At 34.5% G+C, this 72089-nt stretch overlaps 1 protein-coding gene and 1 pseudogene across 5 annotated transcripts; both read right to left on the bottom strand.

Annotated features, from left to right (window-relative positions):
- Positions 1-9966: 9966 nt before the first annotated feature.
- Positions 9967-38966, bottom strand: HPT1 (homogentisate phytyltransferase 1). 5 transcript variants are annotated; one of them, XR_005482217.2, is made up of 13 exons: positions 38548-38869; positions 38193-38249; positions 29462-29736; positions 29183-29266; positions 29030-29104; positions 28535-28618; positions 18576-18665; positions 16302-16403; positions 12845-12940; positions 12447-12518; positions 12253-12370; positions 11578-11682; positions 9967-10198 (listed from the first exon to the last, which is right to left on the bottom strand). XR_005482217.2 is itself a non-coding variant. In XM_039033507.2 (13 exons), exons 1-13 carry the CDS (start codon positions 38597-38599, stop codon positions 10157-10159), a joined length of 1230 nt encoding a protein of 409 aa, XP_038889435.1. In that variant the 5' UTR covers positions 38600-38966; the 3' UTR covers positions 9967-10156. The 5 variants fall into 5 exon arrangements, 3 of the variants coding, with proteins under 3 accessions (XP_038889435.1, XP_038889438.1, XP_038889437.1); XR_016530151.1 differs by having other exon boundaries at positions 38193-38246; positions 38548-38862; XM_039033507.2 differs by having other exon boundaries at positions 12253-12348; positions 38548-38966.
- A 1818-nt stretch (positions 38967-40784) lies between these two features.
- LOC150035639 (uncharacterized) lies at positions 40785-44981 on the bottom strand (annotated as a pseudogene).
- Positions 44982-72089: the final 27108 nt, after the last annotated feature.

The raw sequence follows: 72089 nt of genomic DNA on the forward strand, positions 1-72089 counted from the left end.
ATTTATCCCATATCTCTTTAGCGGTTTTGCAAATAGACACTCTATTATACTCAACTTCATTCAAAGCACAAAATAAGCAATTAATAGCTTTGGCATTTAAAGAGCATGATTTCTTTTCATTTACTGACTATTCTTCCTTAGGTTTTATAGTGCTAACACCATCAACATCTTTTGTTGAAATTTTAAAACCTTCCTCAACAATATCCCATAAATCATAATCAATAGAAAGCAAGAAAAATCTCATTCTATTTTTCCAATAACTATAATTAATACCATTAAAGAAAGGAGGTTTTGTAATAGATTGACTATCCGTAAAAGGGATAAAACATAAAGTTGTCATAGCTCAAAAACAATTAAGTTTATTAAGAAATAAATATTTCAAAAAGAGCAACCCATGCGGATACCAATTGTTGTATCGATATGGCAACCCTAAAGGGGGTGAATGGGGTTTAATTAAACTTTTTTTTTTCTAAATTAACCCAATTAAACTAATTAATACACTTTTTATAAATAATAAGAAAAATTCAAATTATGCAACAAATAAGATGACAAAAAATGTGATAATTTAATTCTATCAAATTTTAGCAAATAAATAAGAACAAACTAAAACATACAATAAATTGCTTAAATTAATTGCAAAAATAAAAAGGAAAGAGTTAGAGAAGAAGACACCATAATTTTTATAGTGGTTCGGTCAAAGTCGACCTACTCAACTCCCCAAACGCCTCTTGGGAATTTCAATAAAATCTTTCCAACTTTTTCCACGGATTAGAGCCCAACCATTACACCAGCGCTCCTTTTACGGATTTAAGAGCAAACCCAATCCTTTCCACCATTTAGGATCAAACCGTTACAAATATTGGAATTTTTGAAGAACACAATACGACTCTCACTAGAGTGGATTTACAAGTTTAAGCACTCAACAAGTTTATCCTCACAATACAATAACACTTTCTCAAGAATAAGATGAAAAGAAAAAAAAAATTGAACTTAGAGCAACAATGGAACTTTTGAGTTTTGGAGGATTATGAAATGTAAAATTTGTTTGTTTAAAATTTGGAGAGAAAGATGGTTTATATAGAGATGGAAAGATTTTTAGAAACCACAATTAATTTGGACCATTGGATTTTGGAAAAGAAAAATCAATGGTGGAGATTTTAAACTAAACTAGTCATTAGATACAAACAAAATATAATATTAAATTCCGTTTCTTTTGAAATTCATTTTCTTTTTTAAAATTAATCCAAAAAATAAAAAAGCATACCATATGTCAAAAACTAGCCGTTAGACACAAACATAAAATAATATTAAATTCATTTTCTTTTTAATTCATTTTCTTTTTAAATTCATTCTTTTTAAAGTCAATCCAAAAATAAAAAATACTATGTGTAAAAAACTAGCCGTTAGACACAAACATAAAATAATATTAAAATTATTTTTCTTTTAAATTTCTTTTTAATTTCAATTTTTTTATTTTAAATCAATCCAAAAATCAAAAGTTCATCATATGTTAATCTCTTAATGATCCACCATTCAACCAATATGATGTCACATGTCTACATGCATATGGTCTGGTCATACCACGTCATCCACCACGATACTTTCTCTATAGATTTATTTCGGTCATATCGTCTTCGTTTTAGCTCCGATTTGAGTGATTCAAGAGGTGTTGGAATCGTTGTTCCGAGCTCTATGCTATGGACATATTAAAACACTAAGATTTTCAGTAATTAAAAATTGAGTTTGTTATCATCAAAACATTGATTAATTAATTAATTAAAATTAATTAATTTGAGATTAAGAGCCAAAAAGCCAACAAGTTTTGGAAGAGAGGGGAAGGGAGGCCTGTGGGTTCTCCTTGGTCTTTCAGGAAAAAAAAATTCAATAGAGCGACCTCCATAAAAAAACAATAAGAGAGAGAAAAAAAAATTCTACACTTTCCCACATACACATGAATAAAGAGAAAAAGGGGGACTCCCTTCCAAAAACATTTTCACAAATAAATTAAATAATTTATTTTAATAAACCATTTAATATATATTTATATGATAACCACCTTATCATATAATATATATTAAACTATATGTTATATCAAAATAACATATAACCCGTAGTTTAATATTGTATTAAATATAATATAATCTATAGTTTTCATTCTCTCATTAATGCATGGTATTTAATATAAATCTCATTTATGTTAAAAATTAATTATATGAATCCAATTCATATAATTAATATTTGAATCACATTCAAATATTTATTTTCTCTTAAATAAACTTTATATTATGATGTATCAAATATATTATATTAATTATATCATATATAATTAAGTTAAATTAATTATATCACATATAATTAATTCCCTCAATTAATTTGAACAATTCAAATTAATCCAGAATTGATTCTTATTAAATCCCTATTGAGTTATAGATGAGACCTCATGGACCTATAGATTGAAGCTTCAATGGTACTTGAATAATGAATTAAACTTCTTTAATTAAATTGTTCAACATCCATTAACTGTTAAACACTCCACTAAAGACCGACATCTACACTCTCCGTATTATAGATATATTTGTGTGTCCATTGGATATAACCAGTCAACATTGCGATGACCCTTTACAAATTGCTCGTAAGTACAATTCGGTCAAAATTACCATTTTGCCCCTATAGTTACATCTAACTCCTTAAGTACCATCGATCCCTCTAATGAACAATAAGTCACAGTCCAACTATGACCAAACCCCTATCTGGCCAAGAGAGGGTTTGACGCCACATTGTTCAAGCCCAAAATTAGCCCTTGAGGGAGCAATTTAACTTACCCAGGCATTGGAGGAGTGAATTCCGTCTTGTGTAGCTGTGTTTCCAGTTCTCCAATCAGACGAATCTCCAAAATGATAGGCTTATTGAATCAGCGCTTTGGCCACTCTCGTCCATATAAATCAAAGGACCGCCTTCATAGGCAGGAGTTCACAACTCACTCATGATTCAGGTCATGTAACCTATGGTCATCCTGGTGAAATAAGTATATTATGAACGACATTACATAAAAAGACTAGTCATTTCGTGGTCCAATATTATACAAACTCTTTTGTATAGTATACCCTCGCTCACATGTCTCTACATGAATGATCGAGATCAGATCATTTGTAGTACTTTACAACAATTGTAACATTTACAAAGCGGACCATATTCGTAGTGTCACTAGGATAAGCTACTTAGCCTTATCCATCTACTATAGACCATTTGGGTTATCACTTAAACATGATCCACCTTTATGTCTCTACATATATGTTTAGGCTACAAATGATAATCTCGGATGTTAGTTTATTGGTTTGTGAGTTTAATACTACTAAATATCAAATAAAACATCTCATATTTTATTAAATAAATAAATTATTTGTACATTACAATTACAAACTACAGAACCCTACGAGATTTAGGATATCGACCCCAACAAACTATCCTCCTGAATGAGTTATAGACGTTTCAATCCCTTATGAAAAGTAAGAGACCAGTAGAAGGAGTGGCAAATGTTGCCAATTCCAAAAACTTTCACGAGGAGTGGCAATTGTATCAATTGTAGCGAAAGCACACGGATCATCTAAGTATTCAAATCACTAACTTTGGCATAATGTAAAGCACGATTCTGCAGAAAAATGGGTTTCAAGACATACCTCTTGTAGAACTTCTTCAAAGCTTCTTCTCCAACTGCAATCTTTTCCATATCTTGTTGTAGACCACCTCAAGATCTTCCCCACTATTCTCTTGATGCTCTAGATTGAGTTGTGGGACTCAAAACAAGCTTGAATCAAGGGATGAAGAAGAAAAGCTCACTGCAGCAACCATTGTTGAAGAACTATTCTTCAAACCGAATTTTCTCTCAAAATTCTGTAGATTGCATGCCCGATTTTCACTCCAATCTTCTCATTATATTGTAGATCAACATGCAAAGAGAAGAGTTGCATGAGTTGCAGCTCATGTTTGGAGAAGACAAGGCAAATATATTGCTTCATGAGTGAGCTAGTTCAAAGATGGATAATGGGAAAAAACCATTTTTCCATTAAAGTGTTTTAGTTTTCCAATTTTCCTTTTTCAATTTTATCTAAAAATCAAATTTTGATTTAAAAAATCTATTTGATTTTAAAAATGAAAAAAATAATTAATTTCATAAATTAATTATTAAATAAAACTTAATTAATTTAATATCAAATATTAAATTAATTTTAACACATATCCATCTTTATATCTTTAAATCATATTTAAATATATACAAATTCTCCTATTTCGTTTAATTATAAAACTAATCATAATTATATCTCATATAATTACAAATTCCCTTAATTCTAATTTGAACATTTCAAATTAACTTATCACGCTATTCTAGAGCTGGTCCGTTACGAGCTAGTAGGGGGACCTCGCGGACCTACAGATCATGGGCTCCAACGATCTGAGATTAATTGACTAAACTCATTAGACTGGATTAATCTCCATTCGTTAACTAATGGGTCGTTCCACTAAAGCCCATAGTTGCACTCCCCTCATTGTAGATATATTATGTCCATATGATTTATCCATAATCAACAAGTCGACCCTTCACAGGTTGTTCATAATAACGGCTGAGTCAAATATCTGTTTTACCCCTAAGATTACGTCTTATTCCTCAAGTCTCTACTGATCCTCTAATGAACAACTAGTTTATGAACCAATCACCAAACCAAACTCTCTCAACCCAGTAAGAGGGTGGGGCCCCTTATTCAAGACCTAGATTCAGTACTTGAGAGAACAACCTTTCTCCTATCCCTAAATCGGGTAAGTGTGAACTCCGTCTTGCACCCTATATCCCCAGCTATCTATCCGGTCTTACCCCTGAAATGGGAGTCTTATTGAGCCAGCGCTGTTGAGCCAACCCTCAGCTATGCAAATCTAAGGGCAATCCCGAATAAACAGGAGTTCATAGTTAGCTCAGGATAAAGATCGAGTTACCTAGGTCATTTAGGTGAAATAGTCAGTCTTAAACAGTAAACAACGTTATAAAGTAAGAGTGACTTATTTCTTGGTCCGGATCTTATGCAAAATCATTGCATAGGACTCCCCCACTTCTCATGTCATAATATGTACGAATTAGGATCACATCGTATGTAGCACTTTACAACTCTTTGTAACATCTACAGAATAGGCCATATCCAATGGTGTTACCAGAATAAGGTACCCAACCTCATTCTGTACCATAGATCATTTTGACTATTTACTCGAATTCGATCCACTCTTATGTCTCCACATAAAGTTCAAGTACTCATACAATAGTCATGGGTCTTAGTTTATTAGATTTAGACTTTCATACAATTTATAAGATCAATAACAAGTATATTGATAATAGAAAATGTTTATCATTTTACAAACTGCGAGTTTTTAGAACATAAAACCCAACAGGTTCATCCTCGGGAACTAAGTCTACTCACTCATCTTCTAGTTCTAAGAAGATCCAAAAAAAAAAAAAGAAAAGAGAGAAGGGGAAGGCTCCTGTTGCTGGGAAAGGCAAGACCAAGGCCAAGGTGACCGACAAGGACAAGTGCTTCCACTATAACGTGGATGATCACTGGAACTGTAATTGCCCTAAGTAACTCATCGAGAAGAAGAAAGAGAAGTAAGGTAAATATGATTTACTAGTTTTGGAAACCTATTTAGTGAAAATTGACCATAATGCCTGGATACTTGAATTGGAAGCCACTAATCATGTTTGTTTTTCTTTACAGGAAATTAGTTCCTTCCAACGTCTCGATGAGGGTGAAATGACGCTCAAGGTTGGAATAGGAAATGTCATTTCAGCTCGTGCAATGGGAGATGCTAAGTTATTTTTTGGGAATAGATTATTGTTTTTAGAAAGCTTATACATTATTCCTAAAATGAGAAGGAACCTTGTTTCTATTTACTATTTAATTGAACAATCGTACTCTATTTCTTTTTCATCTAATGAAGAGTTCATTATGAAAAATGGTGTGACTATCTGTTCAGCTAAACTAGAAGACAACTTATATGTATTAAGGCCAATTGAATAAAAAACACTTTTTAACATAAATCATGAGATGTTTAAAACTACGAATATTCAAACAAAAAGGCGAAGAATTTCTCCAAGTAACAATGATACGTATCCTTGGCATTTGAGATTAAGTCGCATAAATCTCGATAGGATCAGGAGATTGGTAACAAATGAAGTTCTAAGCAAGTTAGAAGATGATTCATTACCTCTATGTGAATCCTATCTTGACCTTTTAGTGGAAAAGGTTATAGAGCCAAAGAGCCCTTAGAGTTCATATATTCGGATCTTTGTGGTCCAATAAATGTAAATGCTAGAGAAGGGTATGAATACTTCATTTCTTTCATAGATGATTATTCGAGGTATTGTTACTTATAGTAAATGGAACATAAGTCTGAAGTCTTTCAAAGAGTATAAGGTTAAAGCCTTTGAAACTTTTGTTTTATGCTAATAAGGTGTTTGATGATTTGACTCCAAAGCTAGAGGCTAATTCATCTTGACAAGGAATCTTGTACTGTGATATGACCCCGTAGCCCAAATATATTTGGACAATATTTGGCTTAGAGCAGTTCTTTCTTAAACCACATACCTTCATTATAGAAAACTATTGAGATTATAAAGAAGAAATTTAACAAATTAAAACTAGCAGTGGCTATTGAAGTGGTCCACAAATGGTAATCTTGGGAGTCCTATTGATATTGGTCCCTTTGATCTTATTATTTGGTGAGATGATGTATATGAAAAATCCACTTACTTTTGTTAGTATTCTCAGTTAAAACAATTAATGCAGATTTTAGGGTAGATTTAGGTAAAAGGTTAGAAATTAGAACATATTCTCGTTCTTTGTTTATGATGAATTAAATATTTATTTAGTTCACTGGCTGATTTATTATTAAAGTTAAATTAAGACGATTTATAAAAGATATTGTGTTTTTATTTTTTCATTAGGAGATTGAAATGATGAGATGCAATGGAGCTGCATATTTATCTATAATTTACCTATAATTTAGCTAGTTTTCTTAGATTTTGCTATTGTATTTGAATTTTCAAAATGTGTCCCCTTCTCAAAAATTTGTAAACATAACTAATTAGGTATGAATGGAAATGTAGGTGTACAAGGATTCCAGCGTAATATGATAATTCTAATATAGTTTGAGGGTATTTCGTCTCCAAAGTAGAATCTCAAATTAAAGTCGTAATCTAGTAGCTGACAAACCAAAATTGGAATTGACTAAATATGTCAAGTGGGGATAAAAAGTGACTTAACTTTTTACATTTTATACTCATGCTACTCTACTTAGTAAATTTTGTATATTGTATTTTATATTTTAACCCACTTTTATTGAATATTATTTGTTGATTTCTTTTATTGTTGTATATTTATTATTTCTTTTAGTTGTAAACAAACGGGAAGTAGTAAGTATGCTTGAAATTAAATAGTTTTATATGATATTTTGGAGAATGCAAATGATATTATTTGTGACACTAAAGTTATAAAAATTTATGATTCTAACTATTATTAATAATAAATAACAATATGGAATTGTTATAAAAACCTACAATAGCATTTAAAAGGCTATAGTAACATATACAAAACAAGCATTGTAACAAGTTTACCGTTATGAAAAATGCTATTAAATAACAATAATAACATTAAATTTATGCAATAGAAAGTCTTGTATAATATTTTTTAAAAAATTCTATAGAATATCAAGGACTTTCAAAACTATGATAGTATCTTTAAGGCACTATGAAAATTCTTTTATAGTTTTTTTACAATGCTATTAAAAATACTATAGAAAGTTTTTTATAGTATTTTTGTGCAGCTATAAAAAAACGCTATAAAAGACTTTCTACAGCGTTCTGTTTCACGCTATGAAAAGTTTTCATAACATTAATTGCGCTATCGAAAATAGATTTTCTATAGCATCTTTTTATGGCAGTGAGAAAATGCTACAGAAAGTTAAAGATTTTCAATACATGGGCTATGACCGCGTTTTGAAAACCCTATGTAAAATCCACGATAACATTTTTTTAATGCTATCGTAAATGATATTTTTTGTAGTGCAGACAAGTTTGGGCTTTGAGTTCAATGCCTCTCTTTTCCTTCCTCTCTCTGTCCATTGGTCCGTTTCTTAAATCTCTCATGTCTTCTTGAACTCAAGATTTTTTTGTCCGAAAATGATCCATAACATATATAATTCTTAATTTAACGTATCTAAAATTTAGAGTATAAATTGATATTTATAAAAATGAAGAAGTAGATTAGTGACATTGCTCAATATAATTTGATCAAATACACGACTACCCACCTCTAAAATCAGCTCTACCCACTTTGTATATCATGTGTCTTACCGCAACTCTCAAAATAATTTAGGAAAAAAGGGCTATATGGGAATGTAAAAAGAAGATGCGTAATAATCCGAAGGGTAAAATCATATGGTCATATTTGCATTACTTTTAACTCTTGATTTTGCCATATAATACAATTCCCCTATTGTTATTTTTAAATATTCTTTTTTTAGAGTTACTTGAGTTTGTTAAAATGACCAATTTATTGTTTTTTGAGTTTTTTTTTATACATCACAATCGTACTAAATAGCTTTACTCCACAATTTCAATAGTGTTTTACTTTTCAAGTTGATTAACTTCATCTTCCTTTTTTTTCTCTCAATCTACGATTTTATATTCAAATTATTATAATTAAAAAATTAGTCAAATTTAAAACAAAAGATAAATTAGATCAATTTGAATTAATTTAGGTTCAAATGAAATCTAGTTGAATTTGGGCATAATCAAATTTTTATCCCAAATCAAATTCTACCAAGTCTATTCCAAAATTTAGATATGAAAATAGGTTATTCTAATATATAACAACTTAAGTCATACACAATAGGGTAACAATAGGAATGACATGGTAAGCTCATAAACAAGACAACAAAATAAAGACACAAAAATTGATAACTTAGTCTGGTGCAATATCACCTACGTTTTATGGTATTGTGTCTAATTGAAAGAAACTTCACTAATAAAATTGACAATTATATATATAATGAAGTACTCATATGTTAAAAATCTTCAATATTTTTTTTTCTTTTTTTCTTTTCTTTTTCTTTTTCTTTTCGTTTTTTTTTTTTATAAGAAATGATTTTATTGATTGAATGAAATATCCAAAGATTGAAGGTACAAAAATGCAGTAAATCAAAGGGCATACAAAAAATGTTTCCAATGAGTAGTGAGAGGAAAAATTAAGACTGTATAACCGGTAAATCAATAAATAAAGGGGAAAAAAATGCAGAATATATACAATTGTCGAAAATGTTCTTTATTGTTCTATAATTTTCTAGGAAGATTCTTGAGTTCTTTTCGTCCCAAATCTTCCACAAAATAGTACCGATAATACTTAACCATAAACGTCCCTTAGAGACTTTGAAAGGGTGGCGACAAAACAACAATTGCATCCAACCCTGTGTAGTTTGAGGGAGAACGACGGACCAACTAAGAGCCTCCAAAATCTCAAACCAAATCTCTTCAATAGTCACTCCCATATAGACTACTTGTAGTCAATAACTCACCTTTTCCCTAAGCTTCACACTTATCTCTTGTTTCTCTAACACTCTATCCCTCAAAAGTTAAAATTTGATTAACTTGTGGATTTTATTTTTCTTAGATTCATCCCTACCAATGTCTAGTAGTAGAGATTCAAACATCTCACGTTTTTCCTAAATTATCAAAAAATATGCTCAAGCATCATGTTTCTATTCATCTATTTTATTTTTTGGCATGTCTTATTCTCAGTGTGTGAAACTACATTTTTTTTTCACTACAACAATTGTCGAGAAACGACATCAACCATGATGGTGAGGGAAATAATAAAATTTGGATTTCAAATGATTCTGATTGTTTTGTTATCATTATTGTAACCTAGATATGTAATTTGTGTACCTGCATTAATGATTGTATGGTCTATATAGTACAAAAGGAATGGAGTTTCAAAAGGCTACAATTTCAAAAATAAAGGAATTTGAAAGAAACATATTTCTCCATCAAACTAACACAATAATTCTATCTAGGAGTTTGTACAATACACACTGCCTAATTACATTCTTGCTCAGCCCCTCACCTAACAAAGGGTATCAGCAAATACTCAGCATAAAAGAGCTGCACACCACAACATTAATATAGAGCAGTTAGATAGAGGGGGAGTTTTTTTTAAAAAAATAATAATAATAATAACTTTCCAAGAGCAAATGAGTTGCACAAAAAACTAGTTCACATCAAAAGGATCCAAAACTATTAACAAAAGCCAAACAAAACTAAAAAAATGAGCTCCAATTATCTGAAAAAACAAATTCAAAATTCCATAGACGCGGATACTAGAAGAGGAGTCCATCTACGACCTTGAGTGGACTATGGCTATATCAAATTTTCCAAGTGTAGATCAAAATCAAATAGGTGTTAATATCTTTTCGGAAAAAAAAAAAAAAAAAAAAATCAAATAGATGTTAATTGTCAAAAAAGCATCAAGCAATTAACATATATACGTACCCAAAGGATCAATATGAGCAAAACTCAACTAGTTTAAACAAATATTTGCGATCAAGAAGGTAGAAGTTTGAATTTCCCATTTCAAATGGTACTTAACAAGACATGTGAGAAATATATAAAAGACAACTACTAAAATATTGTTGCCTGCCTTTGATATTTAATGTTCACATAAGGAATGGTCAACCTATAACTGATTTGATGTAATACGTTGATAATTAGTAAATGATAAACTATGCCATATGCTCTATAATTTCTGCAAGCACATTTTAGTAGTTTGCTTTGAAGAATTGTAAATTAGATTATATTTGATTGAAGTCACGTTGTGTATAATCGACACATTATCAAATGATTAGATTCTATTTGATATCTATTCTATTTCCAAACAATGTATGCAACCAATATCTCCAATCATAAAGATGAACGTTGATCAATTCAGGGAACTTTTGGGTATAAAAATAAAGAAGAAAATGGCAGGGCTCAAACAGAATAAGAGATGATGACTTGAGATAAAAAGTTTTGGGTTACGCAGTTTTTTGTAAGGAGTCTAAACGAATCTCACAGAACAAAAGCCTCACCATTTTATTGACATAGGAACATGCTTGACAAGATAATGACGACAGTAACCAAAAATTTGTGTAACTAGATTAAGATATCACCAAAAGCATTTCAAAGAATACAACTACATTAGTATCTGAGAACTCAATTTTTCAAACGATGAAGCATTCTTTGGTGTCACAAGTCAATTTATAGGTATTAAAAAATTGAATCAATCTATAATCCAACAGCATGAACATGAGTGATTGATTATTTAACATGTTTTTTAGGAGACCTTAAATTTATAATAAACATTTATTTTATCTTAAATTTACAGTTACTAGACTACATGTTAGACCACCACATAAAGCAGCTTAGGATCATGCGATTAGCAGCAATTTAAGTTTAACTATCAACTGTTTCTTGTTTAGTCAGAAACATAAGCTCCTACAGCATACCTTCCATATAAACATGTAGAAGGATGTTATGGCAGCTTTGCTCTTCAGATCAACTGATTTGGCACGAATCCAAAGAATTGATGCCAAAGTGACGTGTCCCAAAACCTAAAGAGTGTACAAAGATATTAAGTTAATTAGAAAGTAAAGAAATAATAAAGGCATATTAGAAGTGATTTTGAAAGGGTTAAAATCACTTTTGTAATCGCTCTCAAACAAACATGTAGGCCCGTTTGGTAACAATTTGGCTTTTTGTTTTTGGTTTTGAAAATTAAACCTATTTCATCCACATTTCTTACAATAATTTGTATCCTTCTTAAGTACAATCGTTGAATTCTTGACCAAATTCCAACAAAAACAATTTTTTGAAAGCCACTTTTTCTAGTTCTCAAAATTTGGCCTTGTTTTTTTAAACCATTAGTAAAAAATAGATAACAAAGGAAGAATTTTGGAGGTGGAAGTGGTGTCTATAGGCTTAATTTTTAAAAAAAAAAAGAACAAAAAACAAAATGGTTACCAAACAGGGCCTTAATTATTCAAAATCCATCTTATCTTGGAGACTAGGTCTAGGAACTTTTTTTCCCCTTAATATTTAAACTCCGTTTTTCTTTTAACAGAACTATAACTAAAAAGAAAATATGATGTCAACATATCCATTTCAAGGAACCAGAGATTTACCGTTAGCCATTTACTCCACGGGGAGGAAGATGCAACTCCCACTAAAACAGCAGCACTATATGCTACTTCAAGTAAGGAAATACAACTCCAAAACACCTGCAGAAGTGAAATCCTCACTCTAGGATATATTATTATACATGTTTGTGCCAACATGGAAGATACTTTGCATAAAAATTGAATTACTCAATACCAACCCGCTTTTGCCCTAGACGCACGGAAAAGGAACGAATGCCGAATATCTTATCTCCATCAATATCTGGTATATCCTAGAAACTCAAGTAGAATAACACGTTACAGGAATAATCAAGCAAGAGTTAAGTAAATGTTACCATCATTGTACTAAATATGAACCACCAGGGTTGGCCCCGTGGTTAATAAGGTTCATGTAAATAACAAAAGACTTAGAGAGAATGAGTTCACGCTGTGGTAGCCTTCTATCTAGAATTTAATATCTTACAAGTCATCTTGACAACCAAATATAGTAGGATCATGCGGTTGGCCTTATGGATATTAAAAATATATTATTATACTAAATATGAAAAGATAACAAATGAACTATTAAAATTCACTTGCCATTTAAATCAATGTTTACCTTAAATAATGCTATAACGACCGAGAAGAAACTCATAAATGCAGTTGCAAAGATCAGAGAACGTGAAAAAACCGGAGGTCTCTGGAACACGTGAGTCTGTAAACTTTGACCATATTAGTCATTCCCAAACATATAAGTGCACAAAACAAAGAAGATACGAAACAACTTTTAACATAAATGCTAATGTGTAAAACTTAAATATTAATATTTTTAACACATACATCTCCATTCTCATTTCCCATTTTACAATGATTATTACCCTACGTCAAAATATCACTCAACAACTATTTGGCTTTGCAAGAGAATAGAAGGCTCTAGGGAAATAAGTCGTGCTTGGCAATTTGAGATGGATCAGTAACACTTTTGATAAGGTTCAAAGAAGCTATGCCTATGCAAAAGGAGTGAACACATTGCTTTCCACCTCCTTCTCCATAACAGTTTTAGCAATAGAGTGTGGGATTATTTTGGCAACCTGTTCAGTTTGAATTGGTGTAGCCCTATGTCTATAGATATTTGGATGGTGGAATCCATGAATGATTAGGGTTTAAAAGACAAAGCAAGGGTGCTACTCCTATGGATCAATGCTTTGAAGGCTATTTTGTGATCAGTATGGAAGGAAATAAATACTAGTGTCTTCTAAAATAAGTTCAATCCGTTTGCTTATTTTGGTGACCTTGTACCACATTCACGACCTCTACTTGGAGTAGCCAACACAAGTTCTTTTGTAATTGCTCCATCTTCTTCATTACTTAGATTGGTCGGACCAGATGTTGGGAAGGGGACACCTTATCCCATTGCCCACTAGGTTGTAATTGTGGTTTGCTAGTTTTGAATGAATTGGTTATTATCTTTTTTGTTGTTTTTTTTCTAGAAAAAAAGGTCGTAAACCTAATATAGATCTAGATTCTATATTTCAAAATCCTATCAATTTCTTTCCCAAGAATATGCACATAACCTCTACAAATGATAGCCGAATCAATCAGTATTCGTCTGACTCCTCAGGTGGTTGGATTGTTCCTTTAAGTAGAAATTTGAAAGATAATGAAACTCTCGAGTGGATTGCTAGTTGATATTAAAAATGACACTGGCGATCTGGAGGGCTAATGTTCCTAAGAAAGTGAAAGTCTTCTCATGGGTGCTCATACACAGGAACCTAAACACGGAAGAAATACTTCAAATCCTTCACTTGCCCCAAGATGGTGCAGGATGTGTTGTAGAATGGATGGAGGAAATCAGCAACATCTTTTCTTCAACTTCTATTTGGGCGAGATTATTGAGCCACTTATTTTTTGGAACTCCCTTAGAGAATAAAACTTGAATCCTTTTGGTGGTACTATGCAGGTGATTGGTTGACCTTCATTCGTGTGTTCCTCTGGTGCTTATGGGGTGAAAGGAACGGAAGACTTTTTAATGATACATGTTCTCTTAGTGCTCGGTTTTTAGAACTTGTTTTGTTTACTGCTTTTTCTTGGTGTAAATTAAAGCGCCCTTTCACTCACTTCAGTTTATCTTTTTTAGTTAGTAATTGGCCATTTTTATTGTAATTTCTTTGCTCAGGTTTCTCCTCTTATACATATAAATGAATTGTTTCTTTTACTAAAAAAAATAACGCTACGATGGAAACTTTGTGCAAGCCTTGATTGGAAAGGCACTGGAGGGTCTTCAAAGAGAAGATGATTAGCTTAGATGAGATATGGAACTCTATTAATCTATTTGCACCTATTTGGCATTCTCTTTCCAAGTCTTTTGGTAATTATGATCGAGTTCATATTCAACTAATTTGAAGCCTTTTTTTTGTAACCTTTTGGCCTTACATGGATACCTCAACTCCCCTTTTATACAATCTTTTTTTTTTATAATGGAAATAAGTCTCTTTATTAATATAATAATGTGAGACAAATGCTCGAAGTACAAGAGAGATATACCTAGAGCAAGAAATATGAGACTTATGGATCAGGAGGTGCGTCCGGACATCTCAACTAGATTGACACCCCCTTAGCACCCTCATCATTTCTTACCGCCGAAAATTAAGGGAAATCCCAGGCTAAAACATAGCCCATACAGTGAGGAATTATAGAAACAAGATAGACATCTTTCATGTGAAGATAAAAACTAAAACCAGAAACATAACCATAAAAACCAGAAATACAGCAACCAGAATACAAAATAAATTAGTCCGTGACTTCATTATTGGGCTGGAAAGAAAGATCAATGATCTCCAATTTAAGCAAAAATCCTTAATAGAATAGTCTTCAAATTGCTTTGACAGTATGCACCACAAAGAGGCATTCCTACAGGCAAGCTCAAACCGATCCAACCAACAAAGGGGTCAATCATGAAACACTCTTTGATTTCTTTTAAACTATATCTCATTAGCAGGGAGTTGCTGTAAATTTCCTCACTGTATGTTGCTAAAAGCCCATGTCTAAGGGGTCGATCCAACCAACAAGCGTTGATCCAAATCAATCTAGAATTTCTATTTAGTTGTGGACCCAAAGGGAGCTGCTGTAAATTTCCTCTAAAGTCTGTTGCTAAAAGCCCATGATAAGTTGAAGATTGTGAACAGTTTCCACCAACAACATTCTGAGTAAGGGCAAGTGAAGAAAAGATGTTGTGGGTCTTTGTCATGCTGTTTACATAACAGACAAATGGATGGAGAAAGACAACTAGCAGGCCGCTTTTGTTGCATTATTGAGGAAATATTTGGGTGGCCACATATCATTATCCACACAAGAATGTTAACTAGTCTAGGGCTGTTAGACTTCCATAAGGCATTATAGATCTATTTATCCATCGGGGAGGAGGGAGATAAATGTTTTGATAGAGATTTTACTGAAAAAATCCCATTACCCTCCAATGACCATGATCTTCTGTCAAAATCATTTATCATTTTCCTATTTGAAAGCTGACCAAGCAATCCCTGAAACTCTATTATTTCCTCCTCCTTGAGTAAACGATGGAAGGTGATTGACCAAGACGCCAAAGAATACATGAGTATACGATCTTTCCACATCCATGTATTCATATATTCTTTTGACTCTTACCTAGAAGAAAAACAATGGCTCGAAAAATTTAAGTTAAATCTGATCTAATCCAAATTTAACATCAGTGATCAGTCTTCAAGGGACACGTCCATTTCAGTCTAGTCTAGATCACATGGTCTTTTAACATCTTTCTAATACAGCTCATGTTTTCTAAACTTACTGGTCAATTTATCTAAACCTTTCTAATGCAGGCTTTTTCCACTGAGCTCACTTTCGTATGCGTAATCTGCCATCAATGTATCTACCCGTTCAAATATTATCTAATCTTTGGTTCCCCCAACTTCTGTTGAACATAATTTTTATGTCCGTCTTAGCATAGTAATAAACATTTAAGAAAAAAATTAACAAGCCACAAAATGACTAAGGCATTGATAGCAATCATTATTTATTCAAAATAAGAGGTATCTTTAAACCTGCATGTGTAGGAAAAAAGCAAGTTGAACAATCACGGCTCGAACAGCTAGAATGCACATAGCAGCAACCACAGCAAATCTCTTCCACCTCAATAGTGGCAGCTGAAGAAACAGAAAAGTTAAAGACCGTCAAGCTCTTAATCAAAATCAATTTTTCTTTCAAACATATAACTATGCTCGCAATGATATTTATTTCCATCATCTTGAATCACAATATAGAACATTAAAATTAAGGAGGAAGAAATTTCAGTGAAGTGAAAAGGTCAATTTATCTTCTAAATTTTGTTGGGTGAATCAATTAAACCCTAAAATTTTGTAAGTGAATCAATTTAAACCGTCTATTATTGATGCACGACTGCTTTCACTTAATCCTATATAAGATCAACTAAAAAGTTCATAAAATTATTTTTCTCCCAAAATTCTACTAAGTACCAAGAAAAATTACATGAAGAAAATAAATGAAAGCCCCTATTATCCACTTGATTCTAACATTTTCCTCTAATATTATGTTAATAGTTGCATTAAAGAAATCTTACACACATGAGAATTATGCATTAACAATTTCAAAATGAAATCTTTCAAATGGTCAAAATCGATTCACTTATGAAAGTTAGAGTTTTTAAATTGATACAATTATTACTTAAGAGTTTTAATTGATTCAACCTACCAAGTTTTGCGAAATAAATTGAGTTTTTCTTAAAAGATAAATTATTGTTTAAATTGGAAGGGCTCTTATAGATCCTTTTCGTCCAGAATTTGAAGGTTCTTCTGGTTCAGAATCAAGCTACGGAATCATTATGTTGTCATTTGATGCAGACATATAATGCACTTTTTAAAAGTAAATGGTTAATGACAAATATATCCCGTTTTTATTCGGTTCTTATATATATATATATATCTTTTAATACAAGTGTAGGAATGGGGGATCGTACCTCCAATCTCCTCTAGGAAAAATCATGCCAATTATCATTTAGCTAAGCTCACTTTGGCATTGAGTCCTTATACTTTAAAAAGTTTCTATTATGTATGAACCTTTAGGGTTACACCTATTTCGTCCTTATAGGGAAAAAAAAAAAAAAAGAAGAATCTCCAAACATTCAATTCTGTAATTAATATTCGTCTCATCAATCTGTTTAATACTTATGTGGCATGTTAATGATGTATTATTTCAGAATTACGTAGCAGATAGATTTTGGATTAATCCTTCAATAATACATTCAACGTGCCACATAAGCATTAAACTAACACGTATGCTTATAATATACAAATTTTAAAGTTTTAGAACTTATTAGAAATTTTTAAAGTTTAAGGACTAAGTAGATACAACCATAATAGTTACCTATTAAAACTTTTTGAGAACATGGAGTAAATAGAAAGAATATGAACCAATGTATGAGATAACTAAAAAATCTAATTGACCTCTTGAATTTATAAAAGGAAAATTTGTGGTTTCCCAAGTCTTGGAAGAGAGATTGGAAAAAGTATTGCCTTCTACAATCACCTTCTAAAATGGATTTGTAGGTGATAGACAAATTGTTGGTCCAATTTTGATAGCCAATGAATGGTGAAGAATTACAGAAGACAAGATGAAAGTTTGGAAGATGGGACCTTGAGAAGTCTTTGCCTTCCTAGAGATAGGCATGTTAGGCCATAGTCAAGATGTCTTATCTAGCCTAGAATTTATCAACCTACTTTTTGAACACTCCCAACTACAAGGGGCAGTAGCACTGACAAGGAGAGGAAGATAAGAGCTTACTCTCGTTTCTTTAGTTTTGCATATCCAACTCCTATCTAACAACTCTATTGGGTTAAGGGGGGACAAAGGAAGGTCATGAAAAGGAAAAGAAAGTGAAAATTGATTACCTATTTGGATCTCGTGCAAAAATCATTATCGTTACCTCAAGTTTTAATTATGGAAAGATTAGTTTCAACACTCCAATTAAAGATTCATAATCAGCTTTACATAATGCAACCAGACCAATAGCTTCATGTGATGATTAGTTTACAAAGATAATGTGCTAACAAAGAATATATGCAAGCATACAACTTCAACCAAATGTAACATAGATATTTGAGTTGACGTGATGATAAATTTGTTAAGGTTGTTTCACCTCTTTTCCAGGTTAAACTTTTCTCTTCGGAGTCATAAGATGATATATCAAATCAAGATTTCAGCATGTAGATATTGTAGCCAGTCAGATAAACATGCTGGATTTGGCTTTTTGACAGATTAAGAAGCTGGAAATAAATGATAAGATAAAGGAACCCACTCACATCGATGGAATAAGCAGTCCCAAGAAAAAAGCTGACGAAAAGAGCCCAAAACAATGGCCATGAACGAACAACCCATCCTAGCCAAAAACTCTGTACGCATTGGGAGAGTAAAGTAGTTTCAGAATGGAATCTTGGCGCCAGTTATTTGTTGTTCAGATACACAAATGAAAATAACCATAAGTATCCCATGTTGAACAAGTAGTAAAAAGAATAAATAAATAAATAATGATAATGATAATTAAATTATTAAATAATAATAATTAAAAAATCCTTTTGGTCCTCATATTTCAAAATGTTACACTTCTATCACTAAAATTTGAGTTTAGTTTTTATTCTTTTTAATAAAAAATTAAACTTTTCATTGAAAATGAAAGGGGTCTAATGCTCAAGGCAACAATCTCCACAAGGGGGAGAAAGAAAGAAAGCAAAGTATTAATTACCAAACCCAAAATGTTGAGCGGGTGGGTTAATATATCAATACTTCAACACTTCCACTCACTTGTAGGCTTGGAAATTTATAGAATGTCCAACAAGTGAAACCAATATTAAATGGGAGAGAAAATGACATGACGAACACATGACCTCCTACTTTTTTTTTTAATATATATATAGAAACAATTGCTTTCCTTGAGAAAGAATGAAAGAATACAAGGATATACAAAAAAAAAAGCCCACAGCAACCCCATTAAAGAAAGGATTTCCAACTAGGAAAGATATTGCGTAGAGTGTAATTACAAAAAACCTTCGAAATCGAAACCCAAAGAGAAACGTAAACCATCATTAGAAACCGAATCTCACTAGGGGCCCTCTCCATGCCTCTAAACACTCTCTTGTTTCTCTCTCCCCACAAATCCCACAATAGAACACACCCCTGCAAACCAAAGAAAGCACCCTTTCTCTTTAAAAGGCAGATGGAGGAACTCCCTAATCATCAACTGAATGTCCCTCTGGCAAGCAAGTGAAAAATCAAACTCCTGCAAGAAATAGTTCCAAATAGATCTCACATGATGACACTCCCAAAGAAGGTGATCCATGATTTTCTCCACCTTCCAACAAAGAATGCAACAAAAAGGACCCATTAATGAAGGTAAAAACCTTATCCATCTTATGCACACGGCCAAGCAAAACTTGTTAGGAAAAAAAACCTGAGTTTCTTTGGAATCTTAATCCTCCATAACACATCAAAGACCGACCCGACAATGGGAGAAAGATCAACTAAAATCTTGAAGAAAGACTTGCAAGAGAACCCCTCTGGCGGATTACAAGAGAATCTTAATCCTGAAGAAAGACTTGCATGACTTCCTACTCTAATACTTAAATCACCAATCAACTCAAAAGTTTGAGCTGATAGATTATGATAAATTTTTATAACAATACTTCAACACAAATAAATCTAATGAGTAAAACAAAACAAACCAAAGGTCCCAAAAGAAACTAAAGAAAACCAAAACAGCCCTAGAAACAACCAAATAAAATCGCAGTAAAAACCAAAATTAAAAAGCGACAACAATCGAATTTTGAGGCAACAACAAGGAACCAAAGACCAAGAATAGTAGGAACCCAAACTCCAAAATTGAAACAGCCACAAGGCAAACAAAGAGCTGAAGTTACAAGACAACCAAATAAAACATTTCACCAGGCACAAAACACTGATCCAAAAGCCTGGAGAAAGAAACAACTTCACGTAAAATCATTGATAGGAAACTGCAAAAATATATTATTAAGCCTGTCCAGGGATGCCATAAGCAAAGATGGGAATTTCACACAACTCAAGGCCACAAGCAGCTAGCGAAGAGAAAAGGAAAGGTAAAAAAGCCACAAGCTGCAATAAGAGATCAAATTTGCTTGGAAGGACAGACGAAGAGAAAACTAGTAAGTACAACCTTGAAATAGAGAAACTAGAGCTTCTGAAAAGCAATCTTTTGAAATATCATTCGAAATGTTATTAATGGCGAGCAATACGGACTCTACATTCCTCACAATGACCTCTGAATTAGGCATTTGAAGCATCAAAACCAAGAGAAGGATTAATAACAGTTGAATCTTTTGTTAAATGAATGACACCTTTAGTGAATAAAGGATTAGACAAATCCATAAAGGTGACTTGTTGGCTGCAAAAAATGGGACTGGAAACCTGAGGAGGAGATGATTGTTTACCGAAGGAAACCACAGTACCTGTAATCCTATCTTTAAGAACATCATAATCTTCATTAGCTGGCTTTTTCCGAGAATAGAACTTAGGAAAAGCTTCAATACAACCCTACTTCACTTCACTAGTTGACAATGAAGAAACCGCCAAAAGAGTCTGATGGGTACTTGATTCACCGAATTCCAAAACCTTCTGAAGCAATCAAACTAGGATCAATCAATGCCCCATCTCCCGACTCAACGATTTCTACCACACCATCAACTGTAAGCATATCAGTAAATGGAACAAAACCATCCACAGAAAAAAGTAACTACTTCAGTATGCCAAAGTGACTTTTTGTCTTCAATTACCATATTAATACAAATCAAATCTCAAGGGTTCAAAAAATCACTTGAGTCCAAGATTCATCCAAAAGATTGTACAAAGGAAGAAGGCTCAATAGAAATTATATCTCCAAATTAAGATAAGTGCTACCTAAAAACTTGTCTTGAATTTCAATGGAAGTAGGAATAAAACTACAAGAATTCCTCCTTACGTCAATAAAGGAGAACTACAAATCCAATCCAACATATTTGGGGTTTTAGAAGCAACCATAATCAAACCCCCAAAAACCAACAACTTTGAAAGTCTGCAATTCCTAATAGTGAAAGTTCTTTGCTAATTACTCTATTTAAGATATTTATCTTAATTGGAATACTTTTATTTTCTACATGTAATCATGTTCTCAAGACTCTAGAGGATTTTATTTGTATAGAGATGTGATGAGGGTGCTATGGACGTGTCAACCTAGTTGAGATATCTAGGTACATTTACTGATCCCAAGATTCATGTTCATGTATTTTTGCACTTTTGTTTCATTATAAACCTATTTTCATTTTATCAATAAAAATTTCTATTTCTATTTCAAAAAAAAAAAAAAAAAAAAAAAAAATCCTAATAGTGCAAAGGGAAGTTCTTAATCTGAATCCATCCACCATAACCTATACAAAATTCAAGTTTGTTGTGCTTTGTGATAATCTAAGTTTCAAAATTCAATTGGGAGATCACCATGAGAAAATTCCTATCCAAATCAATCACTTCTTCGTCTTTTCGAATCGCATGAGAACTTGGAGCACTTTTTACGAGGCAACACCTTTGGAGGATCACTTGACTTGGACGGAGCATTCACACAAAACTTAAAAATTCTTAAAATTGGAGATAAATTCCTTCAACATATCCCAAAAGGTAGACCACCCTGCTTAAAGCAACCAACAGGCACACAAATTACCTTTCTCCACCTAATGATTGGTCATACAATACACTCAATTATCCAATTGGAAAAAAAGAACATCGCTTATGTATGCTAGTGGTACCATATTCATCCCTCTCTTGCTTAAAGAACTCCGGAAAAAACAGCACTCTTTGTTAACTGTTGAAATATGATGCATTAGCCCTAAGAGCATATTTGTCTTTTCCTTTATGCCTACTAAAATTAGGGTTTCCCTCATTCTATTTATATCTGAGGTTGGAGACTCTTGTATATATGACATTAAATAATAAAACTTTTCTATCATGGTTTTTTCTCCCTGGATTAGGGTTTTTCACGTAAACCTTGTCTTGTCTCTTTTCTTCCTATCTTTCAATAAGGTATCAGAGCAAGGTGATGAAACCTTAGCCCCGATTGAAGAAATTCAGTCATCAAACTTGGTAGGTGAAGGAACATTGCCAGACACGACTAATGTGGGTGTGATTCAAGCAGTCATGGATTGATATCTCCGAACCATCTTGAACCTGGCGCAACCACGACCATCTAGAGTCGCACCGCCAGATTTCATCAACCCATCATCTGGAATCGCTCCGCCGAGCATTATCAACCCAGCCAGCGCGCATCTCGAACAGCAGCTTCAACTCGGATCGCGTTCACCTCAACCGGCGCGCCGAACGCCTCCCAGCTCTAGCATAGCAGTTCGTTCCAGCCGAACACCGCCGACAGGGGTGCTTCGACTTCGCACACGATTGGGTTCGCTCCTAACGGCCATGGGTTTGCTCCAGCCACCGGGTCGGGTCAGATTGGCGCATTCGCTTCAACCTTGCAACCGATCGCCGAGCCCTCCGTTCGCCACCTACCTTCGCAACTGTCTGGGAGCAGCGCCGATCATGGGCAATCCTATTTTGCCACCGTTGGAATTCCAACAATAGCCTCCTCCTCACAATACCATGGTGGACAACCTCTCCCTCACATGTACCTGGTTCAACCTCAATTTCGAATGGGTGATTCTATTGGAGAAAATTCCATTCCCTATGGACCAGAAACATCCCAGATCTGAATCCCATGGGGAACTCCAATAGCAATTGGCCAATCTCCAACAACAGATGGCCACTCTCGGGGCCAAATTGAATGGCCAAGATTCTTTCAGTGTCCCAATCTACTCAGAAAATCCGGTAACAATGCTTTCTACTCTTCCTATTACTAATCTTTTATCTGGGACTATAGGAAACTCTGCAAGAATTGTTACCAGATTACTTCTCCTGGTCCCAAACAATTAAAATGGTTCTTGAAGGGCGCCATAAGTTTGGGTACTTGACCGGAGAGATACCACGACCAAGCCCTGGGGATCCTCAAGAGCGTGTCTAGAAGGGAGAGGATTCATTGCTCCGCTCGATGTTGATCAGTAGCATGGAACCACAAATTGGGAAACCTTTACTCTATTCAGCCACCGCACGAGATATTTGGGATGCGGTCCGACAGTTATATTCGAGACATCAGAACGCATCCCACCTGTATACTCTACGTAAACAGGTTCATGTGTGCAAACAAGGGAGCATGGATGTAACATCATACTTCAATAAGATGTCTTTGTTATGGCAAGAAATGGATCTATGTCAGGAGATCATATGGAACTGCCCGCATGACGGAATTCAGTACTTGAAGATAGAAGAGGTTGATCGTGTGTATGATTTTCTTGCAGGGTTGCACCCCAAATTTGATACAGTTCGGAGTCGAATACTAGGGCAGAAACCGATACCGTCTCTCATGGAGGTCTGTTCAGAGGTTTGATTGGAAGAGAATAGATCAAGTGCAATGAATGGGTCTGGTATTACCACTATAGAGTCAACTGCCTTTGGTGTGAAATCCTCTGGATCTGATGGTGACAAGCAGAATAGCAAAACACCCCCAGTATGTGAGCATTGCAAAAAACAATGGCACACGAAGGATTAGTGTTGGAAACTGCATGGTCGACCTCCTAATGGTAAACATCGCCCTCCAAATGACAAGTCAAAATCTAGTCGTGCTCTGGAGAGTTAATCGATTGAGGGGGCCACACAACCTCTGGTGACCAACCCAAATGATTTAGGTACCATAGGGATCGAAATAGTTGCTCAATCAGGTAACCCTCAATCTTTTAGTTTCCTTGTTGAAGGGAATGAGTTATGGATTCTAGATTCAAGAGCAACCAAACACTTGACTGGCTCATCTGATCGATTCCTCTCGTACTATCCAAGTGTTGGAAATGAGACGATTCGAACTGCGGATGGGTCTTTCGCTCTTGTTGCTGGAAAAGGCAGATTGTCACCATTTTAGGGATTAATTCTACAAAATGTCCTACATGTACCAAAAATTTCTTACAACTTGTTATCAATAAGTAAAATAACAAAAGATTTGAACTGTAGAGTTGTCTTCTCACCAGATGTTGATTTGTTTCAAGACTTGAGCTCAGGGAAGACGATTAACACTGTCTGATATGACAGGAGCCTCTATTTCCTTTTTGAAGATGCTTCCTCCAGGAATTCTTTTAGGACTAGTCTTTTATCTTCATTTACTATGTCTGAAAAAGATTATTTATTGTGGCATTTTCGTCTTGGACATCCAAATTTTCAATATATAAGATATTTATTTCCCCATTTATTCCATAATGTGAATATTTCTTCTTTGTCTTGTGATGTATGTATACGTGCTAAACAGCCTCATATTTCTTTTGTCTCTCAGTCTTATAAACCTACCCAGACTTTCCACTTGATCCACAGTGATGTTTGGAGCCCTTCAAACATCTCTACCCTGTCCGGTAAACGATAGTTTGTCACACTCATCGATGATCATACCCGACTTACATGGGTATACCTCCTTGCTAATAAATCCGAGGTCCTGTCTACCTTCCAACAATTTTATACCACGATCTTAACTCAGTTTAATACGAAGATTGCCATCCTTCAAAGTGACAATGGGCGTGAGTTTGTCAATCACACCCTCCGGGAATTCCTAACGTCAAAAGGGATTATCCATCAAAACTCTTGTGCTTATACTCTGCAACAAAACGAGGTGGCTGAACAGAAAAATCGCCATCTCATTGAAGTTGCTCGTTCCTTGATGATTCCGGCGTCTCTCCCATCGTACCTATGGGGAGACGTGGTCCTCACTGCAGCCCATCTCATTAATAGGACGTCTTCACGTGTTCTAAAGTTTCAAACACCCCTTGAGTGCTTTAAAGAGTCCTGCCAGTCTACACGTCTTATCCCTGAAGTTTCTCTTCGTGTGTTTGGGTGTATAACTTTTGTTCGCACTCATGATCCTCACCAAACTAAGTTTGCCCCACGAGCTCAAAAGTGTGTGTTTGTCGGGTATCCCCTTCATCAGCGAGGCTATAAATGTTTTCACCTACCTTTCAGAAAGTACTTTGTCACCATAGATGTCACGTTCCTTGAAGATAAACCATTCTTTCCCATTAGTCGTCTTCAGGGGGAGACCACGAGTGAAGAGACTAACAATTCACATACTCCGTACCTATTAGTTTCAATCTTGAGCCTAGTCCTACTATTCCTGAATTCATACTACCTAGTCCCGAACCTGGTCCTGATATTCCAGTGTCTGTCCTCCCTACTAGACAAGTGCCCTGGATAACATACTTTAGGAAGAATCTCAGAAAGGAAACCAAGGAAATTCTTATTGTTCCATCAGAAAGTGTCCAAGCATTGAAACTAGCTCAGGTTCAAGATCTTGTTGTTTCAGAGAAGGTCCTTGAAGAGAAGTATGGGCACATAGAAAATGGTGAGTCGAACTCAGAGAATGTTGAAATTACAGGAGGTAATGAGGTGCTGGAAGATTCTCAGGAAGGTGAAAAATTGTCTCAGAAGTCTGATACTGGAGAGAGGCCGACGAAAACGGGCAATTATGATACCATTTTTGATATGCCAATTGCTCTAAGGAAAGGAACCAGGTCATGTACAAAGTACGCTATGCACAGTTTTATGACCTATAGTAACTTGTCTCCTATTTTTAAGGCTTTCACTACTCAACTGGATGCTCTAGCAATACCTACTAGTGTGCATGCAGCCATGGAAGTTCCCGAGTGGAGAGTAGCAGTAATGTAAGAAATGAGAGCTCTCGAGGCGAACCAGACTTAAGATTTAGTGGCTCTCCCTAGAGGTCACAAGACAGTTGGTTGCAAATGGGTGTTCACAGTGAAGTATAAGTCTGACGGAATGCTCGAGAGATATAAGGTCAGGTTAGTTGCTAAAAGGTTCACTCAGACGTATGGGATTGATTATTCAAAAACTTTTTCCCCATTGGCTAAGCTCAACACGATCCGAGTTCTTCTGTCTGTTGTCGTGAATAAGGATTGGCCTCTACATCAACTGGATGTAAAAAATGTCTTCCTAAATGGTGAGTTAAAAGAGGAGGTTTACATGATTCCTCCTCCAGGTTTCAAAGCTAAATTTGGGAACCATGTTTGCAGACTCAGAAAGTCTTTCTATGGGTTGAAACAGTCTCCTAGAGCGTGGTTCGATAGGTTCACAGCGTTTGTTAAATCCCAAGGATTTGTTCAAGGACATTCTGATCATACATTATTCACCAAAAAATTACTTTCAGGGAAGATTGCTGTTTTAGTGGTTTATGTCGATGATATCATTTTATCAGTGGATGATACGGCAAAAATTATTAAACTAAAACAAAGGATGGCAGACGAATTTGAGATCAAAGATCTTGGTAGTCTGAGGTATTTTCTCGAGATGAAAGTGGCAAGATCGAAAGCAGGAATATCAGTGTCTCAACAGAAATACACTCTGGACCTGTTAAAAGAAACAGGAATGACTGGATGCAAACTCATTGACACTCCTATTGAGGTCAATGGCAAACTGAAAAACATTACGGAAGGAGTTCCTGTAAATAAGGAGAGGTATCAACGCCTTGTAGGAAAACTCATTTACCTGTCTCATACTAGGCCCGACATCTCCTATGTTGTGAGTGTAGTAAGTCAGTTCATGCAGAATCCGTATGAGGAACACATGGAAGCAGTGACTCAAATTCTAAGATATCTAAAGTCTACCCGAGGGAAGGGCTTAGTTTTTAGAATATATGACACACGAAGCATCGAAGCATATACTGACTCAGATTGGACAGGTTCGGTGACAGATAGAAAGTCAACCTCGAGATATTGTACCTTTGTATGGAGAAATTTGGTGACCTGGTGGAGTAAAAAACATGGTGTAGTTGCCAAAAGCAGTGCTGAGGCAGAGTATAGAGCTATTGAGCCTGAGAGTGTATGAAGAAATATGGTTACAGAAAGTTTTGTCTGATCTTCACCAGGACAGTCCGAGTCCCATGAAGCTGTATTGTGATAATAAGGCTGCCATAGTATTGTCAACAATCCAGTACAACATGATAGAACCAAGTACATTGAAATTGACAGACACTTTATTAAAGAGAAGTTAGACCACGGGGTTATCTGTATTCCCTATGTCCCTTCCGTCCAATAGGTTGCAGATGTTCTTACCAAAGGATTACCAAGACAGATATTTGAAGCTTGTGTTAGTAAGTGGGGTCTTGTTGATATCCCCCAACTTGAGGGGGAGTGTTGAAATAGGTTGGGGTCTCTTGTATGTATGACATTAAATAATAGAACTTTTCTATCGTGGTTTTTTCTCCTTGGATTAAAGTTTTTCACGTAAACCTTGTCTTGTCTCTTTTCTTCCTATCTTTCAATATTAACTCGACCAAAGAATGTTCAAACCAATCAAAATGAGAAAAAGAGTGAGAAATGGCAGAGTCATATCTTCAACGAAGAAATGTTCATCTTCGAACCAAATGCAGAAATATTTGTTGTCAATACAACTATTAATATGCCCCGTGACAAAGTAACTTTGAACCTTGCAGAAAACTAGAGAAGGCCAATGAAATCCAAAGAAAGTTGAACCAACAGCAAAGAACAAGATATGAAACCCACAAAGAAAGCCACAATGGAAAAAAGCGAAAACCATTGATCTCAACCCTAAATTGCGAACCAAACTCCACAAACACACGACTGAGCGACACATGAATGGTGGACAAGTGACACACAAACAACAAAAGAACAACTGAAAATAAGCGCAATGAAGGAGGTCAATGAGATCTGGACGAGTGACAATGGAAGAAAACCAAACATCTTCCTAACAGCAGGATGGAGGATGGGGAGAGTCAACAATTGGCGGTGGTGGCAAGCAGCGACAGTTGGTGGCAAGGGAGAATTAGTGTTTTTAGGGACAAGAAAAAAAGGAACTGCCAATGAATTAGTGATCTAACAAATGAATCTTGTTTAGTTTGCATTTGATCCTTAAGTTTCAAAAATTACAATTTTACCCTTGAGCTTTAAGTTTTATCTTTAACAAGGTTTCATTTGGGCCCAGGTTTAAACTAAAGAACCTAAGGATCAAAAGATTATTGTTTCCAAAAACAAAAAAAAAAAGAAACAGTACACATATATTTGTATATAAAATTATTCAAATAAAACCCAAAAGATATTGAATAAAAACTCTAACAAAGGGTCTCGCAAATGATGTGACACATAAACAGTACTACCATAATGGAAAACGTGGAGACAATTGCAACGCCTGTTCCAAAAGAATATTCTCCTGATGCTAATGGAAGATATGGCTTGTTAATCTGCAATTAAAACACATTTGAACCGTCAAGTTTGGTCTTTTTTCATGCCAACAAGAAAGAATATTGTGAACTTCGCTTTTAACGTTATCCAGTGAAAGTCAGATTATATGATAGCTTATTCTGCACACTCAAGGTGTTTCCATGCATACATAAAGAATACACAATAAAAATATATACATGGTTGAAATGCTCATACTAGTGAATTAGAAAAGATTATGATAAAGTGCCTAATAAGGAGATCACTGCACAAATGGGCATGATACTCGGCCAGAAATGCCTTCAATATAAAAATGGGACCTAAACCATGACTGCGCATATAATGTGATACACTCTCAAGTCCGCTAAAAATTATGAAGTTTGGCATGCCTAATTTAATATGCTCCGGTGTGAAAAAGAATACAAAAGAAGTACCTTGTCTATTTCAATGTCAAATAATTGATTCAGACCTACAATGTAAATATTCATAAAGAGGGCCGCAACTATAGCCTGAAAAAAATTGCAAATGTGTTCAACATTTACAAACGCACTCAAAATCCAAATTATAAATTTTGTTTGAAACATCACCTCCAACACTCCAGTTAAAAATAATGGTGACAAGTCGGATAGTTTCTCAACTGCTAGTAGAGAAACTGATACAATGCTCAATGCCTACAAGCATGAAAGGAAAGCGTAAGCTGGGGACACATATTTCAGAAAGTAATTTTCACCATACGTCCAATCATTTAGAGGGTAGTAGTCACGATGTTGCAGCTGCCAGCTTCATCAAAGAATTTTCCCTCATTATGGAAGAAATGAAAAAATAAGTTATTGACCTAAATGGACATGAGTTTTAAAAAACGTAACTGTACCAATTACTGTGTGCGGCCGTGAAAACCTGTAGAAAGCATCCAAAAAACTCCTTATAGAGTCACCATAATTTTTGGAACTTAAGGCTCCGGATTCGGTTTCAAAAGGCTGATTAGAGGCTGCTTTTCTAACTTGGATTCTGTTGTCTTTTTTCTGATAGGAGGTGTGTCTTTCCTGATGTCTTCTGAAAACACATTCAAAATGATGCGATTCATATTCAGATTCCACACAACAGTGCCTTTTAGAAATCTTCAACGCTCCAGGCCTTGGACCTTCAATTTGTGACATGTGAACAGATGAGCAAGCATTCCCTCTTTCCTTAATTATTCTACGTTTTCAAATAAAAAAACAACAGAACCATAACTGCACATATCAAAAGAAAGGGAAGACAAATAATAATAATATTATTATTATTAATTATTTATTTTTTTAAAAAAAAAAATCCTCCTCTTGTAGTCTTTTCTGAACCTTTTTATGAAGTACATCCACAATTCTCTAAAAGGTGGAAACAATGTCGTTATACAAAACTTACAAAAAGAAGACCTAATAAAGGTCACCAGTTCTTTAAATTATGTTTAAAAAAGAAAGTCAAGTCCAGGAAGGAAAAAAACTAACAATAACTTCCCGCAGCTCCGGGACTTCTTTCGGATTATTGAAAATCCTTTCATTTTCTCTGTGTACAATTCTCACCCAAAAAAAAAAGTTGTTTTCAAATATAGAAAAATGAGCCAACTTATTTACAAATATAACAAAATATCATTATCTATCAATGATAGACATCTATCAGCATCAAGCAATGATAGATAGTGACATTTTGGTATATTTGAAAATATAGATGTCTATCAATATCTATCATTGATAGACAATGACATTTTGTTATATTTGAAAATATTTTCAGTAATTTTGCCATTTAAAACAATTAAGCCAAAAGGAAAGCATCAAGTGACCAGATTTGATTGTACTCAAAGTTATGGCCACAGGAACTTAGAAACAAACCCTCTTTCAGACTATAGGCAGTAATATTTCAGGTTTGAACAACCCAAGTAACTTCCTCCAGAAAAACCGCTGCAAACAAACATGAGAGTAAGATACAATGTAGAACGTTAAAATTGATCTTGTAGAGATTCCTTGTCTAAATTTTATTGTATCCGCCAATGTCACTCAAACTTTGACCACAGACCATACAAACTTGGCATTTTTTGAGATCGACGCTTTTCACAAAACCTTGCAGAAAACTAGTCACAGAGGAGGGACTCCTTCAAATAAATACGAATCTATTTTAATTACAAAAAAGGTACAGAGACCGACATCCACAAGGAGGAATTAAACATAGCCACCTCCAAATCTCCTCACAATAATAGTGTCAAAATTGTATTCCAAAATTTATCTTCTAGGGCGAAATTGTATTTCAAAATTCTTGGTTTCCTCTTTCTAAATAAGTCAAAGGTCAAACTGCACAATTCCAAAGAGTCTTGGCTTTGTTTTTGAGTCTCACTCCAACAGGACATTCCAAAATCCCATCATCTATTCAACTGTTTTTTGTACAAGAAAGAAATTTTCTCCATGAATAAATGAAAAGAGAAAAATGCTAAAAAAGAAAAAACAAACTTCGCATGGGAGTGGAAAAAGAACATAACATACATAGTAAAAAAGAACTGTTAGAGATACCCATTAAAGAACGTACAGAAAAGAAGCTCCCACAACAAAATATCACTGAGCGAACAAAACTCAAAGAGAAATTAGAGAATCACGCAAATAAAGCCTGAAAAACCAAACACAACATAAAACACTGCCCTTGAAAGAAAACTGAGCAAAAGACAGCTCCTAAGAACCAGAAAAACTCTTAAAGCAACAGCACGTAGCAGAGCTGAATAGAAGTAACAGAGGAAAATGTTGAAAGAAGCTCCAACCAAAGAGAAAAGCTACAGAGGAAAAAAGCATGATTGACCTCTAACAACTAAGAGAGAACCACTGGACCCAAACCACAAAAGAAGAATTACCAACTGAAAACTTTCAAAGACCTTGAAGAAGTGATCAACCAAACACAAAAATGATTTCCCAGCGAATTTATGAAAGGAGATTTATGCATCTCAAGGCCACAGTTTCAATAAGAGAAACAAATTTAGAAGGCATTGATGAATGAGGAGAACGAAGAACGTCATTGTCTTTTTTTTTCTTATGAAAACAACAATAGATTAAGAAAAACAGTGGGATTAAAGCCCTTAGTAACTAACCTTGCTTTGTATCTTTTAATGCTTCCATGAGCACTACACTTAATAGTAAACACTCATTTGCATCCCACCATTTTTTTATCTTTTAGTAGGTCTACTACATCCCATGTATCATTTTGAGAGCAGTCATTTTTTCCCTAACTGCTAAATTCCAATTTGAATCATTTAAAGGTTGGATCATCCATTCAATTGGGTAGGCATACCGATAAATCAATTTTGTATAGCAAGAGAAGCCAACAATTGAAAGCAAAAGAGCAATGTTGAAAAAGGTGATCCAAGGATTCATCACACTTGTAACAAAGACTACAAACTGTACAAGAAAACTGATGTAAGAAGAATAGGGGTTAATTGGGTAATTAGGTAATATTATAGGTTAATTCTCTTTTTATCCCCACTTGTAGCAAAACTCTATAAATAGGAACTTTCCCCTCTTGTATGAAATACATTATTCATTCTAATAAAAGATCAATAATCTTGATTCTTGGAGAGAATTCTCCTCTTATATCCTTTAGGCTACATCAAAAACACTTACTCTGGGAACTTCTTATGAAGCTTATCCATTATGTTGCTTTTATAGCAAGTATCCAATGGAAGATTTTGATTCCTTTGGGATTTTGAACTTGCCGAATCATTTTCGAAGATCACGATCTAAGAAGGAAGACCAATTTTCAAGAAAGAACAAGCTAATAGTGTCAGTAGACCACCACAATTTATCTTGGCCTTCCCCCAAACTGACCGAGTCAATCTTCTCAATAAGCATTACCAGATGTTTAGCCCTCTATCAAAGATCCCTCTTTTTAGTCTCTAGTCCCATATTTGGGTGACACCATCCCAGTAAGTAATAGATATAGTATCCCCCTCTAAAAGAAATAGGACAATAATCGGGAAAAGCAAGGGGAAGAGGGAGATTGTCCTCCCTTTAGAGTGTTATGACGCTCTTGGGTGGAATGGATGACCAACATCATTCGACGTTATAGCCCACTATCAACATCACTACAAGCGTCGTGACACTCGCACGACATTTGTTTTTTCGGAAAAAGAAACAAAATTTTTCATTGAATAAATGAAAAGAGGCTAATAATCAAAATACAAGGACAAAACAAAGGAAAAACTTGTCAAGTACGCTTAAGATCAATACATAGAACCATACAAGATAATTAAACTGGTAAAATAAACACATCCTCGTTTAAGCATAAGACTTAAAATAATCGACAAATAGATTGGAAAGAGAACACCAACAAGAAGCTTTAACTCCAGCAACTTCAAATCGATCAAACTATCTGTATAAGCTCCTCTTTTGTTTTAGGTCAAGTGTAGAAAGTCTTAGGCCAAAATAGTTTCTGATTTGGCCAATTTTAGCCAAGTCCCTTGAATTTTACTTTGTTTTGCTTTGTAATCAACAATATGGCGTCGAGGATCAAGATTTCATGTCCGATTAGGCTCGTGGTGCCAATATAAAGTTAGGTTGGACCTAAACTTGTGGTTTTTGTAAAGTTTCAAATTGGATGTAATTTGGCTGCTTATTTACTGTTTTATATTTTTCATTTCAATCCTTGAATGATTAGTTTAGATTAACTTGACAAATTAATTGCTTGAATACCGATTTTCATGTTTGCTATGCAAGTGTTTGGATCCATAATTATCATAAATGCATGTTTAATTTGAGTAGCAAATAGGTCGAGTTATGGTTATGGTTCAATCTATGTTGTTTCCATGATTATCATAATGACCGAATATAATAGACCTAAGGAATAGAACAACAATAAGTTGAACTTGGCCAGTGTAATCTATCATTCTAATCAAACCTTGAACTTAAGCAGCATAGTATGTTTTTCATCACCAACTATTTAGTTAATTTAGGAGTTAATTTGATGTTGAAAGGATTAGTTTATCTAAAAGGGAGTTTGACCGGTGTTTTTCGGTTGACTCAATTTGATTTTATTTGGTAAAATAAACTGTTATTAATATGAATAAGGGGAAGACCTCAAAGAATTACAATAGAGATTGCCAATTATTGACTAAGAAAGATAAACTGAAATGAGTGAAAGGGTGCTATAATTTATACCAAGAAAAAAGCAGTAGACTACTCGATTAGGTTTCAAATCAAGTAATCATAATTCAATAAGAAATCAAGGAACTAAACTACCAAGGCCCGACTAACTCTAAATTATTTCGGTAAGCTCTTGGACTCTCTCTCTTTACTCTCTGACCACTACCTTTATTCACATCTTTTTACATTTGTTTGCTTGTCAACCCACCTATCAACCCCCCTTTTTTTGCTTTTCATATTCAAATTTAGCTTAGAGAGGTTAAGCTCAACCCCTGTTATATGCTACAAAAAAAATTTTTAAACAAGAAACAGTTTTTCATTGATATAATGAAAATGATTAAAAGTTTAGGAGATACAAACTCTCACGAGGAAAGAAAAAGGAAAGATACATCAACAAATAGAACAAAAAATAGATAAACTTTTGAAACAACTTCAACCTACAAGCCTCTTTAACCAAAAAGAGAAACTTTTGAAACTTCTCACTGTTAAATACTACAAGTTTAGCTTTAGGTCGGTACATTATAAATTTTCATTTGGTTGAAGGCCTTGACAACCTTCACATCAGGAAGAAATGATTGGAGGGAATAGGCCAATGTATTAGTATTGGAGAAGCTAAGAGATTTCATTTTCTGTTTCTAATTTTTGAGGGAAGCTATAAATTTTTCATTTAATGGCCAAGAATAGAATGTGCTAGTAAGAAGCATGAATATGGATGCATGGATACAAAGCACAAATACAACATAACACATTGCACAATTTTTAAAAATCTAGGACAACATGCCAAAGACAAATTGATGTGTGTGTGTGCGTATATATACTAGAAAGAAATTCAGGTCATAATTATATGCATTTTTTTCAATTCACCAAAATGTGGGGATGAGAACTTGAATTTCCAACCTTTTGGTTAAAAATATTGATATAACCATGTTTTTAGCTAAATTTAGAAATGAGTTTCATTTATTTTCATCAAAATTTATGTGAACTTTGTACAGCTAGTGTCTTGAGACACGTCATTCTACTAATAAATATCTAACACGTGTCTACCAAATGTTTGATTATCAAACACATGTTGGACACAAACATGTGCTTAACACGAACAAGCTATTCTAACTAAATTGACCGTGCATCTTAGCCTGTTGCTAATATGAAAATCAATTAAAATGGGATATTTTAAAGGCTTCTCGAGCCAAAAAAGACATATTAAAATGACTTCAGAAAATTCAAACAAGGAAGGGACTGAAATCAAAACCAAAGAATTCAATTGCAGAAGATTATTAGAAGCTCCTAAACTTTGCCATGACCAGCTACGGAGTTGAAAATGTCCGAAATAGCTATTTGGAGTTGTCATGAAATGATTTCCTTTTACGACCCACACAAGCAAATCTAATGCGTTGGGCGACCAACGAACAATTCAGATGTCATTTAAAGCTAGAATGCAAAATTCAATCCCGCACTTAGCATGGTTTTGCGAATACTTGTGAACTTTGTTAATCTTAGTCCTCTACAAGATAACAAATGATATTATAGACCCCCACGTCGGATTAAGATCTCAACTATAACGGAAAACGTGCACAACATTTGCTCAATGGAGCTCCAATATTAAATCAATCATAAATGTTAATCTTAACTAGAGAAGATAAGGAGGAGGCTGAAGAGTGTTATCAGGCGGAAGATTTGGATTCATTGTGCTTGCGCGCGTGAGGGGAAAAAAAAAATTAAACTTCTGATATCATATTAGAAACAGAGATGGGAGAGAAAAATATGACTTCAACGTTATTGCTCTCTCTTCAAAGTATATATATACCGCCTTGATAATATAAAATATCAATAATGGTTATTAACAGAAAAACGGAAGATCAACAAGATATTAACCAAATATTGAGTATTTAGGAAAAATGAAAAGAAATCGACTTGATGGGGAAAAAAATGGAAGAATACACAAAACATACAAATAAGAAAAGTCCACAAAAAAGGAGACGAAAATGGGGATAAAAATGGAGCCAAACTATAAAAGTTGAACTTTATGTTTGGGGCAAGGATTATTCTAAACTATAATAACTACATCTTGCTATAATAAATACCATTTTACATTCTCCAATTAGCTACAATCAACACTATTTTAAAACTCTCATTTACTACAGTATTTACTATTTGCTACAGTTTTTAATATTTTACATTCGATCATTTTTTTAATTCTTTGCTACCATGTTTACTATTTCCTTCCCAAACTAAAATAGTTTACGCCCCAAACACATACTATTATAACACAGATTAAAATAATCTACACTCCAAACACAAACTATTATAATCCAACTATAATAATCTAGGACTATAATAACCAACTCCTTGCTCCAAACACCTCTTCAAAGATTATGTTTTCCATACGCAACGAGATCCTGTTCCTACTAGAAGAATCGGTTTGTAGATCCTGAACACTGGTCTTGAGATTTCTAAAATTACTCTGTAGAACTGTACAACTGATAGAAAAAAGTACAACTGATACAATAGATCTGGTTCAAGGTCAAGTAAGTCGTTCTAAGATCTACTTTATAAACGTGTTTTCCTTAATATTGATCCGCACCTTCCCACTCTCATGACACGTGCACATGCAAGAAGCATATGTAATAGAAATATAGGGAGATTCACATATGTGCATACTGCATATAATAATATTTTTCCTATTATCTTTCCTATTTTTGTCTGACTTTCTCCGTTGCTCTCTAGTTTCTTTTTCGTTCATGCACTTGGAACAAAATTACGACATGCCATGTGCCACTAGACAGTGACATAAGGCCAACATTTCGCATGCAGGCACTTTTGTTAGCCCAGAGCATGAGGACATACCCCACTAAACGTGCCGTACTTGCGTCGATCACGCCAAATAATGGCATTTGGTAGCTAAGGTGCAATGCAGTTTTTTTTTTCCTTTCCTTTTTTTTTTAATAATTTAACTCTTTTTTCTATATTTGAAAATAACATTATTTATAATGAGATGGTCTTTTATGGACTGTTTTCAAATTAGAAAAATGAATCAAGTTATTTACAAATATATACTTATAAAAAAAAGTCACTATTAAATTACAACCTCCAAAATTAGGCTAGGAGGTGAGATAACTCCAACTAATGACAAAAGGTGTGTTTGGGACAAGGACTATCCTAAACTATAATAACTACCTCTTGCTACCGTAAATACTATTTTATATTCCCTAATTAGTTAGGGTCAACACTATTTCAAAACTCCCATTTGCTACAATATTTATTATTTGCTACAGTTTTTACAACTTTACATTCATCATTTTTTTTATTCTTTGCTACAGTGTTAACTATTTCTTTCTCAAACTAAAATAGTTTATACCTCAAACATATACTATTATAACTCAAACTAAAATAATCTACACCCCAAACACAAACTATTATAATCCAACTATAATAACTTAGGACTATAATAAACAATTCATTGCCCCAAACACCCCAAAGAGGTTATACAACATCCTCCGACCTTGATTTAAGTACATAACCACACCACACAACAAAACTAATTAAAAGAAAAGAATAAGTAAATTATGTTTTTTTAAATTTATTTTAAGAATATGAAACCTTAACTACAGAAAGATAATCGAGACTACAAAGGCTTCATGATAACATTTAATAATTAATAAATACTCTTACATTTATAATATCACAAGTTTTCTTTGGTTTCCTATTATATCAAATAATACTGGCAGCTATAGAAATACATTCTTAATTTCTTACAATCAGCGACGAAGTCTTTCAACAATTGGTCTGCCAAACATGAATTCGAACGTTCAAACAAAAATGACAATGAAGTGAACCTTAAACCAGTCACAAAAATTGATTTTAAATATACATAATTATTGCACTAAAAAAAACTTTAACTATGCGTTTCGCCCAAAAGAAAAGGTCAAAAACGCATTAAAAATATATTAAACAATTTTAATTTTTTAAAAAACCATAAAGAAGGTAATTTTGAGAATTATAATTTTTTATTCCAGTTTTAAATTGAAATTGCGGGAAGTCACTTTCCAGAATTTTAATTGCCACTGGCGCTCATGCCGCGTTCAGGCTATTGGCAGGTAAATTTATATAATATTTTTCTAATTAAATTTTATAAATTTTTTGTTTAATTTTTATTTCGGTGGAAGGGGAAAAAAATCATTGTTCCCAACTCTCAAATAGCCCCTTCAAGCTTATATGGGAATCCGCCGCCCGGATAATCCCCTTCCGCTAGATCAATTCATCCAACTTGCACAATCAACAACAAATTCTTTTAAAAATTGCAGTACCAAACATGAAACTCGAAAAAAACAAGCAAAAATGACAAGAATACTGCGTGTGCCATTGGCGAATTAGAGGGTACCAGAGAAGACGAAAAGCGAAAACGATAAATGCAAAGAAAAAAGAAGATTCAAAGACGAATTGATCTTACTTGGAAGCCAAACATTGTTAACGCCACGATTCGTCCACCCGTTTCCAACCCCACCTACTGATCAGAACCAGCAAATCACACAGAAACAAACGCAAATCAGCTTCAATCAAGAAATAGGATGTGAATCGCAAGTACGTCATCGAGATACTCCTCAAACACAAATGAAAACGAAGCATCAAAATAGGAAAAAACAGACTCGATAACTAACAAAAATGCACGGATCTATGAGGGGGAAAAGAAGAAGCTCAAACAAGATGCAGAAGTTCCGGTAGAGAAATCTATGATTGAACTGACTGAAACAGTCTCGAGTCATTTGAATTGGAAGGAAAAAAAAAAAAAAAAAAAAACGGCGTACCTGCGGCAAGAGTAAAATGACTTCGGTAGGCTCTAACGAACACGGAATCCATTGCCAAGATGGCTTCCTCCCTTGAGAAGGAGAAAGAAAATGGTGGCGATTCGGAGGCTTGAAGAATGCAGAAACAAATTTTGCTCGCTCTCTCGTCTTCTTCACAAGCTCTGAACAGTCGAATCTCTGTGAGGGACCAGAGTCCTGACGTGCAGTTCGGCTTTGAAAGCCGTTTCCAAATTATTATTTTTCCTTTCCCTTTTTGGGCCGCTAGGTTAGGAAATTTGTACGTAGATCTAAAAATTCGGGAATTTTTTTAAAAATGTCAAATGGTTTTTTGTTGACGCTGGGAAAAAATATCAAAGTAAATTTGCATGGATAGAAAAGTCTAACTCGCTCTCGCTCCTGGTGACGATCTATTTGTGAACATCTGCCGTAGAACCACACGCTACCGTAAAATAAGTCGTCTTCTTTCCCTCTCTCGCTTTCTCACTCTCTCTTTCACTCTCGCTCTCGGTCTTGCTCTCATTGAGGAATGTAATGGAAAAGGATCTTCGATTTCGGCCAGATCTAGGTATGGAATGGAGGAGGATCGCCGAGTTCAGCTAAATCTCACTAAGGAATGAACAGTCATCATAACCCATCCTCAATCGTCGAGCGAGCGGAAGGGTGAAAATTCGCCAGAGAAGAAGAAGGAAATTGCATCGGAGAAAAAGGAAAGAGAAAATGAAAAGGTAAATTTGTAACTTCGCTCATCCTTGACATCAATAAAAGGTCATTTGGCATTTTGGGCTCAATTTTTAAGTCACCCATACAAATTTTCCCCTTGTGTATTTATGAAAACTATTTAGTATAAAATAGGGCTATTTTCGAATAAATAAAAATGAGTTAAATTATTTACAAATACAATAAAGTGTCATCGTCTATATATTGTGATAGACCATGATAAACCGCAATAGACTTCTATCACTGAGTGATAAAAGTTTATCGTGGTCTATCGTTCAATGATAGAAGTTTATTGCAGTTTATCACGGATCATTACAAGAAATCTATCATATCCCGACGTTACAATTCGTCGGAAAAGTGTGGAAAATGCATCGGGAAAGCCTCTCCCGACGAATAAAGAATTGTCGGGAGTTTGGTCGGGAGAGGAACTATCGACACACTTTAAAATGGCGTCGGGGAAGGTGCGACGGGAGTTCCAGTAACTGCCGATGCCTAACTCACGACGCCCTATGCGTGCGTCGGGAGTTCTCCGACTAACTCCCGACGCCGTTTTAAAGTGCGTCGGGAGTTCGCGTCTGGAGTTTCGGAACTCTTGACAGTTTTATTTAATGCGTCGGGAGTTCGACGCAGTAATATATGCGTGGGGAGTTCATTCATTAATTGAAAATTATCTATCGAATATTTTTAATTTATCGTTTATAATTTTTTTAAAATTTGATAACATGTAAAACATAATTACCAAATATAGACTCACATAATTAAACAATGAAAATGAAGTCCATATTATAACAAGTAAATAAAAAATTACAATATCCTCAGATAAAACAAAGTCGATACTATAACTTCATAAACATTCATATCACAAATACATAGAATAAATAAAATGAAAACAACGTCTAGAACACGTCTAGAACACAACATCTTCAACAATTGTCCCAGCTTATCTCCGAACAGTATTCTACAATAAAACAAAAACATTCAAATGTCATAATCGGTAAACATCCACAACATGTTTAAACTTCAATACGGTGTAATGAAACTCTACCCACCCCCCACGACAAACATGGAACCTCCCGAACATCAAAAACACACAAAACGAGTAAACAAATACCAACACACATAAAACTCAAACTTTTTCCCCAAAATGGTTTAATCTAATCTCAACTCGCCCCCCCCCCCCCCACCCAACACATAAAACTTTATAAACATTCATAAACACACAAGAACTCCAAGTTCAACGACAAGAGGGGTGTAATGAAACTCTACCCACCCCCCACGACAAACATGGAACCTCCCGAACATAAAAAAAACACACAAAACAAGTAAGATGAAGAGTCAACACATAAAAAAACACACAAAACAACAAAAAAAACACATCAAAATCCAGTTGTTTGGTTACCATAACTGCATGATAGCCAATAATTTTTTTTTATCATAAAGCTACTTAAGACATAACTACTTTGTTACCATAACTGCAGGATAGCAACATATTAAACAACTAAATAATGTAGTAATCATACCTAATTTGATGGGTCTCCTCTCTATGATCGTATCATGTCTTCAATCATTTTTTTCATTTCTTCCATTTGTCTTGCATTATCCTCTTTCATTTGTTTCTGAACGTCTTCAAGTTCCTTAATCCTTGACTGAGACTGTTCGAAATTGGCTCTCAATTCCTCCATTCCCCTCTCCGTTCCTTGAGTAGATGATGAGCTTGATGAGATGCTACCTCTTCTTGACTTAGGCTTAGAGCCCTAACTTAGGCCTTTTGAATATCCGAGTCGTCTACCCAAACCCGCCTCACACATTTTATTCCTTATTAGTGGTTGAGAACCTTCCAGAGTGGGGTTGGATTGTAATTCCAACATTTGATTATAGACATGTTAATTAAATGGGTAAGAACGAGCGACTAAAGTTAGAAATGAAAAACAACACGATAGTAAAGCAAAAAATGTTACATGTGCATTTTTAGCTACCTCGTTCACGAACTTGCCACCTTTAGAGTGTGTTTCCCTAAATAGGTCAACACGTCCTATTTTCTCAACCTTCCTTTGCCTACAACTCTGCCTGAATTTGCAGGAATGACTTTGATCCACCTACATGGTCAAACAGTAATTTCTCTCTATTCTTCCTGTTCGTCATAGACATTTCCTACATTTCAACAAAAAAATAAATGTCAAAAGTGTGATGTATTAGTAAATGCAACAAATGATACACGCCCTAAATATTCTACCTGAAACGCTTCACTCTCGAAGCGGTCACACAAAAAGTACCAATCTTCTGGCCTATTTTTAAGCCAGCTAGGCAGGTTGGCACGTGCTTGCTGAGGATCTCCACATTTCCTGTAATGTCTGTGCAAATCTGCTCTAAATTCTTTGAAGAAGTTTTGCATTTGATGTTCTATAAAACGATTAAGTCGTTGACTGGACAGATTAAGTTCGAAATGAGGCTACAAAAGAATGAAGGAAGAATTAGCATAGATGATGTTCATGACTCTAAAAGAATAAACTTATAATTACTTACCAACAATTGACTCTTAGCTAATTTTATAAACTCGTTTGGAACCTCAGCAAAAGTATGACAGTGTATTGGAAATGCAGGTCTCACGACGACGCCAATCGCATCACTAAATCGTACCGAATGTTGAGATATCGGTTTCGTCTCCCCCTCATTTATCACGATTATAATTCAGCCATGTTTTTTGACGTATTTTTCCAACTTGATGTTCCGCGAATGCTCGCGTTTCCTCCGAGTGGATGCTGAGCTACTATCTGAGGAATAAAAAATTTAAAACAATTTATGATGTATTTCAGTTAACAAAATATATTTCAAAATATACTAATCTGAAGTATCACCTACAAAAGATACTGTGTTGCCTAGATATATCTCCTGGAATTCTTCATCAGCCTCTTGTTGCCTATTAGGGGTTGACATCGTATCTATACAAACACAAAAAAGAAAAAACAATATTAAATTAATAATAAATACGTGTAACCTAGAGAAAAAGATAATTGAGTAGATACATCATTACTCATCATCGTAATCTAATTCAAATTATTCATCAGCATTTGAACTGTTATTGAGAGATAATTGTTCTTCATCATCATCGTTTATGAAGTCATGATCACCATATACAATAATTGGTCTTTCCACAACTGTAGGATCAATGTCAACTCTGCATAAAGTAACCTCCTCAATGGTTTCATCCACTCGGACTCCACCAATAATTTCTAATAAATCTAGTTGTGCGTTTTCAACATCATCCACTTCTGGTACATCTCATATTCATTTATTTTGGACTACTTGAACAACTTTCCAATTGCTACCATATTTGATGTCATCAATGTAAAAGACTTGTTGTGCTTGGATAGCAAAGATGAAAGGCTCATTGACATACCAAAAGTGTGATGTATTGATCGATTTGTATCCTAAATCCACATGTGTTATATTACTTTTGTTGTTATCTATGTCAAATCATCTACACTTCAACAAGAAGACACGTCTTCTGTTCGCATATTGGAAATCTAATACTTCATCTATAACACCGTAGAAATTGTTATCCACACTTGTGTTCTCACTGATCTCCCCGGCCACTAAGACTCCACTATTTTGTGTAGCTCGACGATTATCACACTCTACAGTGTGAAATCATATCCCATTAACAATGCATCCATTGTAAGAGCGCACCTCAGACGAAGGTCCCATTGCAAGTGAAAAGAAATCATCGGTGATATCTTCCCTCTCGCGTCGTTGTAGAACCTGATAATTAATTATACATTAAAAATGACTTCGAAAAATGAATCATATCTCAACTGTTGCCTATAAAATGACTATGTATACCTGATATCTGTACCAATCCGAAAATTTGCGTTGATGTTTTATATATAAGTCAGAGGTGCTTTGAGCTTCACGACGAATTAACCTCAAATGTTGCCTACAAAATTGATCATTTAAATATTATATCAAAGGAGTTACCCTAGAATTTAGAAAAGGAAAAAGTTTGAAACGTACTTGCGATAGTCTGTTATTTCTTTACAATTGTTGAGAATGTACCAATGTGCAATACGTTTTTCCTCCGCTGATAGTGTTCGTAAAGTTGACGCCCCTAATGGTCGTACCCTCTGCCTAAATAATTCAAATTCACCAAATATCTCATGATTGGGAATGTTATCATCATTTCGTTCATCTCTATTGAATCTCGTTTCAATCATACTTAGAAATCGCGAGCAGAAGTTCCATGATTCATTTATTGCATATGCTTCCGCTATAGACCCCTCAGGACGTGCTTTGTTCTGTACAAATTGTTTTAATGTTCATAAACTTCTTTCAATAGGATACACCCAACTGTAACTAATTGGACCCACCACTTTGGTTTCATATGGTAGATGAACTGCAAGGTGTACCATTACATCGAAAAAGGCAGGTGGGAATATTTTCTCCAACTTATAAAGTATGACTATGATGTCTGCTTGTAGTCTGTTTAAATCACTTACACATATTGTCTTTGCACATAAGTCGCGAAAGAATGTACACAATTCAACAATAGCAGTGGATACGTTCTTCGGTAGGTATGCTCGAATACCAATAGGGAGTAGTTTGTGAAGCAACACATGACACGTGTGTTTTCAACCCGATATTTTTCCATCTTTGTCATTCACACATCGTGATATGTTAGATACGAATCCATCAGAAAATTTCACTGATTTCAAATACTTACAAAACGAAATCCGTTCACCATTTGTTAATGTGTATGTTGCGTGTGGTTTTATAAATATGTTATCGACCTGTATCAAGTATAGGTCCTTTCTTATCTTCAAATCTTGTAAGTCTAATCGAGCGTTCATTGTATCCTTTGTCTTTCCTTCAATATTTAACAATGTGCCCACCAAATTGTCGCATATGTTTTTTTCAATATGCATTACATCCAATTTATGTTGTAACAATAGTCTGGACCAATATGGAAGTTGGAAAAAAATACTTTTCTTAGTCCAGTTTAGAATTCGTTTTCTTTTTTTATCTTGCTTCGATGGATGTTTGCTAAGCACAAAAAAGTTTAGCGTATTTATTTGTTGTGCGATCTCTTCTCCATTCATTACGACTGGTGGAGGTCTACGTTCAACTTTTCCATCATGTTGTCTACTTCGACACCAACTATGATTCTCTAGAAGATAACGTCGATGTCCCATAAATGATATTTTTTCTCTTATCCCGAAAGACGAATTATCTTCTTTGCATATTGGACATGCTTGATAACCTTTTGTACTCCACCCAGATAAGTCACCATACGTAGGGAAGTAATTAATCGTCCATAATAAGGTAGCATATAGTTGAAAAAACTCACTAGTAACAGAATCATAAGTTCACACACCAATTGTCCATAACTCTTTCAACTCTTCAAACAATGACTGTAAGTAAACATCAATTTCCTTTCCAGGAGATTTTGGACCAGGTATGAGCAAAGACATGAAGAAGTTTGTTTCCTTCATGTATTTTCAAAGGGGAAAATTATAAGGAATTATCACCACAGACCATATACTATAAGAAGTGTTGATATTTCCAAATGGATTGAACCCATCTGAAGCTAATCCCAAACGAACATTTCGAGGATCTAAAGCGAAATGAGGAAATTTACGATCAAAATGTTTCCACCCCTCTGCATTAGCTGGATGTCGCAATACATCCTCCGTTTCAACTCGTTTATCTTTATGCCATCTCATGTCAGAAGCGCCTTCTTTTGATGCAAACAATCGTTTTAATCTCGGAATCAATGGAAAATGACGCAATACCTTATGTAGTATTTTTTTACCCTTACCATCATTAACTTTGTACCGAGACTTACCACAAATGGGGCATTATTGCAAATCTGCAAACTCTTTCCAATACAATACACAATCATATTTGCACGCATGAATAGATTCATAACCCAGGCCTAAATCACGCAATTTTCTCTTGACTTCATAAAAGGAAGTAGATATAGAGGTGCCAGTTGGAAACGCTGCTTTTAACAATTCCTACAACAGGTCAAACGATTTTTTACTCCAGCCATTGAGAACTTTGATATGCATCAACTTCACTAAAAAGTTCAAGGACGAAAATTGCAAACAACCAGGGTATAATTCATTACGCGCTTCGGTCATTAAATCCTCGAATAAGTTTGTGGTATCTCTTTCTTGACCATTAAAGGATATTTCATTCTCAATCCTTCCTTCATTTGCATCTTCATTTTCAATTGGAACTTGTAAATCATTTATAAGATTCAATATCTCATTTTCTTCAACAACATTACTCTCTATACCATCTACTTCAACATTCTGTATTGAATGACTTGTATGACTTTCAAAACTTCTAGATAAGTTTACTGACTCTCCATGATATACCCACTCACAATATGAGGGAGATATTCCATATGTTAATAAATGTCGTTCCACAATATCTATCTTTTCCCAAATTGAATTCATACAATTCTTATATGAACATCTTATTCGTTCGGAATCATTAACATGAAACTCTGTCATATCTAAAAACTGGGATACTCATTCTCATAACTTATTCCTTAGTTTAATCCATTCTTTATTCATCCTTAAAAATAAATATTTTTCTAACCAACTTGTAATCCAAAACAATAAAAAAAATTTCAAGTTTATTCGGAGTATTTAAAATTTTAATTAATTTATAATACGTGATTTGACTTTTTTTGGCCCTAATATTATTGATGTTTTTTTTCCTAAACTAAGTCCAAAATTGATTAAGTTGAAACATCCACAATCCATGGCTTATATAAAAAACAATGCTAATTAAAAACAATCCACAATAACATTCATGCTCCAAAAAATTGCATAAATTGAAACATCCATAATCCACAATAACATGCTATAAATTAATCCATAATCCACAAAAAGTTTCATAAATTGAAACATCCACAATCCACAATAACAACTTAATTCATAGTAACATGCTATAAATTAATCCACAATCCACAAAAAATTGCATAAATTGAAACATCTACAATCAACAGTAATAACTCAATCTATAAATTAATTCACATTCCACACTAAAAATTTCTGGATTTTATAAAATCATGCAAACAAAGTTATTAATTGGTAAATTAAACCTTTCTAAACTGATAGATGATCACATGGGAAACTATTGTTGAATTAGAATTATCATCATCATCATCATCATGTTTTGAATAATCATTGTTGAATTCTCCAATGCATTATATAATTTCTATTGATGAAAATGTGATTGTGTGTGGACATAAAATATATGGAGGTGTTTTGTACATTAAAATTAAGGGATTTTTGGATGTTGTGAAAATGGGAATCTTGTTTTGGTTTAATTTTTTGAGCTTTTGAAAATGGTATTTGGAAAGTAAAATTAATTCACATTCAACAACAAATGGGAATCGATCAATAATGATTAACTGAAACATCTACAATGATTAATTGAAACATCTACAATAATACAATAACAATTTGCATAAATTATTTAAATCATGATTTTTCAATTAATCGATCAATAATGATTAAATTAATATACAAGAGAAAATAAAATGAGAAGATTACCAGCGGCAGCGGCGGGCGGTTGAATGCGACTACTGACCGAAGGGAGGAGGCGGCGGCGGGTTCTTGAAGGATGAAGGAGAGGCGGCGGGTTCTTGAAGGGAGAGTGGCCGGCGCGCGAGGGAGAGGAGCGAGGGGAGTAGATCGGCGGGGAAGGAGGGGAAAAATGGGAAAGACGGGCCGGAAAAGCTTCGCCAGCGGAGGGAGATTGTTGGGCGGTGGGTTAGGGTTAGAAAAGGGGGAAGAATGGAAAAAAAATGGGGAAGAAGGGATCTGGTAAAACCAGATCCCATCTCCCTACGACCAAACTTCCGACGCTTGATTTAGGCGTCGGGAGAACTTATTTTTCTTGTAGTGGATAAACAGTGACATTTTGCTGTACTTGAAAATGTTTTGAGCATTATATCATTTAAAATAATTACTATACAACCAACTTTATTTAAAAATGTCCAACTTTCAATAACTTTTGGTCTCATTCAGTAACCATTTCGTTTTTTGGTTTTGGTTTTTGAAAATTTAGCATATTTTCTTCTATTTCTTACCATGATTTGCATCTCTATGTAGTACAATGGTTGAATTCTCAGCCAAATTTCAAAAACAAAAACAAGTTTTTAAAAGTTACCTTTTTAGTTTTTAACATTTGGTTGGGTGTGTTTAAACCATTGGTAAAAAGTAAATAACAAATGAAGAAAGTTAGAGGTGGAAGTAGTATTTATAGGTTTAATTTTCAAAAACAAAAAATCAAAAACCAAATTGTTACCAAACAATGCCTTGATTTTTTATTTCTTGTTTTTTAAAAATTAAGCCTACGAACACTCGTCTCAACTTTAATTTTCTCGCATTCTTATCACCTATTACCAATGTTTTAAAAAACTAAACCAACTTTTGAAAACTTAAAAAAGTAGTTTTTATAGTCTTATTTTTTGTTTTTAGATTTTGACTAAAGATTTAACTATTGAACTTTTGAAAGATGCAAATCATGGTATAAAACTGAGAGGAATTGAGCTTAAATTTCAAAAATCAAAAATAAAAAATGAAATGACTATCAAGTGGGACCTTATTAATCCACTTAAACTAAGAAAAAATGAAAAAAAAAAATGTATTTTATTTCTTAACTTTCAAACGTTCTATTAACACCATTAAATTTGTTAAAAAAAATTATTGTATATGGACAAAAACTATTTGTACATCATTTAAAAAATGTTGATGAAGATTTAAATTTTACATTAATATTATTAAAACTTCCAAAATGAAGAAATTAAAAAAAAAATACCATTATACAGATAAAAATAATTTATTTACACCTCATTTTAACTCTTTTCTATTACATCTCTCTCTTCTACTTCAATCTATGGTCTAACACTAATCCTATTTTCACGCTCTTCCTCTATGATCATTTAATCCTCTTTTTTCTATTTTTAAACTTCTTCAACAACCAAATTCAATTAATGTATATAGGCTATAAGAAGAATAAATTAGAGTAATATAATCACCAAATGATCTTATGACTTAAATATTTGAATAAGATTGAATATTAGAAGTTGAATATGAATTAATACATTTAGATTTGGAATTTTGCAATGGGTAGTACTTTAAGAATATGATTTTGAAATCATGTCTCCTACATTTGAGATTTTACAAATGTAGCAAGATTTGTAGTCTTGATATTTCATTTTTCCATTATTCCAAAATTATCTCATTTAACAAACTTCGAGTTGCTTTGTTCCGTGGAAAAAAAAGACATTGAAAAAGTGACATAATCTCAAGAACCGACTTGAAATTTGGACTGGTAATTTTTATTCTTGCGCATGTGTTCAATGCTTCCTTGAAACTTCATTATGGGCTTGAATGTGAGCTCCATGGAAGAATCACTGGTTGGAATTTTTGAAAACATTTTGAGAACCTTGTTCTTAGAGTAATCAAATACGAAATTGTTTTGTACTCCAATTTCTATTTTGTTTTACTTCTATTAACTTCGAGCTTCATTCTTCAATAAATTTTTTCAATATATGAGTCGCATAATTGATATCCTAGCTAAACTGACAAAAACAAACTTTTACGTATATAATAACCAAAGTGTATCAATATATAATATCAAAGTGTATCAGTAAGTTTATATATTTAATATTAAAGTGTGAAAGTATATCGATTGTATTATTAATATACCTAAAAGTGAGTATATCGATAAAGCATACGCGTTTTATTTTATAAACATGATATATACATTTCAAGTGCATAATAGATTTAAGATATAAGGCACAAATATATATCAAATATCAATTAATAAATACTATTTGAAGTAAGAATGAGTATATCGTCGTTATATCTAACAACAATCAATATTCTAAATGTATCGATAATATATCAACATTCAGTCAGTAACTTATTTTGAAGTAAAACATGTGTGCTTCGTTTTACTAGCATGATATTTCAAGGGTATCAATAATATATTAGATCTAAGACATGAGTGTATCAAATATCGATCAGTAAATAGTTGAAATAAGACTTGAGTACATCAATTATATATCTAACAACAATTAAAATTCCATGTGTATCAACAATATATCTAACAACAATGAGCATTCAATCAGTAGCTTATTTTGAAGGAAAACATGCTTGTTTCATTTTATAGACATGATATTCCAAATGTATCCGTAATATATATATAAGATATGAGTGTATCAAACACCAAGTAGTAAATTGATTAACTAGAAATGAATATATCAATATATCATCTATATATATTCAACATCAGGTATATCACTTAACAAATATACTTCAGATTAATTATATCCATAGTAGAGAATATTTTATAATTTTACCTTTTTATTATTTGGATTGGGCTGAAGTTTTGTTAGATCTGCAATAGAACAAAAAGTAAAGACACACTTGCAATTTTCCTATTATTTTTTGCCACGCCTTTGGATTCAATATGCAAGAACCGAGACATCATTCAAATTTTGATTAAAAGAGAATTTAAGTTTGAAAAAAATATCTAATATATATTTTGTGACTTAAAAAGAAAAAATGCTAGCCGATCTATAAGGACCAATTTTGTCATGTAACTCTCTCTCGAGAAAAAAGCCATGTAACCACATTAGGATCAATTTTGTCATGTAACCCTCTCTCAAGAAAAAAAAAAAAAGAAGCTATGTAACCAAGATTATATAACTAACAAAAAATCAAAATAAAATACACTTTACCGAAGCTTTGGGACACTGATTATTATAACTCAATAGTTTGTATTTAGAGTATAGACTATTTTAACCTAAATAGAAAATAATAAACACGGTAACAAATAAGAAAATAAATAGTAAATAAAAAATAATAGGCATTCTAAAAAGAGGATAGACTTTTATAATTGAAACTTCAAACTAGACGTAAATGCTATTTAAGGAACTAAGATAAAACAAGAAATAAGATTTAAACCTTCGTGTTGAATTACGTTATATAAAATAATAATTTAATTAATTTCTAATGGATCACAAATCTATTTTTCTCTTTTCTTCTCATTGAAAATTAATCACGTTTTAAAGTGGACCAATAAAAGAGCTCAGCAAGATCAGGGAGTGCGACTACAAGTGAGAGAACGACGTAACCGTGCAGGGCTCTGGTTGCAGTTCCGTTTGGGCGAACTTAACGAGGTAGTCTTTGTAGAAAATGACGATTGAGCAACATTGTCATTTTTTTTAATAAGGTTTAAATATTACTTTGATTTCCATATTTGTTTTTATTTTTATTCATTTTGATCCATATACTTTCAAAATGTTCACTTTGATCATTGTGCTTTCAACTTTTGTTCATTTTGGTCATTGAGCTTTAAAAAAATAACTATTTTGATCCCTTAAAAAAGAAGTGACCAAAATAGTCACTTTTTGAAAGTAGAATGACTAAAACGAACATTTTGAAAATATAGAAAACAAAATGAAACAAAATTGAAAGGATAAGAACTAAAATATAAAAGTATAGGAACCAAAATGAATAAATAATAAAAATATAGAGACTAAGATAATATTTAAATATTTTAGATAACTACTAACAATTTTCTAAATAAACAAATTAAAAAAAAAGAAAGAAAGAAAAAACAAATTTGTCAATTAGGATGTGAAGTTTTGATCGTCTTTATCTCCAAATTGGTGGTATCTTACCATTTAATTGACATCCCTGATTGTAAACTTTTGTCTTCAACTGTTTTTTGAAAAAAAAAAACAAAATCAGTGGAGTTGGATAGTTAGACTTGTTTGAAGTTTACTTGTCAAGTGTGAAGGTCCACTGTGGAGCCCTTTGCATGTGTGTTTGCTTTAACATTGTTTGTAATTATCTAACTTCCCTTCTATTGATTGAGATAGCAAAACAATAAAACACATTAATTGTGGACCCATAACAAAGAAATTTTCAACAATATCGAATACACTAAACTTTCTAGGATGTTTGAGGTAAAAACTATCTTAAAACTATAATAATCACCTATTTATTATAGTAAATACTATTTTGTGGTCCCCAATTAGCTACGGTCAACACTATTTCAAAGCTCTCGTTTGCTATAGTGTTTACTATTTTACATTCATCATTTTTTTTAATTCTTTACTATGGTGTTTACTATTTTCTTCTCAAACTAAAATAGTTTACACCTCAAATTCATACTATTATAACCCAAATTAAAATAAGTTATACCCCAAATAAAACTATTATAATTCAATTATAATAACCCTTAAGATCTAGCAATAGGGTAGCCTATCATTTAGCTGCTCATGTGCTTAGTATTGCGTCCTCGTGTTGTTGGACCATTTCTTTCCCCTCTTGGGTGACCCAGTTTGTAGGGGATGAAATGTTCTTTTCGTAGGTCTTTGGTGCCAATTTAATTGGATCCTTTCATTTCTTATTAAAAAAATAAGAATAATAGCAATAATCCTGTAATGAACGATCTATTTATGATTTAATCATAAACTAGTTTGATCAAGTTCCTAAAATGACAGACATATTGAATCTGTATAAAATTCATCCTCATCTGCAAGTCAAATGATATGCAACGAGTGAAATATCCATTTGGACTTTATGACCTCTAATATCATATTTGATAATATGTGGTTCTATCTTAAAACCAATTGACAATAGAAGTAATAACTCATCTATCTTAAAAAGAGTGAGATCCCTTGATTTTTTCAATGTGAGATTCTCAACCGATAATACTATTTGAAATCTCTCTTTGTTACAATATACAATATTTCCTACCTATCTTCTCTCTCATAATGTGTTTACTATTTTCTATCAAGACTAAAATATTTTGTATTTAAACATAAACTATTATAATTCATGATAAAAGAGTATGCACGGCAAACATATACTATTATAATTTACAAACTATTATAATTTTGACCATAATAACCAACCCAAATGCCTCCCAATTTATGAGACTTGATGACATTAGTCCCAATAATTTTCTACTTACACGAAAATCAAGAAAAACGTGTATCATATGAACTTTTTTGGCAAGCAATTTCTACAACAAATTTATGCATTTGACCTTTTTTTTCTTCCTACCCTTTTAATATATATTGTGTGAACGAAATTTATGGAGATAACCCCACATGCACCTCGATTTGTGTGAAACGAAATGTAATCAAAGACTATTCTTCTTACTTTTAAGATTTTAGACAGTGTAGTTCAATAATAGGGGATTTTTAAAAATAAAAAATATATGGAAATTGTTTAATAGAGGTTGATAAATCTATCAGTATTTTTTTTTTACTATTTTTATAAATAGTTTGACTTTTTTTTTTCTTGTGAAAATTTCCCTTAATTATAATATACATGTAAATTAAATGTTTAAATTAAAATTTCATTATATCAAATGTTGTACTAGATAGTTTTACTATTTTAGAGTCATAAATTTTAATGGACTTAGTTTGTCTATCTCTCTATATATTATATAGTTCAACGATATGGTAAAGTAGGAGATTTGAACCACTAAACTCTCAGTCAAAAATATATGTTAGGTTTGTATGATAGACAGTTTAGATTATATTTTAGGTTTTTAAATTCATTAAGGATCCATTTAGTTTAATATTTCAAATGTTTAAATTTAAAAATAAGTCATTTTGAAAAAAAAAATGAAGTGTTTCGCAACCGCTCAATATTTATTTTTACCCTTTCAAAGATAATTTAAATACTTTTTATAAAAAAAAGTTTAAATAAAAATGAATTAAAAATGACATTCGATGAGAAATTCGAATTATGTTTTTTAAAACTATTTCGAATCTTAGAGTATCTAGATTTTAAATTTGAATTTTAGAATGCATATCTATGTTAAAAAAAAGATTAAAGAAGATTAATAATATAATACTTCAGGTTATAAACTCAATTCATTTAACTAAAATATATATGGTATAATGTATTACAAAATATGTGATACTACAAAACAATAATTATATAAAAATTTTAACATGCATCACGTTCATAAATTAATGATAATAGTTTATATTTAATGGGTAACTATAGCTAGTTTTATGATTTGTAAATATATTATCAAACACCTTCTGAACGATGGTTTAAAATGAAACCTAATTTTTAATATGTCATCAAACATGTATAGGAAAATATGAAATACAACTTTATTTTCATTGAGTTTCTTAGATTCAAATTACTTATCTTAGGGATGTTTATGGGTTAGGTTGGGTTAAAAGACTTTTTAGACTCAATCCAATTGTTCGTAAATTTTTCAACCCAAATAACTTTTATTAAAAAATGAACTCAACCCAACCCAACCATGAAATATTTGGGTTGGGTTGGTTCAGGTTAATCGAGTCATTTATTTAAAATTTTGGTTATAAAAAAAGCAAAACATAAATATGTAAAAATCTAAAAAAACTACTTTTAAGAGTTGTTGAAGAATAAATTATTCAAAAAAAAATATTGGAATTAAATAAAATTAAAATCAATATATGTATAAATAATTGTATTATAAATAATAAAAAAAAATATTTTAAAATTAATAATAAATTCGGGTTGGTTTAGATTATATTAGGTGAACCCATGAACCAACCCAACCTATAAAATTTTCATTTATTTGAACCCAATTCAACCCAAACCGCACGGGTTGGGTTTATTGGTTTTTTCGGATCATCAGATTTTTTGAACACCCCTACCTACTACACCTAAAAATTTCTAAATCCCCACCTCCACATGGTATGAAACAAATTAAATAGAACCAACACGAGTATAACTTAATTAACATAATGTTTGTAGAGTCAACTTCAAAATTAGAGGTTCAAATTTCCAACTAGATATATGTACGTACGTATATTTATTAATTTATTGAAATAAAAAGAAATTGTAAAAGGAAGAAGTAATTGAAAGACATTGAGCAGAAGGACGAAGAAGTTAGTCTTCAATTTCTGCCACAAACATTTTTTTAAAATAATAAAAAAACTAGAAAAAAAAGTTTTGCAACAAAGTCCTCCATAAACTTCACCCTCTCAAGTCGGCATCAATGTATGTAACTTTTATTTGTGAATTTTTTTTAGCACTTAGGGTGCCTCATCCTAGGGCTATTTTAAACGGCCAAAAATAATTTTTGAATCTTAGTATACATTCAATTATATGATGCTTCTAAACTTTGAATGCAACTGTTATTGACCAATGGAGAATTCTTCATTTCTGCCTTTTCCTTTTTCCGGTACAAGCATATATCACAATAAATTAAATAGGGTTGAAATTTATTTTCCTAAATAACAAGATAAAATAAGATTTCTCAATATCTCCTAATATGGATATATCTTTCCGTATATTACAAATATATCACAATATATTCGAATATTTTGATACTCCTCTCCAGTTAGAGTATGAGGATCACTAATGCCCAACTTGCCTAAAAGTAATTCAAATTGACTCTTCTCCAACGACTTGGTGACGATATCCGTTAATTGCAACTTTGTAGGTACATAGGAAGGAGAAATAATCGTTACTACAAAAATTGTATTACTTGACTTTTTTTACAATCAAATATTAGTGTTACTTGATGTTTTTAAAAACGTCAAGTAATCCAGTGTCAAGAATAAGAGAAATCTTTTGACTGCCTAAAAGCGTCAAACTATAATTTACTTGATACATTATAACTGCCAAGTATATGAGATCTCTTGACTTATTTTAAGTGTCAAGTATCTAAATTCTTGACATTTATTATGGATCAAGATTTTCATAATTTGACAATTTTTACTTGTCAAATGTAATTTCTTCTTGACATAAAAAAAACTGACAACTTAATGAATACTTGATACGTTTTGCTTGTCAAATTTATCAAATTTTGCTTGTCAACTTAATAAAAACTAAAATTTCTTGTTTAATCCGTTGTGAGCTAGTAAAGGGATCTAATGGACCTTTAGTTATAAGTTCTAATGATGCGAGATTAATTAATTAACTTATTTAAATAAATTCAACATTCATTAACTATGGAGGCACTCCATAAAGACCCATAGTTGCACTCCCATGAACTATGGACTATCTCTATGTCCATTGATTTAGTATAATATAGTTTATATTATACCACATATAATCTAACATATAGTTTATATTCTCTCATATAATCTATAGTTTTAACATGAATCATATTCATTTTAATTTTAACCTATAGTTTATATGTGAATCTCATTCATATAATTAATATTTCAATCATATTCAAACATTTATCTCTCTCACTAAACTTTATAATATAATGTATCCAAATGCATATATATATACTAATTGCATCTCATATATTTATCCCTTTAATTAATTTGAATAATTTAAATTAGTCCAAAATTAATTGATTCTCATAAACTCTTATTGAGCTAGAAAGGGGACCTTATGGACCTACAAATTAGAAGCTCCAATGATACGAGATTAATTAATTAAACTCTTTAATTAAATTAATCAATATTCATTAATTGTCAGTCACTCCACTAAAGATCGGTAGCTGCATTCTTTACACTGTAAATATATTTATGTGTCTATTGGATATAACCAATCAATATTAAGTTGACCATTCACAAATTGTTCATAACTACAATGGGGTCAGAATTACTGTTTTACCCCTATAGTTACATCTAAGTCCTTAAGTACCACTGATCACTCTTTGAATAATAGTCATAGTCCAATTATAACTAGACCCCTTTTTGGCTAGTGAGAGGGTGAGACACCTCATTGTTCAAGACTAGGAATCAACCCTTAAGGGTGTAATTTATCTACTTACCCTATGCAACGGGAAGGAGTGAATTCTTTCTTGTGTAGTTGTGTTCCCAGCTCCCCATTCGGATAAATCTCCAAAATGGTAGGCTTATTGAGTCGGTGAAATTGATCACTCTCATCCATGCAAATCAAAGGATCGTCTTCATAGGTAAGGAGTTCACAACTCACTTAGGATTAAGGTTAGGTCACCTATGGTCATCCTAGTGAAATGTAAATCTCTTCAAGTAATGGCGTTATAAAGAGAGACTAATCATTTTCTGGTCTGGTCTTATACAAACTCTTTGTATATGATACCCCCACTCACATATCTCCACATGAATGATCATGATTAGATTATTTGTAACAATTACAAAGTGGACCATATCCGTAATGTCACCAGGATAAGGCACACAACTTATCCATCTACTACAGACCTTACAGGTTATTACTTAAACCTTATCCACTTATATATCACCACAAACATGTTTAAGCTACATTAAATAACCTAGGATCTTAGTTTATTGGCTTTGGGTTAATATAACTAAATGTCAAATAAAATAACACTTTATTTTATTAAATAAATAATTCGTTTGTGCAAATAATTTACAAACTATGAAACCATGAGATTTAGGGCATCAATCCCAATAAATCTCCCACTTATCCTAAAGCTAGTTGGGTGTACAAATATAAAACATAAATAGAGTACAGTACACTAAACAATAAACTAAGGCATACAATACGTGCCTAATAACATCTCCCTCTAGACTAGATGATGCAAGTCTCGTAGATTCAGGCTCTTCAGGTGACCCTAAAAAATCCTAGCCGCGAGAGCCTTTGTAAATGGATCAACAAAATTGTGCTCCGAAGTGATATTTGTAAAGATCACGTACCCTCGATGCACAATCTTCAGGATAAGATGATATTTGCTTCTTTCTCTTGTGGTTCCTAGGCTCCCTGGAATTTGCTACAATACCACTATTATCACAATAAAGGATAATGGGCTTTGACATGTGAGGACAACTTCTAGATTTGAAAAAAAAAAAACTTTTTGAGCCATACAACCTCCTTGGCAACTTCACAAGCCGCTACATACTTTGCCTCCATGGTAGAGTCACCAATGTAATCTTGCTTTATGCTTCTCCAGACTACTGCTCCTCCATTAAGAGTAAACACTGATCATGATGTAGATTTCTCAAAATCCCTATCAATCTAAAAATCAGAGCGATTGTATCTCGTAAGGATTAAATCCTTAGCTCCATATATAAGCATGTAGTCCCTCACTCTCTGAAGATACTTGAGAATGGTTTTAACGACTATCCATTGATCTAATCCTGGATTGGATTGATATTTACTGACAATTCCCACTGTATAACAAATGTCAGGTCCAGTACATAACATTGCATACATCAGGCTACCAACAATCGACCATATGGGATCTATCTCATTTCCTCAACTTCTTAAGGTGTCTTAAGAAACTCTTTCTTAATATATGATGTTGGAGACAAGGCTAGCATTTTGTTCTCACGATCCCTAATAATCTAGATCCCTATAACATTCCGTGCCTCTCCCGAATATTTCATTTGGAATTGGGCTGCTAACCACTCTTTAACATTTTCCAGTAGACCTATATCATTCCCAATGAGTAGGATATCATCTATATACAACACTGATAACGGGCAAAAATGCATGTTATTATAGCGCAAAGATGTAAAACAATGTGGGTATGCGATGATAAAAATATACAAAATCATGTCCAAAAGCATTAGACTAAAAATATTACAATCACATGCGCCCATCACATAAAAACAGCTAATTTACTTATTTTGTGCAGGAAAATGCATTGGCGCAAAGCAAAATGCGATCCAAGGAATTCGGCAACCGCACGTATTAAAAGATTGCGTCGTAAAGCCATGCGATCGTATGCGCTCGTAGAGATTTGCTCAAGAAGGTGGCCGCATAAAGACGACGCATCAAGGTGAAAGCATAATAAATCATGATGGGATGGAAAGCTGATGATGGTCGAATCCGAATTGAATTGACAAGCCGTTAACGGCACACTGTAGCAAGTACATTGAATTTTTCAGTGACCATTAATCGGCACGTTAGACATAATATTTAATGACCACTCATCATTGCAATCATTTGAGAGAAAAGCTTCTTCACCTTGAGCTCTATAAATATCGAAGGTCACCATTGTTAAAAGAGTTCGAGTTCGACACAGTTTTCTATATACATAGAAGATAGAACATAAAATTAGTTAGTTGTTAATCTGTAGTTGTTCATATACTTAGAGGTAGAGGTGAGTGAAGAGAAGAAGACGCCGAGAGATCACTCCTGGATAGCTCGAAAGACTATTGGAGGCGCTATAAATGGAGAGAGGGTCGACATTTGCGAAAGCAAGGATATTCTTCTGGACAGAGTAAAGTAAAAAGACAATGTAAAAGCCTCGGGAAGCAAGACATTGCTACCAGGCTTCTTATCTCTACTTTTCATTGTTGTTTTGTATTCTGATTTTATTTATAAAATGGAATACTCATCTTAACATCTGTTCAATCTCTTCACATTTCGCATGAGTAGCTAAATTTTCGAATGGGTTGAGAAGCACTTAGCTAGCATGACCTAAGATCTTCACTTTATGCGATCATCTTGTCTTATGTATGCATTAGTCACCCTTTAGAGATACTTGAGATAGTAGTCTAAAGAAAGAACCTAGACTTGAGAGAGTCAGGTTAGAATCTAGGCTTGAGAGAGTTAGATTAGAATCGCATAAGCAAGAGATAGAAACTTAGAGATAAGTTCTGTTTGCTATTATGCATCGCATGCACCCTAGAAATAGGATATGATAGTATGCGGTCACCTTGTATATGTGTGTATCATTCATCATCGCATAGACAAGAATAGAAGCTTAGACATAAGTCCTATCGACATTATCATATGCATCGCATGCGTCCTAGAAATAGGAACTATGACATTTGCATTGAGAGATGACATGTTGTTATGTGTGTGTAGCATGATCGAATAACTTGAATGCAATCTTAGGGAGTGTTAGCTAAACCCCTTCTCAACCCGTTCCCCGCATACTCATTGTAACTTTCGCTGTCATCAACTCTTTACTAAATTCTGTCGCATAGAATTTATACTAAAACAAAACACCAACCAAACTTATTTGTTTTTGCCACCATAAAGGAATCAAAATTCACTAACACATAGTGTATCAGTAGTCCCTGTGTTCGACCCTGGGATTACTAGGAAATCTAGTAAGATTTATACTTGGGTTTTACTAGGAAAACTTGCATGTGCAACGCATAAACCATCATTGCAATTACACACCATTATTTTATCGCATTCACAACGCATTACGTTTTTGGCGCCGTTGTCGGGGACTACGGTAGTACATATGCGCTAACAATAACTTTTTTATTTTCTTTGCAGCTTTCAACCTCTGTGCACTGCCTCTCCTTTGGTAAGGGAAGAAGCGTGTGTCATATGAGCGAAGGACACACTCCTGAGCCCAACTACGACCCAGAGATTGAAAGAACTTTCCGAAGAAGACGAAGAAACAATCGCTGACAACAACAAGAGAGAAATCCCAACATGGCAGAACAACCAAAAGACAAAGCAGCAAACGCGAATAATATCATGGAAAACCCCATTCTCCTGGCGAACGACTGCAATAGACCCATCCAGGACTATGCATCGCCTAACCTCTATGATTTCTCCCCAGGAATCATGAGGCCTACTCTGGACGGATCGAGGTTCGAGATGAAGTTGGTTATGTTGCAGATGATTCAGACGACCGGACAGTTTGGTGGAAGGTGTGGCGAGGATCCGCACGCCCATCTCTGAAGTTTTATTGAAATCTATAATACTTTTTTATTCCCAAACATCTCAGCTGAGGAAGTTCGACTAATGTTGTTCCCATTTTCATTATGCGACCAAGCAAGGAAATGGGCTTATTCTCTTGAACCAAGGGAGATAATATCTTGGGAACAAGTAGTGGAAAAGTTCATGAAGAAATACTTCCCCTCGACAGAGAACACAAGAAGGAGGAAGTTGATTACAAATTTTGAACAGGATATTGACGAATCGCTCAGCGATGCCTGGGTGAGGTTTAAGAGACTCGTGCGTGATTGTCTGCACAATGGCTTACCTGACTATCTTCAAATGGAAATCTTTTATCACGGTTTGAACCCTGCATCGCAGACGGCTGCCAATTCGGCAGCAGCTGGAGGTCTACTTGGCAAAACGTATGATGAGGCCAAAAATATTCTCACATTTCGAAGAATCACGAAGACTGGAGGGAAAACAATCAATGACTTAAAAGAAGGTGGCGTAAATAATGGGGCCATCGCATCCTTGCAAAATCAAATGAATGCGATGATGAATCTGATACAAGGCATCACAATCAACAGCCCAAGAACGCATAGAGGGCAGGTCAACGCAATCGAGCAGACGAGCATAAGTTGTGCCGCTTGTGGAGAAGCCCATCCGATGGAAGAATGTCCGAAGAACCCGCAATCTGTTTATTTAGTAAAGAACAATCCTTTCTCCAATACTTACAACCCCAGGTGGAGAAATTACCCCAATTTTGCGTGGAAAAATCAACAACAAAGTTATCAACCGATGACGCAAAAAGAAGGGCCTCTAGGATTTTTTCCACGAACAAATGGTCAATCGCAAAATCAAGCCAACAACTCTCAAACGCTGCCGTCTTCATCTCTGGAGAGCTTACTAAAACAGTATATTGAGAAGAATGAAACGGTGCTCTAGAATTAGGTGACTTCAATCCGCAATCTCGAAATCCAAATAGGACAGATTGCGGGCGAGCTTAAAAGTAGACCACAAGGAGTGTTGCCGAGTTCGACTGAGCTCCATCGCGTCGCAACCCGGGGAATACGGGAAAGAAGCAATGCCAAGTTGTGACTTTGCGAAGCGGAAAAACAATAGTGGAAGAGAAGACGGAGCCAAGTAGAACTATTCCGGTTGCAATGGAACCCCAGACCTCGTTGACACAAGATGGACCAGAAGAAAATGAGACGATGGAACCAGAAGTTGCGTCCATTTCTAAGCCTATGGAACAGGGAACCGTGAAGGTACAACTACCACCATTCCCTCAGAGACTTAAGAAGAAGAAAAATGATGAAGTGTAGTACCATCGCTTCATGGACATATTAAAACAATTACATATCAACATCCCTTTCACTTAAGTGATTGAACAAATGCCAAAATATGCGAAGTTTTTGAATGACATGGTGACAAAAAAGAGGAGCACAATGAAGTTCGCAACGATAGCATTAATGCAAAAGTTAAACACCATCATTCCACCAAAAATGCATGACCCCAGAAGTTTCACGATACCCTGCTCAATTGGCGGGTTATATATTGGTCAAGCGCTTTGCGATCTTGGGGCCAGTATCAACTTAATGCCCCTTTCAATTTTCAAACAGCTGAATGTGGGGTAGCTGGTGCCCACAACGGTGACTCTCCGGTTGGCAAACAGGTCCCTAGTTCATCCAGAGGGAAAGGTGGAGGATGTTCTGGTCTCAATTGACAAATTTATTTTACCGGCAGACTTCATCATTCTCGATTATGAAGCGGACAAGGATGTACCCATCATCTTGGGATGACCATTTTTATCCATTGGTCGCGCTCAAATCGATGTGTACAAGGGAGAGATCATGCTGAGTGTGAATGGGAAGAAGCTCAGTTTTGACATTATTAAAGTCATGAAGTATCCGGAAGAAGAAGACCTAATAGATTTCGACAATGAACCCAGTTTTAATGAAGAAGAAGAGTCCGAAGAAGAAAATGAAAGAGAGAATGCGACCGCATCCGTAGCAACCTGCAATGCGATCATGGAAATGAAAAACAAAGAAGAAAAACTGACGTTGAATGAAGAAAGAAAAGCACAAAAACCATTCTTAGAACAACCACCTACAGTGGAATTAAAAACCTTGCCAAGCCACCTGAAGTATGTTTTCTTGGGGCAAAATGAAACTCTACCAGTAATAATTTCCTCTGTGCTACAAGAAGAACAAAAGAATTAACTGCTTAGCATCCTGAAGAAGTACATAAAAGCAATAGGGTGGACGCTAGCAGACATAAGAGGAATCAGCCCCGAATATTGCATGCACAGGATACGTCTCGAAGAAAACTAAAAAGGGTCTATCGAACCTTAGTGCAGACTAAACCCTGCGATGAAGAAGGTTGTGAAAAAGGAGATAATCAAATGGTTAGATGCAGACATTATTTATCAAATCGCCGATAGCACGTGGGTCAGCCCCGTACAATGTGTGCCCAAGAAGGGAGGGATGACGGTAGTCCCAAATGCTAACAATGAATTAATACTAATGAGGACCATCATTGGCTGGCGGATCTGCATGGACTATCGCAAACTCAATGCAGCGACGAAGAAGGATCATTTCCCCTTGCCTTTTATTGACCAAATGCTAGTCCGCCTAGCAGGAAATGATTACTTCTGCTTTTTGGACAGGTATGCAGGCTACAACTAAATTATGATTGCTTCTGAAGACCAAGAGAAAACCACATTCACCTGCCTCTACAGAACGTTTGCTTTTCGCTGCATGCCATTCGAATTATGCAATGCGCCGAGCACGTTCTAGAGGTGCATAATGGCCATCTTCTCTAAGTATCTTGAAGATTCGGTGGAAATTTTTATGGACGACTTCTCGGTGTACGGGCAAACATATAAAGTCTGTCTGAACAATTTGGAGAAGATACTAAGAAGATGTGAAGAGACAAATCTTGTGTTGAGCTGGGAGAAGTGCCACTTCATGGTGAATTAAGGTATTGTGCTCGGGCATAAAGTCTCCAAGGAAGGGCTGGAGGTGGATAAGGTGAAGATTGAGGCCATTGAAAAGCTCCTACCTCCAGCAAATGCGAAGGTTGTCAGAAGTTTCCTGGGACATGTAGGATTTTGTCGTTGTTGATAAAGGAATTTTCGAAGATTGCTCGACCATTGAGTGCATTGTTAGAGGCCGACAGAACATTTGATTTCGATACACAGTGCCTCAACGCATTCAAGATACTGAAGAACGCTTTGATAACCACACCTGTGTTGATTGCACCTGACTAGACATAGCCATTTGAGCTGATGTGCGATGCTAGCGGTTATGTGATGGGGGCGGTGCTAGCACAAAAGAAGAAAACAATGCTACACCCCATCGCATATGCGAGTAGAACCTTGAACCCTGCCCAAACGAATTACATTACCACTGAAAAAGAACTTTTTGTGGTGATCTTTGCGTTGGAGAAATTTAGAGCTTACTTACTAGGATCTTTGTGTTAGAGAAATGTGATAGGTGCCAACACACGGGAAACATTTCATAGAAGAATGCGATGCCAATGATTATTATCTTAGAATTGGAGCTATTCGACGTATGGGGCATAGACTTCATGGGACCATTTCCACCATCAAATTGTCACAAATACATTCTGTTGGCCGTCGATTATGTTTTCAAACGGGTCGAAGCGGTATCGTGCGTCGCAAGCGATGCGGCGATAGTCTCTAAATTCTTTCGAAAAAATATCTTCACTCATTTTGGCACCCCCACTTTGTCAATAGCGTCATCAACAAATTGTTGCTCAAGTATAATATCCACCATAAGGTCGCCACCGCATACCATCCACAGACAAACGGCCAAGTTGAGGTGTCCAATAGGGAAATCAAGTTGATCCTAAAGAAGGTGGTGAAACCTTCATGCAAAGATTATGCCATGAAGCTAAACGATGCCTTGTGGGCATATAAAACCGCCTATAAATCACCTATAGGCATGTCCTCGTATGCGCTGGTGTTTGAAAAGGCATGCCACTTACTGCTTGAATTGGAGCACAAAGCAATGTGGGCAGTGAAAAAGCTCAATTTTGATTTGAAGACTGCAAGGGAGTGATATTTTGTTTTATAAAGTGGAAATGTAGATGATATGTGTTGATGAAATTGCGTTCCGCACTCAAGTTTCCCCAACGGAATCCAAGTGTAAATTTCTCTGAGTTTCCTGGTAAGCCCAGGGTCGAACACAGGGACTTGTGAAAATAGATTGCGTTGGTAATTTTTGTGGAGAACTTTGCGGTAACCGGATAAATAAATAAATTGTTGGGTTTGTTGTTTGCATTGATGAAAAATAAATAAATGCGGAGGAGTTTGAAAAGAGTTGGTAAACGGAAGATGCGATGAGTATACGGTGAACGGGTTGAGAAAAGTTTCTGCTAACACTTCCTAGGATGCGTTTATGCTATGCGATCATGTAACATGCATACAACAGTAAACCACCTCTCGGTGCGAATTCCATGACTTCTAAGGTTAGAACGCATGCGATATATGCGCTAAGTCTATAGGACTTACACATAAGCCTCTATTCTTATTTCTACGATGACGAAATGATACACACACAAATAAGGCGACCACATAATATCATTCCCATCTCTAGAATGCATGCGATGCAGGTTGACAAACAGAGCTTATCTCTAAGTCCCTATCTCTTGTTTATGTAGTTCTAATCTTGCTCTCTCGAGTCCAGATTCTAACTTAGCTCTTTCGAGTCATTAGGTTCTTTCTTTAGACTCTCTCTCGAGTAGCTTTAAAGGGTATTTGACACAACATAAATCAAGACAATCGCAAGAAATAAACTTCCTAGGTTATGTTAACTTAGTTTTCCTCAACCCATTCGACTAGTTTAACTACTCATGCGTGCTAAGAGAGTGAACATATGTAGAAATAGAACTTCCATTGTATAAATATGAAGATGAAGTACAAAATAACAATGCAAATATAGAATAAAGGGCCTGAAAGTAATCTCTTGCTGCCCAGACTTTTACACTGATTTCTACTCATGCTCAAAAGATAATCTCGCTCTCGCAAGAGTCGGCCCGCTCTCTACTTCTTCGCCCCAAGGTTCTCTCTCAAATTGCTCTGAGTGATCTCTGGCGTCACCACTCTTCTCTTGCTCCGCCTTAAAATGAAAGAAAACTGCAAACTTGTGGAACAAAGAATAGTTGAACTCGTGAACTGCTTAATTCGTCAACCCCTTTTCTGAATAATGCCCTTGGTATTTATAGAGCATCCATGGTGAAAGACAGCTTTCTTCTCATGGTTGTACAGATGGGACGACTTTAATTCCTGACTGATGCACCAAATAATTGTCACCAAAAAGCTGAATGTACTTTATGACCGTAATCGGCTGTCAACTTAATTTGGATTCGACTGTCATCAGCTTTTTGTCCCATCGCGATTGATTAGCCTTTCACCCAGATGCGCCCACCATGTTGTGCTGACCAAGTTGCCACGATCTTTCTTGGGCGAATGTTTGCAAACACAATTATCGTAAAGCCTTGCGGTGAAGTTGTGCTCGACCCATGATTTTCTATGATCACAATTTTTGCATTGCGTCAACCCATATTCTGCACAAAAATACAAAAATCAACTGTTCTAATGCGTTAAACGCATGCGATCGCAATATTATAAAATCGATGCTTAATGGATGCAAATGAACATATTTCATATACGCAATCCAACATTGTTTAAGAACTTAGCACTATGATAACGTGCATTCTGCCCATTATCACACTCCCAAATTTAAACAATGCTTGTCCTCAAGCATAAGCTAAAGATTCCTTTAGCAAGTCAACCCAATGTTCTTTTCCTAGATTTCTTAAGGATACTTCGTTTAAATCCTATATACCAGAATTTCCTTAAGTCTTATTCGAGTCTTTTCTTAAAATATTTCTAAGACCTAGGGACTGCAAGCTTACCTTTCAAAAGGACTTTACTAAATTCCGGAACATCGCATGATTTATTTCAAAAAGAAAAATTTCTACCGGGGTGTCAAATGATTTTATCCTTGCATAAAAATTTTCTTCATTGATATTTTTTTTTCTGACCTTGCACTGATCCAAGTGTCTTGCCTTCGTTTTAGCTTGCCCCCACGGGTGTCATGCAGACATTCAACTATGAGCAATGCACTCTTTCTCAGATTAAACTCATACCTATTTGGCAGTGGATTTGCGATCATTTATTTATGTATTGATCCTGGTGACTTACTTTCGTTTTGGCTTGCCCCCACGTGTGTCATGTAGACATCCAACTATGGGTAAGTGCCTTTCATATCTTAATTCTTATCAACACGGGTTTCCCATTGCGTTAACAGTGGAGTTTTTATTCTCATTTTAAAAAAAAAAATTAGCAAGGTCGAAAAAAAATACCTCACCCCCAAATTTAAAATGTGGCAATGTCCATATTGCCAAAAGATTGAAATGAGTCATGTGATGTTCTTAGAATGCGTTGTAAAGAGAGTTTGATAGAAAGCTAGCAAACCTCTAACTTTTAGAAATATTTCATGAGGTGACTATCTTAAGATTAAGTTGACTTTAGTATATATGAAAGAAATAGAAGCATATTTTTCATCATTGAAATCATACTTGGCAAAGAGACATTATGCGGTAAACTACTAAATTTATCTATGTCAAATGATTGCAGTGATAAAACTTTGAAAACTAAAATGCAATGTGATAGCCCAAAATTTGAAATAAAGATAAGGAAGAATACACCCCTAAATTTTGCGCTGTCGCCCGCATTGTGTATTGACACATCCACCTTTGCGCGATCTCTCTTCTTTAGATTGTGGTGATGGAGTAAGATAAGAGGCTTCTTTGCGTAACATCTCCGCAATCTAGCTCCTCGATCGTTGCAAGAAAAAAACAAAGAGAGGGTCAAATTATTTAAAACAAAACGAAACTCGTTATCGCAATCTTCATTTTTTTTAGAAATAAAAATAGAGATATTAATAGTAAAATAAGGATAGATCAAGATTGAAGGGATATAGTGAGCGTTTCGAATAGTAGAGAAGAATTGAAGAATTGATGTTTCCCAAAACTTTCGTCCCTAATGAATTGCGATCGTTTGATAATGCAGGGATTCTAGGCTGGGTTGTTCACGTCTATGGTGGCTTTTCTCTCTTTTCTTTGTCCTCTGAGATCTTTACTGCCTTGATCTGGAGTTTCTCCCTAATGCTCATTACAATTTCCCTTTTGCGCACATCAATTTGAGCGCGACCGGTTGAAAGTAATAGTTGTCCCAATATGATGGGCGCATCTTCGTCCGCTTTATAATCCAAAATGAAGAAGTCTACCGGCAGGATGAATTTATCGATTGAAATTGTGGCATTTTTCAACTCTCCTTTAGGGTGTATTCGAGATCTGTTTGTGAGTAGGAGAGTTTCCTTTGTAGGCGTAAGTGTGTCGACATTTAATTGTTTGAAGATTGATAACGACATTATGTTTATACTTGCCCCAAGATCTCATAATGCTTGGCTACTGTAGGTCCCTCCAATAGAGCATGGGATCGTGAAGATTCCTGGGTCGCCTATTTTAGGTGGGATCATAGCATTTTGCGCTGCAGCCACTATTGCGATCTTTCCTTCCTCATTTTGTTCCTTCTTCAGTCTTTGCGGAGTTCCTGGTGGTTGGACTTCTTCTATTCCACGATCTAGAGGCTTAAGGGTGGACGTAACTTCAGGGTCTATTTTCTCGGGCTTCTCCAAACTATAGGTCAACGGGTCTTCGGTTGTCGCCGTATTCAAGTTAGTCGCAATGTGCTTCTCCCCTACTTCCGCAGTCATGTTGTCGCTTAGCAAGGAGACTGCTAAGTATTGTTCTTTCCCGTTACCCCTAGCATTGCGAGGGGGTTCAGTTGAGCTCGGTAATGCTCCTTGCAGTCTATTTTTTAGCTCGCCTGTAATTTGTCCCATTTGGATTTTGAGATTTCTAATGGATGTAGCTTGGTTCTGAAGCACTGATTCATTTTTCTCAATGTATTGCTTTAGCAAGCTCTCTAAGGATGAAGATTACGGTGGTTGTGAGCTGCTAACTTGGCTTTGCGCTAGACCGTTGTTTTGGGGGGACAATCCAAATCCAGGTGGCCCTCTTTTTTGTGCCACAGGTTGAAAGCTTTGTTATTGATTTTTCCATGCAAAATTTAGGTGGTTTCGCCACCCAGGGTTATATGTATTGGAATAGGGATTATCTCTCATAAAGCATACCGATTGCTGGTTTGTTAGGCATTCCTCCATCGGGTGAGCATCTCCGCAAATGACATAACTTGCGGCCGTTTGAGTAATTGCACTAACTTGCCCTTTCTTCGCTCCCATATTATTAATTACGATGCCTTATATTAGGCCCATCATCGTAGTCATTTGATTTTGCAGGGATGTGATGGCCCTATTGTTTGCGTCATTTTCTTTGATTCTTAATCTCTGATCGCTTTTCCTTCAATCCTCGTGATTTTTGGAAATGCAATCAAGTATACTTTTTGTCTCCTCATATGTTTTGTCGAGCAGACCACCGGCGGCTGCCGCATTGGCAGCGGTCTGCGAAGAGGGATTCAATCCTTGGTAGAAAATCTCCATTTGCAGGCAATCTGGTAAGCCATTGTGTGGACAGTCTCTTACCAGTCGCTTAAACTTCGTCCAAGCATCGCTGAGCGATTCATCATCTTCTTGTTCAAAATTTGTTATTAATTTCCTTCTCCTAGCGTTCTCAGTTGGTGGAAAATACTTCTTCATAAACTTTTTCACCACCTGTTCCCACGAAGTTATCTCTCCCCGTTCGAGAGAATATGCCCATTTCCTTGCCTGATCACACAAAGAAAATGAAACAGAGTTAGTCGAACTTCTTCGGTAGAGATATTCGGGAACACAAAAGTATTGCAGATTTCAATAAAGCTCCGGAGGTGGGCGTGCGGGTCCTTGCCATGCCTTCCTCCGAACTTTCCTGCAGTCTGGATCATTTGCAGAATCACCGGCTTCATTTCAAATCTGCTTCCGTCGAGGGCAGGCCTCATAATTCCCGGAGAGAAATCATAGAGGTTTGGCGATGCATAGTCCTTAATGGGCCTATTGCGATCGTTTGCCAACAGAATTGGATTCTCCATGACATTGTTATCATTTGATGCTCCATTTCCAGGTTGCTACGCCATCTTTTCTTTATCTGACTGTGGTTGCTGTTGGCGGTTTCTCAATCTTCGTCTAAAAGTGATGGAACTCGAGACATACGTAGTGGAATAAGGACCTAATTACACTCTAATTGCTTTTAATTTACAGGAAAAGATGCATGCAATTGAAGGAAAAACGGTAACTAAAATTATCTTTGTAGCTCTCGAAAACCGCTCTTTCTCACTGAATCTCGACCCGAACACGAACGGATAGCCACTAGAGTTGACCTACTATCCTCTGGACTCAGAACCGGGTTGTGGGACCCGGTAGATGAAGAAAACCGAGAGAGAGAAAGAGATGGGAAAAGAAGATGTAATTTTGGTTTTGGGTTTTCCTTTTTTCAGCCCAATTTTGAAAACTTAAATTTGACAAAATTGACAAAAGTTTTTCAACTACTGAAAAGCCCAATTTATAGAAAAAAGCTATGCAACAATTGCATGAACCAAATCCATAAAAACTTAACACCTATAATCCACTATCTTAGTATACTTAATGTCTCCATTATAAGCCAACACCTAGCCCACTATTTTGTTAGTAGAATTATCCAACAAAAGTTTAGATTTTCCCACTAACTTTAGTCAAAGTGAAAAATAGTCATTTGGTCAAAGTCAAACTTCGACCAAAAAGTCAACATTTTGACTTTTTATGATTTTTTCCGTGTTGACTAATTTTGACCTCCGAGCATGAATCCGCATTCATTTTTCTCGAAATTCAAATCACATTTGAATATAAGGTCGGTCAAAGTTTGACTTTTCAAAATCAAAAGTCAACTCTTTAACTTTTTACATCTTTGACCATTTCCATTATTTTCGAGCTTCTGAATATGAACATATTCATATTCTTGATATTTAAATCACATTTAAATATTAAAGCTGTATCTCTAAACTGAAAAACCCGACCACTATATCACATATACTTGTCGGTTTCTCTTTTTTCACCTAATCGAACAATTCAAATCATTCTATCATACTGTTCTAAGTTTATTCCATATGAGCTAGTAGGGGAACCTAATAGACCTATAGATCATGGGCTCCAACGATCCGAGATTAGCTGGCTACACTCTTTAGACGGAGCTAATAAACATTCGTTAACTAACGGGTTATTCCACTAGAGTTCCGTAGTTGCATTCCCCTCACTATAGATATATTTGTGTCCATTTGATATAACCATGATTAGTAAGCTAATCCTTCATAGGTTGTTCGTAATCTCGGCTGGGTCATAAAAACCGTTTTACCCCCCAGACTACATCTTATTCCTTAAGTTCCATTGATCCTCTAATGAACAATTAGTTTAAGGTCCAACCTATAAACCGAATCCCTCTCGGGCCAAGGAGAGGGTGGGACCTCTTGTTCAAGACCTGGATTCAGTACTAAAGGGAACAACCTATCTACTATCCCTATAACGGATAGGAGTGAATTTCGTCTTGCACCCTATGTTCCCAGCTATCCACCCGATCTTACCCCTCAAATGGGAGGCTTATTAGGCCAGTGATGATGAGCTGCCCTCACCTATGTAGATCTAAGGATAATTCTTAGTGAACAGGACTTCATAGTTAACTCAGGATTAAGATTAAGTTACCCAGGTCATCAATTAACGAAATAGTCAGTTTTATAGATAAAACGACATTTAGAACGTAAAAAGTGACTATTTCATGGTTCAGTCTTATGCAAACTCATTGCATAGGATGCCCTCACTCACGTATCTCTATATGAAAAATTTAGGATCACATCATTTGTACTAACTACAAAGTACGCCGCATCCATAGTGTCCCTAGAATAAGGCGCCGAACCTTTTTCATATACTATAGACCATTTTGGCTATATATTTGAACTTGATCCATATTTATGTCACTATATAAAGTTCAAACTACATTAAATAGCCTCAGAACCTTAGTTTATTGGATTCAAGTTTACAATTTGAATAATAAATTTATCGAAAAATAAAACAGAATATGTTTATTAATTTACAAACTACGAGTTTTAGGACATAAAATCCAACAGAAGCTTCCTTCATGGCAAACTCTTCCCCACGAATGACATGGAGTTACAGACTCAATAACATGAAATTAAACGCTCAAAACAGTGACCCCTTACTACTTTAAATGTTTTAAAGCAGTAAAACTATTAAAACATCCAATTTTACAAACTACATCTACAATGCAGTATAATACCCACCAATTCTCTTATTTTAACTTCCAAAAAGCCAAGACACGATTTGGCTCTGATACCAATTGAAGGAATCAAATTCCCGATGCGAAAGTGAGTGATCGCTTGTGTCAGTGAATTTAATTTTGGAACTTGTTAAAAACAAAGAAGAACAAAATGATAAGCATTAAAACATTAAACATGCTTTCTACAAAAGACAATGAGGAAAGGGAAAGAGAAACAAATTTACCCTTGAAGATTTTTTTTTTCATGTTTTCCTCTCCTTTCGTCATGAATACTTCTTTTCCTCTTGAACACGTCAACCATGAATACAACAAAAAAGCATTGAAACTTAGACACCACCATAAAAGCTTCCTCACTATTCTCAAGGTGAGAATCAAAAGTAGAGGAGTGGGCTTTGCTTGGTTAATTTTGGGCGAGGGAGAAGGGAAATCTTGAGAGAGTGTTCTTATAGAGGAAGATAATGAAGATCTTGTAGAGGGAAAAACCTTTTTTTTTTTTGGTTTCACATACAAATGAACTTCGTCTATGTTATTTTTATATGAGATATGTGAGGGAGTAATCAAATAATTCCCTTCACATCATGAAATAACTTCCAACTCCAAAGGGAGTTATTTTCAAATATAACTTTAATTATATTAACTAACTTAATATAATTAAACTATATATTATATCTCATATAATATAGATATAATATATAACCTGTAGTTCATATTATATCACATATAATATAACCTATAGTTTATAATCTCTCATATAAACTATAGTTTTAATATGAATCATATTCAAATAATCTTAACCTATAGTTTATATATGAATATCATTCATATAATTAATATCTGAATCATATTCAAATATTCATCTCTCTCATTAAACTTTTATATATTATGTAT

The sequence above is a fragment of the Benincasa hispida genome, chromosome 6, assembly GCF_027475165.1.
Source record: "Benincasa hispida cultivar pf3 chromosome 6, pf3_genome.v1.1, whole genome shotgun sequence".
NCBI lineage: Eukaryota > Viridiplantae > Streptophyta > Magnoliopsida > Cucurbitales > Cucurbitaceae > Benincasa > Benincasa hispida.

Excerpts from the sequence above, each read along its gene's own strand:
- HPT1 (XM_039033507.2), bottom strand. The coding sequence starts at position 38,599 with ATGGATTCCGTGTTCGTTAGAGCCTACCGAAGTCATTTTACTCTTGCC. Across the intron at positions 16,404-18,575 it reads GGACTGCTTATTCCATCGAT|CTGCCACTATTGAGGTGGAA; the intron begins GTGAGTGGGTTC and ends CTGTTTCTTCAG. Across the intron at positions 12,349-12,446 it reads TGCGTCTAGGGCAAAAGCGG|GTGTTTTGGAGTTGTATTTC; the intron begins GTTGGTATTGAG and ends TCACTTCTGCAG.